The sequence below is a fragment of the Pelodiscus sinensis genome, chromosome 13 (assembly GCF_049634645.1).
Source record: "Pelodiscus sinensis isolate JC-2024 chromosome 13, ASM4963464v1, whole genome shotgun sequence".
NCBI classification, from domain to species: domain Eukaryota; kingdom Metazoa; phylum Chordata; order Testudines; family Trionychidae; genus Pelodiscus; species Pelodiscus sinensis.
In genome coordinates, this window is record NC_134723.1 from 46946566 (window position 1) to 47017055 (window position 70490).

At 52.4% G+C, this 70490-nt stretch overlaps 2 protein-coding genes across 7 annotated transcripts in view; one reads left to right on the forward strand and one right to left on the reverse strand.

The window, feature by feature from the left end:
- Positions 1-15034: 15034 nt before the first annotated feature.
- On the reverse strand, positions 15035-39598 carry LOC106732484 (UAP56-interacting factor-like). Of its 6 annotated transcripts, none has more exons than XM_075941185.1 (9): positions 39439-39598; positions 33079-33222; positions 25492-25634; positions 20579-20706; positions 19238-19319; positions 17478-17521; positions 17314-17388; positions 15802-15913; positions 15035-15650 (listed from the first exon to the last, which is right to left on the reverse strand). In XM_075941185.1, the coding sequence occupies exons 1-9, from the start codon at positions 39500-39502 to the stop codon at positions 15432-15434; spliced, it is 1011 nt and encodes a 336-aa protein (XP_075797300.1). In that variant the 5' UTR covers positions 39503-39598; the 3' UTR covers positions 15035-15431. The 6 variants fall into 6 exon arrangements, with proteins under 6 accessions (XP_075797300.1, XP_075797302.1, XP_075797299.1 ...); XM_075941187.1 differs by having other exon boundaries at positions 15035-15200; positions 19217-19319; XM_075941184.1 differs by having other exon boundaries at positions 19217-19319.
- Positions 39599-60846: 21248 nt separating this feature from the next.
- Positions 60847-70490, forward strand: part of LRCH2 (leucine rich repeats and calponin homology domain containing 2) — a 37274-nt gene continuing 27630 nt past the window's right edge. The window contains exon 1 of the mRNA XM_075941191.1: positions 60847-61115. Coding sequence (XP_075797306.1) covers positions 60848-61115 — 268 coding nt within the window. The 5' untranslated portion in view covers position 60847. The remainder of the gene's footprint in view (positions 61116-70490) is intronic.

A 70490-nucleotide genomic window follows, 5' to 3' on the forward strand; every position in this document is an offset into this window, starting at 1 on the left:
AGAAAATGGTATAAAAGAGGGGCCATGTGGGGTGCTGAATAGAAGCTCACTGTCTGCTAATCCTAGGTACGCTGTTCATGTGTTTGTATAATGTCTGTGTGTGCAATTATTAGCATGTACTTGTATGGATAGTGAATATTTCCCTGCATGTGGTTGAGCATTGGGCAGGGCCTGGCCTATGGACATGCTAATTAGCGAGGCCCTATGGGACAATGGCACTCAATGGGCCAAGGACACACCTAAAGAATGAGCGTTGTCACCTGAGAGCTGCCAGCAGGGACACAGGGATAGGCCGCTGGCCAGGTGACCGGCTGCAGCCAAGAAGAGACCAGGAAGGGGGTATAAAGAGGCCATGTGGTGGACTCCATCTTGGTTCTCAGCTCAGCACTTCATCCCAGAGGCAGCAATGCAGGGATCGAAGAGCTGGAAAGAACTGTGGACCCATCCTGACCTAGGATGTGCAACAAGGACTTTTAAACCAGCAGCTGTAACATCCGGGTGGGAATTGCTACATTGTCACGTTCCACGTGGGGCTACATTGTCATTGTCCTATTATTGCCCCCGTTTAAAAGTGCCACAATCCCATTGCATCTGAATGAACCTACCGTTTCCGTAAGCGCGTCCGTACGGCACCTTCCAGGCAATGCCCTGACCCACTGAGCGTTTCCTGAGGCAGCGCTGAGTTCATTTCCACACATCACAGATTCAGTGTCATAGATTCAACAGTGCGAGCCACGTGGTTTCTAAAGCATAATGCAACCGGCTCATCGGCTTCATCTCCTGGTTCCCCCGCAGCCTGGCCTCCCCTTCTCCTGCGTAACTTCCCAGTCGCTCCGGGGCCCTCGGTACTCACGCTGCCGTATCCCTCGGTACTCACGCTGCCGTATCCCTCGGTACTCACGCTGCCGTATCCCTTGGTACTCACGCTGCCGTATCCCTCGGTACTCACGCTGCCGTATCCCTCGGTACTCACGCGGCCGTATCCCTCGGTACTCACGCGGCCGTATCCCTCGGTACTCACGCGGCCGTATCCCTCGGTACTCACGCTGCCGTATCCCTCGGTACTCACGCTGCCGTATCCCTCGGTACTCACGCGGCCGTATCCCTCGGTACTCACGCGGCCGTATCCCTCAGTACTCATGCTGCCGTATCCCTCGGTACTCACGATGCCGATCGAAAGGAACCATCCCACCGCTATTCCAGTCTGCTGCAGGAAGGAGAGGTGCACGAGACTCTTGGCCTCCCACCTAGCGTGCTGTACCTGCATCCAACACCGCTCTAGGACTTTGCAACTGGCAGCAGCGGTCGGCACGTTCCTGCTGCTTTGGCCGAAAGGAGAAACTCAGCCCGCTCGGGCTCCCGGGGCTCTGGATTTCCTAGGAAACTCTGACCTGGATTGTCTCCAACCTTTTCCCCAGATGTGTGAGCAGAGGGGACCCTTGGAGCGTGACTCTCCCCCGTCCTGCACCCAGGGGGCAGGAGATGCAGCCACCTCTGTGGATTCCCCTCCCCTGAGGTGTCGTGGGGATGGGTGGGTGATGGTGCTGACGGTCACTCTCCAGGCCTGGTGGAGCCCGGGAGTGCCGGAGCCCCAGACAGCCTGCAAACGCAGCCTTTCCTTCTCTCTGCAGCCAGTCCCCGGGCACCTCCCTCACGCTTTTCCTGCCAAGGAAAAGGCTTCACCCTCTTTCCTCCAAGTTGTTCCTGTCTGCAGAGGTGGGCCCCCGTCACGGCACCGTGGCTCTGTGTCCGTGGCCCTTCTCGCCCCGTAGTCTGCGCTTGGGCTCAGACTTCCCAGCACCGCTTGGTCCTGACGGGGGAGCTTCCTTGTCCAAACCTTATCGAACGCACGTCAGGAGCCAACGCCGCCCGGTGCCGACACGCAGAGAGGGTCACGGCGCTGTCTCCTCACGGTCTGCTCTCCTTACGGGGGGCTGAGATCACAGAGGGAGCCACGTCAGCTGCACTTGACTGTCTTGTGGAGGTGAAATCGGTTCCTAGGAGATGTCAGACGTTCCGGGGTAGTTGTCAGAGAAGACTTTGATAGAAAACCAAAGCCCGGACGTCTTACTGGTTGATGCAAAATAAGTATATTGGTCTCCTTTCATGTATAGCTCTGGAGTCAACGCTCCTCTCCTTGTGCTCGTGCCACTTCCATTTGCTGTGGGCATCCAGAGAGAGGAGAAGAAAGCCCCCGGGAGTTATTCCTTCCTCTTCCTTGCACAGGGAAATGCAATGGCCCTACTGCGACCTGGCAACAACAGGTTCCATGGGAATTGTTACTTTTTCAGACTAGGTGTCACCAAAGGACATTAATAGGCAGCAGGTTTTAAAAAAAAACAAAGGAAGTTTTTCTTCATGCAGCACACAGTCAACTTGTGGAACTCCTCGCCAGAGGATGTTGAGAAGACCAGAATTTGAACAGGATTCAAAAAAAGAGCTAGATAAATTCATGAAGGTTGGGTCCATCAATGGCTCTTAGCCAGGATGGGCAGAGATGGTGTCTCTGGTCTCTGTTTGTCAGGCTGGGAATGGGTGACAGGAGATGGATCACTTGATGATTCCCTGTTCTGTTCACTCCCTCTGGGGCTCCTGTCACTGGCTGCTGTCAGCAGACAGGACACTGGACTGGATGAACCTTGGGTCTGACCCAGCCTCGCTGATCTGGTGGTCTTCTTCCGTTCACAAGCTCTTTGGATGGAGTCTCCTAAGCAGCTGCTGGCCACGAGGTGGGTGTTGTTTTGCACAGACCCATCGCCATAGAGATGGCAAACACCCCACAAGTGTGTTGTGTGCCACTGGCCTCATATCACAGCTGCCTGGTGAATCCCGCTATGGCTGAGCCGCAGGGCCGGTGGTCGCTGGTTAATAAAGAGCCAGCGAGGGTTCAGACGCGTTCTGCCCCCCACAACTGCGCTCAGAGCAGAGGCGGGAGGCTGGCGGGCGGTGAAGCCCTTCCAGCAAGGCACCGATGCATCGCTGCCCGGTTCAGCACGCGGGCTCTGACGTCAACGTTCACCCGCCGGGCGGGCGTTTCTGCAGCTTTCCAGGAGGCAGCCCGAGGACGCCCCCTGGGCTTTTCCGAGTGGCTGGGCCCAGTGGTCCGATAGGGATAGTCCCTGGCGTAGGGATGCGGCTGCAGTCGGTGCTTACTTTGCTACGGCGGGATCCCGAGGAGAAGGGGCCGACCCTCCGGTTCCAGACAAGGCAATTCTGTGTGAAGGGCTGGCCCGGCCGTAGCCTGGGATGAGGCGAGATCTACGCAGGCCCCAGTGGCAAGGAAGCGGGCTCTCACAACGGCCATGCAAAGAACTCCAATGCTGGGGGCCATTTGCTCATGGCGGCCTCACGCCTCTGGCCTGTTGGTAGGCAGAGGGGCGCTGACCGCACTGCAGGTGCGGGTTTCAGAAGCTGACGTGATAGCTGGGTGCTTTCCCTTCTAGGGGCACCGGTGTAGCTGGTGTGTAGGCTCCGGGCCAGAGAAACCCGCTGCCAGGGCATGTAGCCCTTCGGATCAGCAGCTGCAGGAGATAAGGGAAGCGGCTAATTCTCTGGCCGAGGCTGACTGGCACGCAGACTCTGCAGCAGGGGGACAGTCTGTCCGAGGTGCTGGGGCCCCATAACCTAAGTGCCGAGAGCCCCGAAGAACAAGGGGGCGGATTCTAGTGGCTATTTTTCTGACCGAGAAAGGAGAGCGGTTTGCTCCCGTAGCCGGACTCTGAGGCGCAGGTGGAAGTTCCGGAAAGTTCTTGCCTCAGTCCTGTTCTGTGAACAGATTGTCAATGGCGGATCCGGCCTCAGTGGACTCACCTCATCTCAGCAGAGTCCGGGGGCCATGTGTGGCTAACGGCTCCGGACAGGCACGGCTCCCAAGTGGAGGCTGAGACGGCTGTGAATCCACTGGGTCCGTGAGCTTCGTTAAAACGTCAACCAAGATCACGAGCTTTGCAATAAAATCTTGGCTGTGCTGCATTAGCCTGCGTTGGGGGCGACTTACTGTTCCCCTCCAAGGCCCCGATCCTCAACGGACCAGGCCTAAATCATGTTACTCTGTTCTCTCTTCTTCCTCCGCGTTTGTGCAGCTGAAACCAGGGACGCTGCCCTAAAAACTAGCTCGTCTGAGGAAGCGGCTTTTGCCATGAAAGCTCGTGATACGAGATGTCTGTATTCTCGTGCGTCTCTAAGGCGCCCCCGGGCTCCTCACGGGTTTTAAAGTTACAGACTTACATGGCTCCTCTGAGACTCGATAGAAACCAGGCCCGGGTCGTCCGGCTGAGAAGTGACCGTCAGGCGTCAGCAGCTGCAGGTACAAATCACGCCCGGCGCATACAGAAGTAGCTCTCCCTGAGGAGAACGACAGGGGAGCTGGGCGTGTTCCCAGCAGGCACGTCCGCCAAACGTCTCGCCTTCCCCTGCAATAGGCCACACCACTTATTAACAAAACCATTAGCTTTGCAGTGGCCTGCGCTGGGCAAGCCAAGTGTTCTGCTAACCCAGACTAGTGTGCTGGCCTTGGTGGAACGTGCTGTGATTTTTTTTTTCAGTGAGTGCCTGGCCAATCCATCACCATCGGGATCAGCGCGCAAAACACGGCTGGTCCCATGAGATATCCTGCAGGCTGCGTGAGCCAGCTGCCTCCCCGGGCTGTCTTTGGGAGCTGGTGCTGTTTCCTGCTGATAGCTCTTCGGACCGAGGTCTCTCTCGATGAGTCTCATGTGTAAACGTACGTTTATCTCCCACACGCGGGTGTGTGGTTTCAGTTCCGCTCGGCTGCCAGCGCGATAGATAAGGCCGAGCGCCGTGCGAGCCCGTGGAAGCTGGGAGCCGAGGTGGGAAACCTCGCTGGTTTGGGTCATTCAAAATGCAGCCAGGTCAGAGCCTGGGGGACTCTTCACGGCAGCGGGAAGTCCTGGTCCTTCTTTCACGTCCATGCGCACCACCGAGGGGAGCTGGAGGCCTGTGTTAGCACTTGGAAATACGCCAGCCCGTTGCGGGGGGGCTGAATGCTGCCCCGTCTCAGTGCAGCGAGAGCCATGGGGATGGCTGTGCCCTCCTGCGGTTTCGGGCCAGACTTTCTCGTTTTTAAAACATGGCCCATGTTTCTCCACAGTCAGCAAACCTGCCAGCCGCGTGCTACGCTCCCTAACGCTCCCGTTTGCATAGATCTGCTCCAGGGCAGCAGCAATCCCCCCGGGCTTTGCGGGGCCGGTCAGGTCTCAGGTTTCTGGGTGAATTTTTGCGCTCGGTTTCTGGCTGCCTGACCCTCTGCCCGGGCCCCTGTGCAATTCTTCCCTGGTGATACGGGGCCCCGCCTCACTAGCACTTCCCCTGCACTCTCCGGACGGGGCTGCCCAGCCAGGAAGTGACTGGTTGCATTGTTTGCCGCCTGGCTGAGAATGGGCTGAAGCATCCCCCCAGAGACGATCCAGGGCGCCCAGCCCGGCAGCAGGGCTACTGCAAGGAGCTGCAAGTGGAGCAGCTTTCCCTGGGCGGGAGCCAGAGCTGGCCTCGTTTCACAGTCCGTACCGAGTGCCATTCAGCCACAGCCCCGTCTCCGGCTGCTCCCGGCCTGGCCTGCCTTGAGTCAGCTGCTTCTCTGCCGCAGGGACGGACGGGGCCAACTGTCCAGCGAGCACAGGCTGCCGACAGCCGCGCTGGGGTCTGTCCTCCTGCGCCTCGGCTCCAGGAAATCGGACCCAGGCAGTGTGCGCGCCCACCCAATGCCTGCCCCAGGCCGGGGGTGGGGGAGCCGCTCGGGGGGCTGTGACGGCCGGGGTTGCTTGGCAGGGCACGCACACTGCAAACCCACACCGAGGGGAGTAAAAACGAGACCGAGGACAGCTGCCCGCTGCCACGGGGCCTCCCCAGCACACGGCTGCAGAGGCGGCTCGAAAGCACCACATGTGGCTATTCATCAGAGAGAGAGAGAGGGGATCCTTGTGTACAAAGACCAGCACCGGGGTCTTAGTTCCACGGCTCGAGGCGCATGGGGGCCTGCTCGCCCTGGCCTACACAAGGGAGTTATTTCGAAAGAACAAGCGGCGCGTCCACATGGCCAGGCCCGTTATTTCAAAATAGCAGGCTGGTTACTTTGGAATCGGCACTCCGGCTTTCCGCAGGGACGAGCGCTCATCTTGCACTCGTTTCGGGAGTTATTTCAAATGTAGTTATTTCCAGATCATTTCCTGGGGTAGCCGTGCCGTGAATGGCATCTTTTGCTGCCAAAACCATGCAAATGCCCCCAGTGCCTCTATTTAAAACCCTGGCACGCCCACATCTTGGCTACTGTGTGCAGATGTGGTCGCCTCATCTCAAAAAAGATCTAGTGGCATTGGAAAAGGTTGAGAAAAGGGCAAGATAAATGATTAGGGGTTTGGAACGGGTCCCATGTGAAGAAAGATTAAAAAGACTTGCTTAGAAAAGAGGAGACTGAGGAGGGTTAGGAGAGAGGTCTATAAAATCGTGAGTGGTGTGGAAAAAGTGAATAAGGAAAAGTTATTTACTTATTCCCATAATATAAGAACTAGGGGTCACCAAATGAAATTAATAGGCAGCAGGTTCAAAACCAACAAAAGGAAGTTTTTCTTCACTCAGAGCACAGTCAACCTGTGGAACTCCTCGCCAGAGGATATGGTGAAGACAAAGACTTTAACAGGCTTAAAAAATGAGCTGGATAGATTCATGAGCCGGATAGATTCATGGAGAATAGGCCCATCAATGGCTTTTAGGATGGGTAGGAACGGTGTCCCTCACCTCTGTCTGTCAGAGGCTGTAAATGGGTGACAGGGGAGGAATCATGTGATGATTGCCTGTTGCGTCCCCTCCCTCTGGGGCACCTGGCCTTGGCCACTGTGGGCAGACAGGACACTGGGCGAGATGGGCCTTTGCTCCGACCCAGTCTGGCTGCTCTGATGGGAAGCCTGCGGGTAGCTGAAGAGCAGGTCCCAGATGTCCCAGCCGGGGGTCCGAGGAGGAGCTCCCGGATGCACGAGACACGTTTAGCTGCTGCTGGCCAGGCGCCGCTGGCGATGGGAAGAGCCAGGTGTTGCTCAGGGCTGGCTGAAACGTGGGCACAGGCAGACGGGCCCGCTGGAGGCAGCACCGCTCCCCGGAGGTACAGGCCGGACGGGCACTGAGGCAGGCCCCGAGCCGCACCGGGGGAAGGAAGGTGCTGCTCATCTGACGAGGGGCGAGCAGCTTTCCCCCTAGCCCGCCCCTGCGGCAGACGCTGAGCCCTGGAGCCAGCCAGCAGCGCGGGCGCTGCGCCAAGGCGGGTTGCTAGGTGTGGGCAGAGCCCTCCCTGCGGGGCCTGGCGCGCTCCCCCCTCCTGCCGCCCCAGGGACTCGAACCGCGTTCCCCTGGGGGCCTGTTGTTTTCCAAGAGCACAGCTCAGCGGTGCTCACCGCCGCCATCCCCACACCCCCTGCTGGTGCTGTGCAAAGCAGCCCCCTGGCATGGCAACCCGCGCGGCACAGGCTCTCCCCGACGCTCCCAGGCTGCCTGGCCGACGTCCCCGACGGACACCCGCCCACCCTGCACCCCACTGTCCATACCGCCAGCTCCGCGCAGCTCCCCTCCCCCAACCCGGCACGGCTCCCTCGGCCTGCTCCCGCCTGCGCTGGCACAGCCGTAGACAGCCCCCCGGCAGGCCAGCTCAGCACGGCCGTGTCCTCCAGCCAGGCCGGTTCACCCCGCAAAGAGCCACGTCCCGCTCGCCTGCCTCTGGCCGGGAGGGCTGGGCCGCAGGCGAGCACGGACCAACGTGCTGGAGCTGGCTGAACGTGCCCATCTCTGCCCCGTGCGTCTCTGGTGGCGATCACAGGAGGCAACGCCCGGCTCCTGCCAGCACTGCAGGGGAAGCGGGACGTCGGTGCTGGATGGCCACCGAACGGAAGCCGTGGGCTCTGTCCTGAGCAGAGGCCTGGCCCGGAGCTTTTCTTCTGCTTTGCGACTCCGACAGCAGCTGGCGCTGGGCGCCGGGGCAGGGAGGGCTCCGGCGCGTCTCTGGCGGCGCTGGCGGGAGCGTCTCTCTGGAAGTTGAAGGATCCAGGTGGACCGGGGGGAGGGAGGACGCTGGCCCACAGAAAAGTCACCCGGGGGCCACGCACAAGTGAGAAGCAAAAAAGAAACAAACCAACCCTTGCTGAGGTGGCCCCGCCACCCTCCCACGTTCCCCTCGCACCCCAGAGTCTGGGGGGGCACTGGAGTGCCAGCCAGGCTCCCCAGTGCTGGGGGTGGGCCCTGCCCCGCGGGGGCCTTGCTTCGAAAGGAAACCATTTCCTCAGTGGGGTGGCAGGGCCCTCCAAGCACTTGTGTGCGGGCGTGGGGCCGGAGCGGCCCAGGGCAGAGCTAGGAGTGCACGGGCTGCTAGAGTCTGCCCGGGAGCCACGTTCGTTCACAGGGCCCGTCCGTGAGCTGATGTGTCCTAACAGGCCTTAAACGGGAGCCTCCGCCTGCCGCTTGGGAGGCTGAGGGGGGTCGCGACCACGTTCCCAGGAACAGCCGGAACTTCCCAATGCAGAGAGCACCGCCTTGTGGGGAACCTGACACTGGGGCCTGCCTCCCCGAGCGGATAAACTCGTTAAAGGGGAGCCGTTAGTCCGGCCAGCTCTCCATTGCCGAAGCCAGGAACACCCGGCCTGAGGGGGGAAAATGGTCCCGCAATGCTGGTCAAAACGAGCGAGTCAGGCTGCTTGGCGTCACTTATTCCAGCCAGGTTTCTGGGTGGCTCTTGGTCCTCGTGCAGCGACATAAGCGCAGCTTCAGCAGAAGTGGCTGGGCCGGGGGGTGGCTGCCGCAGGAGATTGTGTTTAGTGGGATGCCGAGAGCGGCCGCTTGTTTTCGTAACCCTGTACAGCTGTGACCGGCCGTCTCTTGCCTTCCACGAGCCCAGTGACCTCCATGCACCTTCCGGGAGCTCAGGAAAGGGTTCTTTTAAATACGCCCCACCAGCGCGGCCGCCAGCGACGGGTTTCCAGTGTTAGCAGACCCCCTGCCCTGTGGCCTCCAAACTCCCGGCAATTGGCTTCCATTCCCGGCAACCAGCGGCGGTTTCCTGTAGGAAAGGGGAATGCTGCCACCCCCTGGACAGCCGGTGTATTCGGGGTGAGAGGACAGTCTGAGCCTCGAGGCAGCAGGGACGATGAATAGTACAGTCAGTTCTTCAAAAAGCAAGACCCCCGGGCGCGTCAGAAAAGCTCCCTGTTATTTCCGGTCAGCGATGCACGTCCACCTGCGTCTTGCGCTGCTGCTGTGCGCTGTGGCCACCCCTCAACTTTTCCACTCGATGCACTTTCAACCGTAGAGAGAACTGTGTGGCTGCTGGCTGCTTGGCCACCACGCCTTCCAACGCCCGTCTTCCAGCGCCCGGCTCTGGGCCGTGGGCTGTGAGGTTTGTGGATATTGCTGGTTCTGAGTTCAGTCCACTTCTACGGAGGGCAGCGTTTTTCTCTGGCACCATACGAATGTGGTGGCAAAGGGCAAGAACAACACTGGCTCTTAGCTCTGCCCACTTTCATTTGATACCAGGGTTATTGAAACACAGGGAACAGCCAGCTGGCTGGGAAGTGGACTCAGGACGACAGCAGGGAACACCCTGGTTGTCCGTTGCTGATTTAGAGGCTGTAATCAAGCCCACCTAGGCCAGTGAGAGAGCCGCACGAGTGGTCTCCTTCATCTCTAGATTGTTGTAACCACACTGGTCTCTGAGGACAGGGTAGTTTTGCTAACGGCACTTGTGTACCTAGAATTTGCACGGGGTGCTGATTGAACCCGAGCAGCAGAGGGGGCCGCACGGCTCTCTCAGTCACGGTTGTGTGCAATCAGCCCGCACCTCACTTCACGGCCCTTGTGTTACGTGCAAGTCACTTTTGTAATAGTGTAACCCACACGCCTGCTGGGGGTGCTGCCCTGCCCCGCCTAATGGCACCGAGACCGTTCCAGAGAGAATGGGTTTGCCCTGCAGCCTCGGCTGAGAGCCAGCTGGCTTGTAGCTTGAGCTGTAGACCGGGGTGAGGAACCTTTCCAAACCAAAGGGCCAAACGACATCCAAGTCCGGAACAAGAGGTCAGCAGAGCGCCTCTAAGGATGCCCACTGGCATGACTGAAAACGCACAACTTGCTGTGATGGGTAATTGACATGATGATTAATAGCAGTGTGTGACAGGGCACCTGCCCTGCACTGGCCCTTTAAGACCAGGACTCAGGCCCTGAGCCGGGGCTGGGAACAGAGGGGCCAGCGAGGGAGAGCCCAGCTGGCAGCTATGTAGTGCAGCACAGTTGGCTTGGAGAGGCAGCTGAAGCCATTAGGGCTAGTGAGAGCCCAGCTGGCAGCTATGTAGTGCAGCACAGTTGGCTTGGAGAGGCAGCTGAAGCCGTTAGGGCTAGTGAGGGCCCAGCCGGCGGCTATATAGAGAAGCACAGTCCCCTTAGGAGGAGCCGGTGAAGGGCTGACTGCAGAGGAAGCAGGAGCTCCCAGGAGGGAGACCAGCTGGGGAAGCCAGCTAGGGCTGGGAGAGGGCCTGCCAAGATTTCCCCTGGCGAGGGGCAGGAGGCAAGGCCCCGGGTTCGGAGGCAGATCACAAGGCAGCCTAGGTAAGCGGGGCAGCAGAGATAACCCCAGTGCCAATGATGAGCAACCCGTACAGACTGTAACTTGCCCTGAGAGGGGCTAGATGAGGACAGTCAGGGGGCACTGAGGCACGGGGGGGGCGTGCACCCTGACACAGCATAAATGAAACACTGTACACACAGACTGTATTGAATGGGACTTCTGCTGCTGCAGCGTTGTGCACAGTTCTTTGAAGTTTACATCATAACTCATCAAATCCAGCTTCATACACCCATTCGGGCTGTTGTCTGTCAGTCTTATGGTGGGGGACGCAGCGGTCTGAGCTGAGATGCTCCCATCGACCGCAATATGGCCAGTGGGGAAGCCTCTGGTGTGTCTGTGCTCTGCTGTTCCAGGAGCCCTCCCTCCCCAGGCAGCCCGCTCCTGCACCCAGCACGGCCAACTGGCAGTGTAATCCCGGTCTAATGGGTTCATCAGACCTCGCCCCCGCCCCCAGGCTGCCTGGGCTGGATGGAGGGCCTAATGGACAAGGCATCAGCTGCCAAACTGCAGTCAATGGGAGGAGCATCAGGAGGTGCTCGCCCATCCCTCGCGCGCCCACCCCCACCAAGACCCCAGCCAGCTCCTGCACCCTCCTTCCTGGCCAGGCCACCTGCCCCCAGCAGAGCCACCACAGGCCCCAGGCAAGTGGGCTGGGGCAGCAGCTAGGAGGTTTCTCTTAACATCCAACCTAACCCTCCCTTGATGCAGTATCAGCCCAGTTGCTTCTTGTCCCATCCTCAGAGGCCAAGGAGAACAATTCCTCCCCCCACCCCCCGTAACAATGTTTTCTGTACTTGAAAACCGCTCTCATGTCCCCTCTCGGCCTTCTCATCTCTAAACTAAACAAGCCCAGTTTCTTCAACTTTCTCGACTGACTCATGTTTTCTAGACCTTTCATTATTTTCATTGCTCTTCTTTGCACTTTTTCCAATTTGGCCACATCTTGCCTGAAAAGTGGCACCAGAATTGGACTTGGTACACCAGTTGAGGCCTAATCCACGCAGAGTAGAGCGGAAGAATGACTTCTCGTGGCCTGCTCACAACACTTCTACTAGTGCGTCCGAGAATCATGTTTGCTTGTTCATTTTTTGGCAAGTGTTGGGCAAAAAACAACATGGTCTCTATAAAGGGAAATCGTGTCTTACTAATCCATTAGAGTTCTTTGAGGGGGTCAGCAAACATGTGGACAAGGGGGATCCACTAGATATAGTGTACTTAGATTTCCAGAAAGCCTTTGAAAAGGTCCCTCACCAAAGGCTTTTACGTAAATTAAGTTGTCATGGGATAAGAGGGAAGGTCCTTTCATGGACTGAGAACTGGTTAAAAGACAGGAAACAAAGGGTAGGAATAGATGGTAAATTTTCAGAATGGAGAGGAGTGACTAATGGTGTTTCCTCAAGGGTCAGTCCTAGGACCAATCCTATTCAACATATTCATAAATGATTGGAGAAAGGGGTAAGCAGTGAGGTGGTAAAGTTTGCAGAAGACACTAAACTGTTCAAGGTAGTTAAAACCAAAGCAGACTGTGAAGAACTTCAAAAAGATCTCACCAAACTGAGTGACTGGGCAACAAAATGGCAAATGAAATTTAATGTAGATAAATGTAAAGTAATGCACATGGGAAAAATAACCCCAACTATACATATAATAAGATGGGGGCGGGGGGGAATTTAGGTACAACAAACCAGGAAAGAGATCTTGGAGTCATTGTGGGTAGTTCTCTGAAGACATCCACGCAGTGTGCAGCGGCAGTCAAAAAAGCAAACAGGATGGTAGGAATCATTAAAAAAGGGATAGAGAATAAGACGGAGAATATCTTATTGCCCTTATATAAATCCATGGTACGCCCACGTCTGGAATATTGTGTACAGATGGCATTAGAAAAGGTTCAGAGAAGGGCAACTAAAATGATGAGGGGTTTGGAACGGGTCCCGTATGAGGAGAGATTAAAGAGACTGGGACTTTTCAGCTTGGAAAAGAGGAGACTGAGAGGGGATATGATCGAGGTCTATAAAATTATGAGTGGTGTGGAGAAAGTGAATAAGGAAAAGTTATTTACTTGTTCCCATAATATAAGAACTCGGGGTCACCAAATGAAACTAATGGGCAGCAGGTTTAAAACAAATAAAGGGAAGTTGTTCTTCACACAGCGTGTAGTCAACCTGTGGAACTCCTTGCCTGAGGAGGTTGTGAAGGCTAGGACTATAACAGGGTTTAAAAGAGAACTAGATACATTCATGGCGGTTAGTCTATAAATGGCTATTAGCTAGTATGGGCAAGGAATGGTGTCCCTAGCTAGTTTGTCAGAGGGTGGAGATGGATGGCAGGAGAGAGATCGCTTAATCGTTACCTGTTCGATTCACTCCCTCTGGGGCACCTGGCATTGGCCACTGTCGGTAGACAGGACACTGGGCTGGGTGGACCTTTGGTCTGACCCAGTCTGGCTGTTCTTATGTTCTTAAGTGTCATATCATTGACTCAGATTTAACTTATGGTCCACTGCGACCCATAGCTGCCTTTCTGCAGGACTCCTTCCTACGTAGTCATATCCCATTTTGTACGTGTGACTGATGGATTGTTCCTTCCTAATGTTGCTCTTTGCATTTGTCCTTATTAAACTTCATCCTATTTACCTCCGACCATTTCTCCAGTTTGTCCAGATCATGTTGAATTTTGACCTGATCCTCCAAAGCACTCGCAGCCCCTCCCAGCTTGGTATCCTCTGCAAACTTCATAAGCGAATTCTCTATGCCGATATCTAAATCGTTGATGAAGATATTGAACAGAGCCGGTCCCAGAACTGTCCCCTGCGGAACCCCACTTGTTCTGCCCTTCTAGCATGGCTGTGAACTACTGACAACTGCTCTCTGGGAACGGTTATCCAGACCGTTATGCGCCCACCTTACCGTTAAGCTCCCTCTGGGTTGTATTTCCCTACTTTAATGAGAATGTTTCCTCTTATCGCTTCCACCCATGTGCGGAATAAATGTTCCTATGTGCACTGAGTCATATGCACCACCTGTGGAAACAAAAAGCCTAGCTGGGGGCGCACTGCTGCTCAGCTGGGCAGTGCTCGAATCTCTCCTGAGTGGCCACCCAAGCACCCGGCTTATAGGGCCCTCTGGAGGAGTCTCTAGCTCCCCCGTGAAGAAGAGTGGACCTGCCCCCGGAACAGGCGCTATGTCTCCAAATGCCTAGACAGCCACGGGCTGCTCACCGTGGCTCTGATGTCCGACTACACGTGCTCTGTCATGCCCAGACCCTTCCCAGCCGACTGAAGGAGGGGGGATGCCTTTACTAATGGAGTCTGGGCTCCAGACCAGCAAATGCTCAGTCAGATAAAGCCTTGTTCACACGGGCTCGTGGGCACCAAGAGAGCTGCCCCGGGGCAGATCCCTCCTGGGGTCGTGCTGCAAAAAGCAACCCGCCCCAAAGCAGGCTCACTGGGCGTCCCGGGTGTGCCTGCACCCCCATGTTCACACTTGCCTGCCAAGGGCTTGGCCGGCCCCACGGCCCCCGTCCAGAATTCCACCGGCTGAGAACCAAAGCAAGCCGGCCTAAGAAGTAGGGTACCCAGGTTGCTTCAGAAAAAATACCGGACGCACTTGATTGGGGGGGGGGAGAATTGGCCGGCAGGGAGCAAGACTGATCCGGGCGCGTGCAGATCCCAGGGCGCTGCCCGTTCCGCACACGGTCCCGGCGCGGCGCGAGGAGTCCGGCTGCGGCTCCACCATGTGCTTGCTCAGGAGCACGGACGGGGCTTCTCCTCCTCCCCAAGCATCACTCCTACGTCAGATGCAACCAGAGGCTTCCAGCGTCGATCGCGCCCCCTCCCAGCCACTCCCCCCGCCCCCACCAGGCTTCCGTCGGGCGCCCCGCCGGAAAACCAGACAATAGCAGATGTTGCACATGGCCGGTATCTTCTGATTTTTTTTTTTACTGGACAGAAGGCCCAAAAACCGGACTTTCCGGTTGAACACCGGACACCTGGCAACCCGACTGTGAAGCACGGATACTGGCACGTCCCCCTGGCCCGGGCGCGCTTTCCTTCCACAGCCGGGGCTCGAGCTCCCCCTCTGGCCACGCGAAGGCTGCGAGCTCGTGCTGGGAGGAGCCAATGAGGGCGAGAGGTGGGGAGCCCCCCCCCCGATCTCCACTGAGGACCAGAGAGCTGCTCTCGGGGGCGTTGCTGCTGCAAGAGGAGCCCAGGCAGTGTGGGCAGGACTGGACCCCAAGCTGGTGGGTCCCCCTGCACCCATGCTACCAGGGCCTCGGTTGGGCCCAGCAGCCCTTTGCGGGGGGCTGGGATTACACAGATCTAGGGTCAGTCCCTGCAAGACTGTAGCCCTGAAGTTCTTGGCATCCCCGCCCCGGACAGCCCATCGACTGCGTACGAGGGGATGGGCGTACTGCCAAGGCTGCAAGGGAGTCACTCGTGTTTATTGGGTGGCCCGTTGCTCAGGAGGGGCCGGGTCCCGGTCCCCGGGATGCGCTAGGGCAGCAGGACTGTCCGGCCGCCGTTCCTCGCTGCCGTAAAACGCCTCTTGTAGCTCAGGCCGGAGAATCTCTCGTCCAAGGTCAGGCTGGTCTGCAGGGAAAGGGAGGGCACGGCGTGACTCGCACCCGCCTCCGCATGGGGCATTGATCCAACAGCCCAGGAACGGGCTGCCGCAGCCAGCCAGGCAAGCAAGCAGCTCATCCAGGGCCTGGAGCCCAGCGCTCGTTAGAATGCATCGGGCTGGAGAGCCTCCGTCCGCGCCAGGCCCCTCGCTAGCGTCCTCGGTCGGGGGAGCAAGCCGGGGGGCCCGAGGGCCCAGGGTTAGTACAGCGGTGCTGTCCGGGCAAGGCGCTCCGGGAGCTGCAGGGGGGGTGAGGCAGGCGCTCGGCGTAGTCGGGGGCGCGGTGGCCCTCCCTCTGCAGGGCTGCGTGGAAGCCAGGCTGTGCGGGTGCCGGTGCTTCGAGGCAGGGGCCAGCGACCCCCAGGTGGTTCTCCGGGGGAACACAACGTTTCACGAGCCAGGGCTGACAACTTTTGGAACTACAACAGCGGAGGAACCGGATTCAGACCACAGGGGTGTTTGGAATCCAAATGGAAACGTTTGGTTTGGAAAATCCAAGCAGGACCCGGCAAAGGTGCCCTACAGCCGCGCCGCACGGGGCCGGGCGTGCCCGGGGAACGCCCGCTCTACCTGATTGGCCGTGGCGCGGAAGTTGAACCGGAGCGGCACGCCTCGGGGCTGGGGCCTGGCAGTCCCGGCGGGGGGTCGTCTGCCTCTGAGGAACGGGCGCGTGCCTCCCGGCCTGCCAGACAGGAGCGTTTGGTTAGCACGCGACGCAGCGCGGTCTGGAGCGCCCTCGACCGCTGGTGGTTAGAGAACCGCCTGCAGCGCCATGGCCGTCCTGGGGACGCTGCTCACTCAGCCCTGAGGGGGCGTGACGGGGAGCTGCCAGAGCACGTAACCCCACAGGAGTGCAGGGCTGGGGAACCTACCGCCTGCAGGCCGGATCCAGCCCCTGCTAGCTTTGAGCCGGCCTGTGGCGAGGCTCGGGGCCTTCCCCATCTTGGGGCAAGCCGGCACTCGCACCCCGGCCCATCTCCAAGCCCCGGCCTGTTTGTGTCTCCCTCAGGGGCCAGCTCAGTGATGGGGGTTTGTTTGTTTGGGGATTTTTTGCTTCTTTCCTGGGGCCCGGTCAGTAGGGTTGCCAGATGGTTGGAACAAAAATACCGACCCCCCCCCCCCCAAAAAAACAGGAACAAATTCTGTTGGGGGAGGGGGGAAGGGAGGGAGACCAAAATTGTTGAGGAAAAAAACGTAAATAAAACAGCATGAAAACAGCATGTCCCCTTTAACAGTGAGTGCAGGGGAGCCGTTCAGCACCAAGCCCCAGGCATTGCTTCCCTTGGGTCTTTTGGCCGACAGCCATTTTGTGCCAGCAGCCTTGGGGAACCAGGTAAGCATGGGGGCTGGGGTCGGGAGCTTGGGGGTGTTGAGGGCCGGAGGGGTTCGGGGGGAGGCTGGGCGCTGAGTGTTCGTAGGGTTGCCAGGTGCCCGGCATTTTCGCCTCCTGATCGGGGAAAAATTCAGAAAATACCGGGCATTTTAGGACATTTTAGGTGTCCAGTATTCTCTGAATTTTTTTACTGGACAGGAGCTGAAAACACCGGACTGTCCGGGTGAATGTCGGACACCTGGCAACCCTACCGGCCAGTGAGGTATTTTGGTGGGTTTTGGTTTTGGCCTCTCACTTGTGAGCGGCCCCGGACTGACGGTCGGTGGGTGCCTCAGCCCACACAAGGGTCCCCACCCCTGGGCTGTAGGGAGATGCTGTCGGTGCCCATCAGCCTGGGCACCCCAAGGCAGCGGAGCCCCGTCCCCCATTGCTACTCCAGCCCCCCTGCCTGGCGGGGCTGGAGCGCTGCCCCGTGGCACAGAGAAGCCCCCCGCCGGCGAACGGCCTCACTCGGCTATCGCACACAATCGGCTGCCGCCGGCACAGCGAGCCGGCCCCGCGGCCCAATGGCGATGGCAGAGCCAGAGCCCCCGGCGCACCCCAAGCTCGCTCGCTGCGGCCTGAGCCAACGGCTGTATCGTCGGGGCCTCCGGGCGCAGCGCGAGGAGCTTTGGACCCTCCGCTCCTCGGGGCAAAGGGGACTGCTCAGTGCTGCGGGGCTAACCCACTGGCCACGGCCCTTTACTCACGGACGGGCGGGGCCTGCCTGCGGGTTCGACACGGAAACGGTCAGAACGGCTCCGGAGCGGGGCTGCAGCTGCCACCTGCCGAGACAGAGAAATGCAGCGGGTCTGCTTTCTGTGGGGATCACTGGCCGCGTGGGGGCGTCTCCTGGCGCCGTTCTCCCAATTACCTTCTCGTCCACGGTCCTCTCCCTCCGGGGGGCGGCTCCGCACGCTGTAAAACAACCCGCGGGAGAGAGGCTCACTCGGCAGGCTGCCCCTCAGAGACAGACGGCCCTGCCAAGTAGCCTCCCGCAGCCGTTTTTACACGGACGCCCTCCTCTCTATGGTCCTTCAGAACAGTCACTAACCACTAAGCAAGCTGTTCCGCCTTGGACTCAGCTGGGCTGCGTGTCCGAGCCAAAGCAGGGCTCTGTGTAGCTTGACAGCGTCTCTCTCCGCAACAGCAGCCGGTCCAGGCCCAGACATTACTTCACCCACCGTCTCGCTCTCATATCCCGCAACCAATGTGGCTACAGCCTGGGTGCGTAACACCGACGGGTCGGGAGAACTCGGTTTTCCCTCTACCATATAGACTGGCCTGGGCTGATTTTGCTTTGTCCCTTCTGCCTTGCAGTCCAAGCCAACCCTCCTTTAATGCCTGTTCCCGTGCGGTTCCGCAGGGCTCAGCTGGGCCTGGCTTGGAGTGCAGCATTATCCAGCAGGGGGCGCTGCTCTGGCCCAGCCCCGCCCGTCCTGGTACCCGCCAATGACCAGGCACGCTTGTTTGCCCATGGCTGCAAGATCAGGGCCCCCAGCGCGATGCCAACAAGCATCTCGGGCAAATCTGCCTTAACCAGCTTGAATGGATGTTAAATACGGTAAGGGCCACGACTGCCCGCAGGCGCCGGCTGATCCCCAGCGGCAGAGACAGAAGAGTTACGGGGCCGGGAAGGCCGTGCGGTCTCGGGGCAGAGGGACCGCGTACGGGGATGGAAAGGCCGTGCGGTCTTGGGGCAGTGGAACTACCGACCACCAGTGGTCTGCAAGTGCCATTGGGGCGATCTGTGGATCGCTCCCAGCAAAGTGCCCCCGGGCGGCTGCCAGTGTGTCCTCTCATTTTTCCCAGCCGCATGCGGAATATATTTATTGTACACAGAAGCACGTGCGGATGTGCACCACCAGTAATAACCCATGGGGGGCTCTGCTAATCGGCGGGGCAGCGTCTGAATCTCTCCTGGCGGGCACCCAAGGGCTCAGCTTCCAGGCACCGATGGCGGCTGCCCATGAGAGGACCAGGTTGGTGCAGCTGTGCCGACGTGGCCCCGTTCGCGAGGGGCCCAGCCCTTGGAGACGATGCACGTGTGGGTGAGATGGTGGCGCTTGGTGCCGGAGGGCATGGGCGGTGGGTGAAGGCAGAGCTGGGAGAGGCAGATCCCCAGACCCACCCACAGCCCCACCCCTTCTGCTGAGGCCCCGCCTCCCCACGGGGGGGAGGGGAGGAGGTGGGCAGCACACCGAGTGCGTGTGCCCCGCCTCTCAAGAGGGGAGCGAGCACACCCCGGCCTCCCTGGCCTGGAGCACAGGGGCGGAGGAAGGTACGCGGCCCAAATGTCCCTGGCCCCGGAGCGCCGGGAGAGGAGGGTGCACAGCTCCAGCCCCAGAGCACGGCGATGGCAGGCGTGTGGGGGCAGCAACACCCTGCTCTCAGTGCTCCTACAGCAGGCATGCGGGGGCGGAGCGTGGGTGGGCCGTGCCTGAGGGACCAGCATAAGAGCAACTGCCTGCTGGCTTTGGGCATATCGGCCCCGCTGGGCTGCAGTGGGGCCAGGGGCCCGCGAGGGGCTGGGCCGTGCTCTCTGTGCAGAAGCAAGGTGAGGGAGGGAGGCCGGTTATCATTAACACAGCAAGCAAGGTTGTCTGGTCTTACAAGGGGCCCTCGTGCACGGACCCCTCTGGTGAAGCCGACGTAGGACGGTCTCTGCTGCGCCTGGTTCTGCGGGAAGGCTGCTCTGCGGCGCAGTGCGAACGGCCTGCATCGAACGGGAGAGAGGCAAAGGGACAGGGTGAGCACCCGTCGCAGGAGCCTCGGGACAGGCCCAGGCGTCGGTTTCATAGTAAATAACCGAGGCCGGGTTGACGTGAAGCCCTATAGAGCAGGCCAGGGGGTGTGCGCGGCCCACGGACCGGCAGCAGTGCCGCATGGGGCCAGGCACTCCGCACGCCTCTCCTGCAATGCTGCCTGTGCGGCACTTGGCCCCCCAGGAGTCGTGCAGTGGGAGGTTGCGCTAGAAGGAGACTCCGGTGCTGTTCCAAACCCACGTTCAATCGCGGGTCTCTGAAGAGCTGTTCGGACGCGCCCTTTTATCCCTGGCCAGGTTGTGAGTGCAATGACAAAGGAAAAAAGTCAATTTGCGAGTCTCGGATTTGGGGATCCCCCCACACCCTCGCTCACTTGGGGGAAGGGTTCCAAGGAAAAGAGAGGGGGAAGGAAGCAGAGCACCGAAGCGGGCGGGGCACTCACAAGGAAAGTCACGTCTTTGTTTTGGTTCAAATATTCGTCAACCAAAAAAGCACCAATGCAGGGGAAAAGTTTTCGGGAAAACCTGGCTGGAAACTCCCAACCGTCTCTAGCGGCTGCACTGAATCCCGCCCCCCGACACCGCTGTGGCAGAGCGCCCCCTGCGTGGGGGGCGTCGCTTCCCTCAGTCAGCAGGGGGCAGCTTGTGGCTAGAAGAGCTGCACCTACAAATCAGCCTTGCAGAAAAGGGGCTGGGTGACATAGCGGGGCCTGTGTCGGAGATCACGCGCGGTGAGCCCGTGGCGCCCGTCCCGCCTTAACACGTATGAACTGAGCATCAGCCTGGGCGCCGCACGTCCTGGCTTCCCAGCCCCTCCGGCCGCATGTCAGACTCCTCGCACGTCACTCGTGTGTGGCCCGGCGTGAGGTCCCAGACAGCGTGAATCGGGCCATCGAGCCGGGCGGTTAAGGGTTTCACACCTTTACTTTATGAAAGTTAAAAGTTCCGTTTTTATGAGGGCAGAAGTAACTCCCTCTGCCAAGGGCCGGGCCAAGTTTACTAGATGTTGAAATGAGAGTGTATTTATTAACAAGGGCCGGGGCGATGTCTGGCCAGGAAACACAAGCACACAGCACAACACTCTCCATGACTTCACAATAGCAAAGGGAGCCTTGCGTACAGTACAGTGCGGTCCAGGGCTGCTACACCTCTCCAGTCGGTACAGCACAGGAGAGAGATCCCTAAGCAGCTCATTCGAGCAGGCTGGTTACCTGCCGGTCGTGGCTTGGCCATGGGCTCCTGCTGTCCTGAATCTCTTGGGGCGCTGGGGTAGCCATCCCTGGGCTGCAGGCTGTCTGCTGTCACTGCTCTTTGTAAGCGCTTCATCATCCCGGTTGCCCTAAAACACCGTGACAGCAAAATGGAGACAATGGATTTCAGAAAGGCAGGTTTTAGTAAACTCAGGGAGCTGGTAGGTAAGGTCCCATGGGAAGCAAGACGAAGGAAAAACAAGAGAGTTGGCAGTTTTTCAAAGGGACATTATTAAGGGCCCAAAAGCAAACTATTCTACTGCGTAGGAAACATAGAAGGTGTGGCAGGAAACCGCCTTGGCTTAACTGGGGGATCTTGCATGATCTAAAAATCAAAAAGGAGTCCTATAAAAAGTGGCAACTAGGTCATATTACAAAGGATCAATATAAGCAAACAACACACATATGCAGGGGCAAGATTAGAAAGGCAAAGGCACAAAACGAGCTCAATCTAGCTAAAGACATAAAGGGTAACAAGAAGACTTTCTATAAATATATTAGAAGCAAGAGGAAGACCAAGGACGGGGTAGGCCCATTGCTCAGTGAAGAGGGAGAGGCAATAACAGGAAACTTGGAAATGGCAGAGGTGCTTAATGACTTCTTTGTCCCGGTCTTCACCAAGAAGATGGATGGTGACGGGATGCCTGACATAGTGAATGCTAGCGGGAATGGGGTCGGTTTAGAAGTTACAATTTAAAAAAAGAACAAGTAAAAATCACTTAGAAAAGTTAGATGTCTGCAAGCCACCAGGGCCTGATGAAATGCATCCTAGAATAGTCAAGGAGCTGATAGAGGAGGTATCTGAGCCTTTAGCTATCATGTTTGGAAAATCATGGAAGTCAGGAGAGAGTCCAGAAGACTGCAGAAGTGCCCATCTATAAAAAGGGAAGTAAGAACAACCCAGGAAACTACAGACCAGTCAGTTTAACTTCTGTGCCAGGAAAGATAATGGAGCAAGTAATTAAGGAATCTATCTGCAAACACCTGGAAGATAATAAGGTGATAGGGAACAGCCAGCATGGATTTGTAAAGAACAAATCAGGTCAAACCAATCTGATCGCTTTCTGTGATAGGGTAACAAGTCTTGTGGATAAGGGAGAAGTGGTGGACGTGGTATACCTAGACTTTAGTAAGGCATTTGATATGGTTTCGTATGATATTCTTATCAATAAACTAGGCAAATAAAACTTAGATGGGGCTACTATAAGATGGGTGCATAACACCACGGCTACGTCTACACTGGCCCCTTTTCCGGAAGGGGCATGTAAAGTTCACCAGTCGTCGTAGGGAAATCCGCGGGGGATTTAAATATCCCCCGCGGCATTTAAATAAAAATGTCCGCCGCTTTTTTCCGGCTTTTAAAAAAGCCGGAAAAGAGCGTCTACACTGGCCCCGATCCTCCGGAAAAAGTGCTCTTTTCCGGAGGCTCTTATTCTTACTTTGAAGTAAGTAAGGCTCTTATTCTTACTTTGAAGTAAGAATAAGAGCCTCCGGAAAAGGGCACTTTTTCCGGAGGATCGGGGCCAGTGTAGACGCTCTTTTCCGGCTTTTTTAAAAGCCGGAAAAAAGCGGCGGACATTTTTATTTAAATGCCGCGGGGGATATTTAAATCCCCCGCGGATTTCCCTACGACGACTGGTGAACTTTACATGCCCCTTCCGGAAAAGGGGCCAGTGTAGACGTAGCCCACTTGTATTGCCCTTCCAGCATTACTGTTCTCAGAGAGTAGTTATTAACGGTTCACAGTAATGCTGGAAGGGCATAACAAGTGGTGTTCCAAAGGGGTCTGTTTTGAGACCGGTTCTTTCAATATCTTCATCAACAATTTATACAATAGCATAGAGAGTAGCATTAAGCATTAAGTTTGAGGACGATACCAAGGTAGGAGGGGTTGCAAGTGCTCTGGAGGATAGGGTCATAATTCAAAATGATCTGGACAAATTGGAGAAATGGTCCGAGGTAAACAGGGTGAAGTTTAATAAGGACAAATGCAAAGTGCTCCACTTAGGAAGGAACAATCCTTTTCACACACACAGAATGGGAAGCAACTGTCTAGGAAGGAAAGGGATCTGGGTTGATAGTGGACGACAAGCTAAATATGAGTCAACTGTGAGACACTGTTGCAAAAAAGCCAACATGATTCTGGGCTGCATTAACAGGAGTGTTGTGAGCAAGACACGAGAAGTCATTCTTCCGCTCTACTCTGTGCTGATTAGGCCTCAGTTGGAGTATTGTGTCCAGTTCTGGGCACCACATTTCAAGAAAGATGTGGAGAAATTTGAAAAGGTCCAGAGAAGAGCAACAAGAATGATGAAAGGTCTAGAGAACATGAGCTATGAGGGAAGGCTGAAGGAATTGGGTTTATTGAGTTTGGAAAAAAGAAGACTGAGGGGGGACATGATAGCAGTTTTCATGTATCTAAAAGGGTTTCACGGGAGGTGGGGAATTGTTCTTCTTGGTCTCTAAGGATAGGGCAAGAAGCGATCAGGGATTATCTAGATGGTGCTGGCTCCTGCCATGAGGGCAGGGGACTAGACTTGATGATCTCTCGAGGCCCCTTCCAGTTCTAGTGTTCTAGGATTCTAGGGACCTTACCCTCCATGAATTCTTTTTTGAAACCTGTTAAAGTCCTGGACTTCACAACATCCTCTGACAAGGAGTTCCACAGGTTGACTCTGTGCTGTGTGAAGAAATACTTCCATCTGCTTGTTTAAAATCTGCTACCTATTAATTTCATTTGGTGACCCCTCATTCTTATATTATGGAAACAAGTAAATAACTTTTCCTTATTCACTTTCTCCAGACCTCTCATGATTTTCTAGACTGCTATTATATCCCTCCCCCACTTAGTTTCCTCTTTTCTAAATTGAAAAGTCCCTGTCTTTTTAATCTCTCTTCACCTTGTCTCTTCTTTCCTAGGTGGCCTTCATATTATCATCCAAAATCCTGCTCTGCAAATGTTTTTTCTTCTGTCATAACTGACTTGGTATGTAATCGATCCCCTAAGCTTATTAAGTCCTGAGGTGTTTGGTGATCTTTCCCCCCATGAGACGATTATTTCCACTGATCTGTGATGCTGCAGCAACCTCTTTTCCTCAACGGTGTCTCTTTTGGGACTGCAAATAACAATGTTTGGAAGTTCTGAATGACGGGAGAATGATCGAGAAGCAGTATGTGGGCCTGGGTATCTCAGAGGGTAGGCAGAATGCCAAAGCCTGTTTGCAAAGGCACAGGTTTATGAAAATGCAGTGTGATCCCAGGTCCCAACCCCCCTGAAATCCTGTCTTAGTCAACCAACTGCTGCTTACTGTCTGCACGCTGCACACGTGCTTACATACCTGGCTGGGTCACGGCCGTGGAATGTGGAAGAACAGGCGCCTGAAAGTGCCGTAAAATGGGGCTTCCTTAGGACTTGTAAATACTGCCATTTACTCTCCCCCTTCATACCTGTAGGACAATATCTACCCCACTAGCATCACCCACTAAATGGTACATGTTTCCACGTGCTCAGTTTTCCTGTGGCGTGAAAACTACCTTAGAATTATGCTTCCCAACAACTACTTACCGCTTTCTCTTAATACCCAGCCTCTGGCTGTACATCCATCAGTCAGCACGTGCTCTTTAAATATGACGAGCCACATTCATTCTATGCACAGGCATGTGCAGTGCCACCCTCTTCCTCTAGTGGGGGACTGTCATTATCGTGGGTAGTTTTAAAACCGTATCAAGCAGGTGTGGAGTATTTTCAAACCCACCTAACTCACCCAAACCCAGACCTCAAAAGGCAACTTCCCACCCTCAGGACTATTCCACGTTAAATTCCAGCTTTTCATCCCCAAACTATTTTGGTGCTAGAGATGTTCAAAATAAGAATATTTTAATGGTAACAGTATATAGTTTCCCCATTCTCTTGATACTAAAAAACAGCTGAGCCACTTTTATTTGGACCTTAAAACTAACCAAAGAAAAACCCTACCTTGCCAGAGACTAGACCTAGAGGATTTCAACCTGACCAAGTGAAACCTAGAGAGTTACAAGTAACCCCAAAAGGGGGATTTATCATGGAAGCATTTGAGCAAGCTTAACGAACGCTGTCACTGGCACCTCTGAGGAAGTGGGTCTTTGCCCATGAAAGCTGATGCTCCAATACATCTGTTAGTCTATAACATGGATTCCCAAACTGAGGGGCATGCCTCCCGGGGGAGGGGGGGCGTCAATACATTCCGGGGGGGGGGGGGGCACGAGGTGACCCAGCCCCCCCTTAAAATTCCCAGCCCCCCCTTAAAATTCCCCCCCCCCCAAGTTTTGCTGCTATTTTTGTTTTCCGCTACGGGTTTTTTTTGCTCAGCAAGTTTTGCTGTTATGGGGGGGAGTGCGTGAGGATTTTTCAAAAATCAAAAAGGTGGCGTGATGCCAAAAAGTTTGGGAACCTCTGGTCTAGAAGGTGCCACAGGACTCCTTGTCGCACTAGCACCTCTGTCGATCAAACTCTATTACCCATGGGCCAACGAGGCAAGCCCACGGAAATCAATGGGAACCCTTCCACTGACTTCAAAGCACGGTGGATTGTGCCACGTTTGGGCAAGAATGATGGTGAATCTTCAACTACTTCCTTGGAAGAGGCGGCAGTACGGTGAAGTGACAGTGAATCTCTTCAGGAGACAGGCCTGCTCTCACACAGCCGAGCTGCACAGATGCCACAAAATACCTCGATGCCATTACAAGTCTCACATCCTGTAAGCCTGAGTGGACAACACTTAAAATAGTCTTTGTTTAGACTTGTCTTACCCGAGTCAAGAGAACCTCCCCCCCCCCAGCCCTTCCAGAAGGCTGTGACCCTGAGGAACAGCTGTGCCTGCTTCCACCCCGCTTACCTCTTGGGGGGAAGTCTGGCGGTTTAAAGGGCTTGCTCCGTTTAATACGGCAACTGCTCTTCTTCTTGGACCAGCCATGGCACTTCTGAATTGCCTCCTATTGTACTGCTGCTGTCCAAACCCTCTTCTGAATCGATTGGGTCCTAGGAAGATAAACACTGGTTTTAGGCCATGTCTACACTGCAGCGCTATTTCGGGATCCTTCCGGTATCCCCAAATAGCTACTCCGTGTCTTCGAAACAAGCCTGTCATTTCAAAAGCTATTTTGAAATAACGGGCGCACTATTCCGACGTCCCCGTAAACCTCGCCCCACCGAGCTTATTTCGAGCCCCGGGTGCAGTGTAGACGCACCCTTAGTGTCCTTCACAACCTTGAGTGAGGAATCAGAGCAGGTCAATGGGTTCATTCACATGCACCTAAGGCAGGGGTGGGCAATACTATTTAAAAGGGGTCACTCCAGAAATTACTGAAGTGGCCCCGGGCCACCCTGGAAGGGGCAGGGCCTTGGGCGGAAGGGGCGGGGCCAGAAGACTTCTTGTGCTCCCCCCACCCTGATTGGCCTGAGGTGGGGGAGCTCAAGACGTCTTTCCCCTCCCTCCCCCACCCTGTTTCCTGGAGAGAACCGCCAGCTGGCAGGGAGGGGAAAGGATGCAAGAGACTTTGTGAGCTCCCCACCCCCCAGGCCCTGCACAGAGCCATGCTCGCCTGCTCGCCACCGGCCGGGAAGGGGGCGGGCAGGGAGTGTGACAGAGGTGGCTGGGTGAGAGGGACAAAGAGAGAGCAAGCCAGGCGTGGGAAGGAAGAAAAACGAGGGGAGAGAGAGAAACTCCAACGTGGGGCCAAACCAAGGAGAGCAGGAAGGGGAGAATGGTCAGTAATAGCTTGGGATTCCAGGAAAGAGCCCCAGAGCCACTTCCGAATCCTCCTCTGTCTGCCAGACTTCAGTCTGAGCACGAGGGGGGGTGGCATGACTGTCCCTCTCGGAGAAGATTGAACACAGAAACTCCAAAACCAGCTTGTCATTAAAGACTCCTGCAAACTTGCATTGACTTCAACTCCAGCGGGGTAGTGGGTGCTCTGTTGCTCACAAGGGCAAATCTTAAGTGCAGTATAATCTGCAAAATTTTGAGGCTTACAAAAACTACCATGTAAATTATTTTAATGGAATACCTATACTAAAATTGTGACCGACTATACCCCTTGTGACGTAGTGGGGGTACTTGCTGGGCTGTGGTGACCCCTGCTGTCTGGAGCAAGACCCAGCAGGGAAAACCTCACTAGGCCAAGGTAATGCCAAACTTGTTGAACCAGTGGCCAGACACCCCCCATGGAGAGGAACAAAGGAAGGTGAATGCGGCCCTGGCTGGGGGGGCAGGGCTGGAAGTTAGTGAGTTGGTTGCTGGCTGTCTGTGAGGATGGAGGAGACAGCCTAGGGAGAGGAGCTGGAGTTTAGGGGCCCAGTCTCCCCCCAACTCAAGGGGGCCTGAGGCATCCTAGCCCAGCTCTGTGACCAGACTACATCTGTGCTGTGCTGTATCCTGGAGAGGCAATAAACTTCCTCTATTCCACCGGCTGGTGAAGTCTGTTTGTGCCATTTCGGGGTGCAGGAGACGGGGGACCCCAACGCGCCGTCACACTGGTGCCAGGGGTGGGATGCACTGCACCCCGTGGATGAAGCTCCCAGCGGCAAGCGACAAGGCGCAGTAGAAGCAAGAGCCCTGGAGCCAGGCATGCTGGAGACAGAGCGGAGCGGTTCCTGGGAATCGTGGGGCGCTGCAGCACTAGACTGGTGAGTCTGCACCAAGGGGACCAGCGGGCAGATGGCCTACGCCCGACTCTTGAAGGCAGAGCTGGTGGGGCTGTGCAGAGAGAGGGGCTTGCCTGTGCGGAAAGCAACCAAGGCCCAGCTGATTACCCAGCTGGAAGAGAATGACCAGCCACAGGGCCAGGATCTTGTCCCCAGGGGAAGCAGCCAGACCCCCCCTGAGAGTGTGTCAGGCTCAGAGAGGGGGAGGAGCGCTGGAACCCACCGGAGAGATGAGACAGCGTCTCCCGGGAGGCCTGCAAGCCGTAGCCCATCTAGGGCAGGGGCCAGCCCAGCGGAGCTGCGGCGGCTGGAGATCCAGCTGCGGATCAGGGAATTGGAAGTAGAGGACTGAGAGAAGGACCGCCAGGACCGAGAGAGGGAGCGCCAAGATCGAGAGAAGGAGCGCCAAGATCGAGAGAGGCAGCGACAGCATGAGCTGGCCATGGCAGAGCGGAGAACCGGCGGGGCACCGGCTGCGCCAAGTGCGGATGGGCCCCAGGGTCCCAGGACTGCCAGATGCTTGGAGAGGCTCGTGGTGGCCCAATTGAAGGACATGGGTGACATAGACGGGTTCCTCAGTGCCTTTGAGAGGGCCTGTGGGCTGCAACGGGTCCCCCCAGCTGACTGGCTGCAGGAGCTCATCCCCGCACTGAACCAGGAGGCGGCCGGAGTGCTCAGTCAGCTGGAGGACCTACAGCCAGGGGATTACAACAGAGTCAAGGAGGCCCTGCTGCACAAGTTTGGGCTGACCCCCGAGATGTACAGGAAGAAGTTCCGGGGGGTACAGAAAGGGCCACGGGAGACCTATGTGGACCTGGCCTCCCGCCTGGCGCAATACTGCCGCAAGTGGGTGTCTGGAGTCGGAGCCCAGACCGCAGAGGAGCTGCTCAAGCTGGTCATGATGGAGCAGTTCTATGAAGCGTGCCCACCCAAACTGAGGCTGTGGCTCAAGGACCGGAGACCAGAGAACCCCCAGGAGGCCGGGAGACTGGCGGATGAGTTCACGGAGAGCCGGTCCGGATGTGAACGGGAGTCCCGGAGAGAAAGGGAACCGCGCAGAGACCGGATCTCGGCTGAGCAACGGAGGGAGTCAACTACGGGGCGAGACCAAGGAACAGGTCGTCTGCGCCCCAGAGAACCAGCCAGGCCCTGGACAGAGACAGCCCAAAGCCTAACTTGCCATCGCTGTGGGCAAAAAGGCCACAAGAGGGCTCAATGCACCAGGTCCCAGGCCCGGGGACTTTCCAGGGTTAACTGGCTGGGGCGGGAGGAAGGGCAGGCTGCCCCAGAGGCAGGGGCTGGCCGGCAAACCTCAGCTCAGAGAGAGGGGAAGGATGCTCAGTGCACCTCCCCTGGGAGGTCTGATTCTCAGGAAGCGGATTTCTCCGTGTACCGGGTGGGGGCAGGACGGCCCCTGCGGAGCGAGTGCCTCATACCCCTGGAGGTGGATGGTAGGAAGGTGACGGGCTTCTGGGACACGGGGGCGGAGGTGACTCTGGCCCGATCCGACATAGTGGCCCCAGAGCGGATACTACCCCACGCGCAGCTGACCCTGAAGGGCATAGATGGGTCCCCGTTTAAGGTGCCTGTAGCCCGGGTGCATCTGAAATGGGGGGCGAAGGAAGGCCTCAAGGAAGTGGGGGTGCACCCGCACTTGCCCACCGAGGTGCTGATGGGGAATGACCTAGAGGAGTGGCCCCATGAACCCCAGTGGGCTCTAGTCACTACCCGGAGCCAGAGCCAGCGGGGGGCTGACAACGTGGGTCCAGGGAAGGACTCCTGGCAGCGTCCTCAGTGTCCCATCCCAGTGGACACGGGGTCCAGCCAGGCTGGGACTCCGGACCTAGGCAGAGGTGGGGGACAGGTCCCGATCCCTGCCTCAGCAGCTGAATTCCAGGCTGAGGTGCAGGCAGACCCCTCCTTGCAGAGGCTGAGGGACCAGGCTGGCCTCCATGCAGCTCAGCCCCGGGGGAGAGGTGGCCAGGAGAGATTCCTGCGGGAGCGTGGACTCCTGTTCCGTGAGTGGCTCCCCCCCAGGAAGGCGAGGGCATGGGGGGTCCAGCGGCAGCTGGTCGTCCCCCGAAAGTATCGCCTCAAGCTGCTGTATTTGGCCCACGACGTCCCCATTGGGGGCCACCGGGGGATCCGGAGCACCCAGCTGAGGCTGCTCCAGCACTTCTATTGGCCAGGAATCTTTACAGCCGTGCAGCGGTACTGCCGGTCCTGTGACTCCTGCCAGAGGGGCGGGAAGGCCCAAGACAGGAGGAAAGCGGCTTGGGGGGCTCTACCCCAGATAGAGGACCCTCTGGGCTTGCTGAGAGAGCTATGGGAGGGGAAGGCCTCCCTGGATGGAGCATCGGGGATGGAAGCCGCCCTGGCTGTCCAGAGAAGGCTCACTGGGCTCATGGCCCCGTCCCGAGAGACCCTGGCCAGGGATCACTGCCAGTGGAAGGGTGGGAATGACCCCCGAGGACAAGCCTGTGCCAGTCGCCCTGGAGTGGGGCGGCGAGTGGACAGAGGGAAGCCAACTCATGTGGGGCCTCGCCACGGCCGGCCCGAGTCAAGGGGAGCACCCATGTCCCCAGGGCCGGTTCCTGCGCAGAGGACCCGAACTTCCCTAGGTCACGAGCGGAGTGACCCTGCTCAGTTCGCTCTCGGAGGGGGGAGAACTGTGACGTAGTGGGGGTACTTGCTGGGCTGTGGTGACCCCTGCTGTCTGGAGCAAGACCCAGCAGGGAAAACCTCACTAGGCCAAGGTAATGCCAAACTTGTTGAACCAGTGGCCAGACACCCCCCATGGAGAGGAACAAAGGAAGGTGGAATGCTGCCCTGGCTGGGGGGGCAGGGCTGAAGGTTAGTGAGTTGGTTGCAGGCTGTCTGTGAGAATGGAGGAGACAGCCTAGGGAGAGGAGCTGGAGTTTAGGAGCCCAGTCTCCCCCCAACTCAAGGGGGCCTGAGGCATCCTAGCCCAGCTCTGTGACCAGACTACATCTGTGCTATGCTGTATCCTGGAGAGGCAATAAACTTCCTCTATTCCACCGGCTGGTGCAGTCTGTTTGTGCCATTTCGGGGTGCAGGAGACGGGGGACCCCAACGCGCCGTCACACCCCTCTTTTCAGCACTTTTACAAAGCTACCATATGTTTGCTACAAAGTATGCCTCGTGTATCGTTTGAAAATTCATAATTTGCTGATCATTATTGTCCTGGTAAAATAGCATGGCACTCTTGTAGGAAAGTTACAAGATTTACAGTATGATGTTATGAAGGCATATTCCAAACCTGGGGAAGCAACCCAAATCAGTTCCTCAGAGACAAAAGTTAGCCAGCATCTCAACATGGTGTCAGCATAAACAAAAGGACTATCACCTGACTAAGCAGCCATTCTTTAGCAGGAATAAGGGTGTAAACCAGAAATTTACATTTTGACCATTATACAGCTGGGGGTTCCCATGAGAACAGATTGGCTGTCACCTGAGCACCACCTGGAGAGGATTCTCAAGGAGGAGGATACAATGTAAAGATTAGGAAGAGAGGACACACCCACCTCTCTACCCCTCAACTCTACTCATGGCATCATCCGTATTTGCAAGACAAAAGAAGCATCACTGAACTGGGTTCTGGTGGAAGAACTCACCCAGACTGCTGTGAGCACGTGGTGAGAAAAATCTTTTTGCTTCAAAGTCATGCGGCTTATTAGGTTAGACATTAGTTTGCAGTTTTTTTGTGACGAATGCTGCTTTTTCTGCCTCTTTCCTTGAGATCAGTTAAAATTTGTCTTTCTGTAGTTTGTAAAGTTGTTTTAGGTTCAAAACTAGTGGGTGTTTGGACTGCAGGATTTCAAAACCTCCATCCACAACAGGGTTTGTGCATACTGTTTTCTATTAATGAAATGACGGACTTTCTCTGAGTGGCTAGTGCACAGAAGGAAAGAGTTGGGCAGTACAAGATGCACTTTTCTGGGGACAAGTCTGGGACCAGGTGCTGCTGGTATCACTCAGCAATGTAGTTCAGGAGTGTCGGGCTATAAACACTCATATAGAGGAGCTGGGAGTGGTTTATATGCTAGAGCAGTGGTTCTCAACCTTTTTTTATAAAGTACCCCCTTTTCAAAAAAAATTATAAGTACCCCCAGTACCTACAGTTTTCAGACACACACAATTTTTTTCTACTATTGCAACACATTTGTTTAAACAACTAAATCGTAGCCAGGTGGGTAATGACATTTTGGGGTGTAAAAAGTACAAAAATAATAAAGCTCTCTAAAACTTAAAACAAAAATTCAGTTTCCTCCAATTTTCAGTTGTGTTGATGTACACCTCCCCCCCACTTCTCTCAAGTACCCCTCAGGGTACACGTACCACTGATTGAGAAACACGGGGCCAGAGGTTATGTGTAGCCAACCAGGGCTGGGTGCTCTCCCAGCAAAGCAGTGTAAAAGGTACCCCAGGTTGGAGAACCTGGGGGGACACATGTTCAGCAGTCCAGACTGGGCAATGTCACAAAAATCTTCACTTTGACTTACCTCTGAGGTCACTATTGTCAGTGGCTGAACAATGATGGTTGATGGTACAAGACCATCAAAATCCTAAATAATTTTTGCCTGAGTTGTGAGGGTAAATTAAGAATAAGTTCTTCTGACCCTCAGCAAGTTCTGTGATGCTTGTTGTTCTGAATGAGATTGTACCAAGCACAAGGAAAACACAACAGCTATGTCTACACTGCAGGCTTCTTGCACAAGAACTGTTTTGCAGAAGAGTTCTTGTGCAAAAAATCTTCCACGAGAGCGTGCCCACACTGCCATGTGCTTTTGCACAAGAGCATCCGTGCCAGTGTAGATGCTCTCTTGCGCAAGAAAGCTCTGATGGCCATTTTAACCATAGGGGCTTCTTGCGCAAGAAATTCATGTTGCCTGTCTACACCGACCTCTTGTGGAAGAGCTCTTGCACCAGAGGGCTTATTCCTCATGGGGAGAGGAATAACTCTTCCAGAAGAAGCCCTGTTTTCTGACGCTGTACTGTAAATTTACTTGCGCAAGAACATGCATGCAGTGTAGACAGCCAGCAAGTTTTTGCTCAAGAACGGCTGTTCTTGCGCAAGAAGCGTGCAATGTAGACACAGCCAATGTGGATCTTGGCTCAGCTCGCATACCACGCTACATACAGTTTGCATGGAGAGGAGAAATACTTAAGACAAAGCTGCATAAACCACTAAACCCTTCAGCAACCTTGTTGAACAGCAGTAAAAGAAACAGATGAAAAAATCCCAAGATGCACAAAATAAATCATTGGAGCTTTGTGGATGAAAACTCGCGGAGCCAATTCAGAGGACTGTGTGGTCTCACATTGTTATTCAAAGCACGTCCTAAAAATAATGGGTTCAACCAAAGTGACAAATTAACTCCACTAACTGAACTATCAGAGGGCAGCCTAAGGGGTAATTTAAGCGTGTTCTGGGAAAAGGGGGGATTAGGAAGAGTGTAATTAAAATATGCAAAACTCAAAAGGAAGGGAGAGTTTCTAAGAAGTCATTTTGAATTAGTAATTCCTAAGAACACAAGGCAGGAATTTATGCTTTGAAGGAGCCTGGATATTCAATTGCGACCGAACAATCCCCTTTTTGCTCAGCCACACCGGCTTAGGAAAGCAAAGGGTTGGGGCAGCACTGCTTAGTCGGCCAATGTTCACTCGAAGGAGGAGCGGGCGCTGGTTGGCTTCACAGGCGTCCGTCCCTCCTACATGTCTCCACAGCCCCTAGGGCTGCACGGCAGCATTTACCGACCTTGCAGGTTCCGTTGCATCCAGGTGCGGAACCTCGGCCATCCGTTCCCATAGGCTGGACTCCTGTTCTTGGCTTGCTGCCATGGCGTGGCCCCTGCTAACTTTGCGTCTCTTTGTCCTTTCCTCTGGCGCTTTATGATGTCATCTGGATGGGAAAACATAAGGGGGAAAAACCAGGGGAAATGGTCATTTCAGCAAACATCACTTTCCATGGCGAGGACTCCTGGTTAGCCTTCACGGTGCACACGCCGTCCCGAACGAGAGCCCCCATGAAGAGCATGTGAGCAGCACAGAGACACGGGAGCGGTTCAGACCCGATCTCCTCATGCTGACATCAGCTAGAAAATCACCGCGTTAGCTTTGCGCTGGTGTTTAATGGCGCAATGGCTTGCAGGAGGGATCGGTCAGCTCTTGGGGAGACAGCCTTTGATACGGTGAATTAAAAGGGAGAGCCAGGTTAGAGCAGAAGCACTGGAGACCCGGGAAGCCAGAGAGACAGAGGGTTGATTTAATAGTGACACCTAATGCTGCTCGGTATCTGAATTTAATTCAGGGTCAAATTCTGCTCGCGGTTCCACAGTGCCTCTCTGGAGTGAGTGCGTGGAGATCAGCCCTGGTGTGACTGACCCATGGGGCTGCCCTAGTCACACACTTCTCAAGGCAGATGTAACGCCCTGGGGTACGTCTACACAGCAGCCTGATAGCGGAATAAAGAATAAAGTGTCTACACTGCCAGCCTTTATTCCAAAATAACAGCAAGCGGCAGGACTTCTTACTCCAGCTCCTGGAACCCCCCTTTCCCGAGGAGCAAGGGGAGTCAAAGGAAGAGTGTTCTCCCTTCAACTTCCTGCTGTGTAGACAGGGTCAAAAGCCAAGTTAAGCTATTTCAGCTTCAGCCACGTAATTGACACAGGTGAAGCTGCGTAGCTTAACTTGACCTTAGCCCTGCTGTGTCAATGTGCCCTTACAGGCCTCAGAGGAGTGACTCGTGAGCTTTGCATGCACGGGGCCGGCGACACTGCTCCGGGTGTTTAGAATGGGCCCTCCAACAGGAGGGTGGGGGCTCCCGAGATGGAAAATAACAGTCTGACCCAACACGTATTATGACGTAGCACCGTGGGAGCAGGGGAGGAACAGCAGGCCAGCCGCGGGTGGGGAGCCGCTTGCATTGCATGGCCGGCGAGAAGAGTCTCTAGCAGCTCATCCTATACCAGGGGAGCCAGCTCTTATGTTTCATGCTGAATAGCGGGATTTGGTGCCACGCTTGCTCCAGGGCCTTTTGGGACTCGCCTTCAGCCTCTACAGGAAACACTCTCGCCCAGCTCCAGATCGGATGGGCAACTGGGACAGTTCCACCTGTTGGCCCAGAACACTAGAACTGGAAGGGCCCTCGAGAGGTCAAATCCAGTCCCTGCCCTCACGACAGGACCAAGCACCGTCTAGACCATCCCTGACAGGTGTCTGTCCAACCTGCTCTTCAGTATCTCCAGCGATGGAGATTCCACAACCCCCCTAGGCAATTTATTTCAGTGCTTAACCATCCTGAAAGTTAGGAGACTTTTCCTAATGTCCAACCTAAACCTCCATTGCTGCAGTTTAAGCCCATTGCTTCTCCTCTTAGCATCAGAGGCCAAGGCGAACAAGTTTTCTCCCTCTTCCTTATAACACCCTTTTAGGTACTTGAAAACAGCTATCATGTCCCCTCTCAGTCCTCTTTTTTCCAGACTAAACAAGCCCAGTTCCTTCAGTCTTCACTCATAGTGGCAAGGTGATAGGGAACAGCCAGCATGGATTTGGAAAGAATAAATTATGTCAAACCAATCTGATAGCTTTCTTTGATAGGATAACGAGCCTTGTGGATGAGGGAGATGCAGTGGACGTGGTACACCTAGACTTTAGTAAGGCGTTTGATACGGTCTCGCATGATATTCTTATCAATAAACTAGGCAAATACAACTTAGATGGGGCTACTATAAGGTGGGTGCATAACTGGCTGGATAACCGTACTCAGACAGTAGTTATTAATGGTTCACAATCCTGCTATAAAGGTATAACAAGTGGGGCTCTGCAGGGGTCTGTTTTGGGACCGGCTCTGTTCAATATCTTCATCAACGATTTAGATATAGGCATAGAGAGGACGCTTATTAAGTTTGCAGATGATACCAAGCTGGGAGGGGTTGCGACTGCTCTGGAGGAAGGGTCAGAATTCAAAATGATCTGGACAATTGGATAAATGGTCTGAGGTAAACAAGATGAAGTTTAATAAAGGCAAAGTGCTCCACTTAGGAAGGAACAATCAGTTTCACACATACAGAATGGGAAGTGACTGTCTGAGAAGGAGTACTGCAGAAAGGGATCTAGGGGTTATAGTGGACCACAAGCTGAATATGAGTCAGCAGTGTGATGCTGTTGCAAACAAAGCCAACATGATTCTGGGATGCATTAACAGGTGTGTTGGGAGCAAGACACGAGAAGTCATGCTACCGCTCTACTCTTGGTAGACATTATTCTACTCTACTCCAGGCCTCAGTTGGAGTGTTGTGTCCAGTTCTGGGCACCACATTTCAAGAAAGATGTGGAGAAATTGGAGAGGGTCCAGAGAAGAGCAGCAAGAATGATTCAAGGTCTAGAGAACATGACCTATGAAGGAAGGCTGAAAGAACTGGGCTTGTTTATTTAGAAAAGAGAAGACTGAGGGGGGACATGAGAGCCATTTTCAGGTATCTAAAAGGGTGTCATAAGGAGGAAGGAGAAAACTTGTTCATCTTGGCCTCTGAGGATAGAACAAGAAGCAATGGGCTTAAACTGCAGCAAGGGAGGTTTAGGTTGGACATTAGGAAGAAGTTCCTACCTGTCAGGGTAGTCAAACACTGGAATAAATTGCCCAGGGAGGTTGTGGAATCCCCATCTGTGGAGATATTGAAGAGCAGGGTGGATAAATGTCTCTCAGGGATGGTCTAGACAGTATTTGGTCCTGCCATGAGGGCAGGGGACTGGACTCGATGAACTCTTGAGGTCCCTTCCAGTCCTAGTATTCTATGATTCTATTATTCTAATAGCTCATGTTCTCTCGACCTTTCATCATTTTTGTTGCTCTTCCCTGGACCTTCTCCAATTTCTCCACATCTTTCTTGAAATGCGGTGCCCAGAACTGGACCCAAAATTCGAGCTGAGGCCTAACCAGCGCAGAGTAGAGTGGAAGAATGACTTCTCATGTCTTGCTCACAACACACCTGTTCGTGCAGCCCAGAATCACGTTTGCTTTTTTTGCAACAGCGTCACACTGTTGACTCCTGTTTAACTTGTGCTCCACTCTCCCCCCCTAGATCCCTTTCTGCCGCACTCCTTCCCAGACAGTCGTTTCCCATTGTGTATGCTTGCAACGGACTGTTACTTCCTGAGTGGAGCACTTTGCATTTCTCCTTATTGAATCCCACCCTTTGCATATGGAATTCCCAACAGATTGTTTCAGCTTTCACCAAATTAGTGGGGGAAAGGCCGTCAAGCCACACTTAGACCGGAACCCTCCCTTCTTCTCTGCTCCTGCAGAGACGAGGCCCCCTGCTCCGTGACTGGCTGGAGTGCAAGGTCTTGTCTTTGATGGGGGTGGCCGCATGCCAGGAGACTTCCTAGAGCTGTTCCTGTGGGCACAGATCACTCCTCAAGTGCTGCCTGCTGCTCCGTCTCCAGCCGAATGCCAGGAAGCAGAAGAGGAGGAGACCCAGTAAGTGAGCAATGCCAGGTCTGAGGGAGACTGGACTCCCTGCCTGCTTTGGGACTGTGCTACCCGCCCGCCCAGGAGCCGAGCCCACGGGGCGAGCTCAGCGGTACTCGGTCTCAGTGGTCTCCGGGCAGCGTGCCTGCCAGGAGCACAGACACTGCTGATGCGCGTCGCTAGCTGAGTCCCTGCTTGCTCCTGGGGGAGGTGGCCCAGCGAGCTGATGCTGGGCTCCGAGGACTGGTGGGAACTGTTCACCCTGCGCTGCATGCGAAAAATAATCGGTTGTGTGCTTCCCCCCCTTCCATGCTGACAACGAAGCAGACGCAGCAGCGGTCGCCTTGGGGCTGGGGGGACCGCCCTTCATTTCCACACGTCAGTACTGGCCGGGACAGACAGCAGTGACGAAAAATAATTTGCTGTGAATGTGCATGGGAATCTACCCATCTGTGGGCTACAGAGTCAGCATCCACGGGGCGGGCGTGGGCCCGATCTGTCCGGCGGTGGGGGCGGTGTCAGAGCAGACTGGGACAATCTCCAGGAGCATTTTCCCCCCTCCTCCCGTCTTCCTCTGCAGTGTGAACTCTGCCACAGAGCCCTTCTGCAGTGGGATAAGGAGCTACCAGCCTGCTTCCTCGGATCCCAGTTATACCCGCCTTTACCTCACTGTGTCGCCTTTAGCTGGGCCCTGGCCTACGTGAGAGAAGAACGTGGGGAGCTGGAAACAGAGAGCCACAGACCGGATCTGGCTGGCCATGGTGCTGACAGTGTCCCCTTTAGAGCTATGGGCGATGGTGCCAAATGAACCTCCCCCTTGAGTAGGTGTGCTTCGCGGGGAGACAAGCAGTGAGAGATGAATCACAGAGGATCTGCTAAAAGTGAGCACCTTCCATGGGCGCTGTCAGGATGGCCACACAACAGAAGGCCCAGTGCAGTGTTCCCGCTCACCTCATCCATCCACGTGCGGAATAAATGTGTATGTGCACCACGCCATGAGCCAATGTGCACCACACCACGAAACCTAGCTGAGGGCACTTTGCTAATCAGGTGGGTGGCACTGGAATCTCTCCTGCACTGCTGCACACCCGCCCCGCTCACAGGGAACCCCGGGGCTTGGGTGACTAGATGTAACCCAAAACAAGCAGTGAAATTAGAGGCCAGCTGCACAGTAGCTATAACTGAGCAGAGCTCCGGGGAAGTCAGGACAGCTGCATCGATTCCCACCTGCGTGGGAGCTGGCTCTGGGTTTCCTGGGTGGGGAAAAACATCTGCTCCAGAATATCGAGGTGATCTGGGTAGAAAGGGCCCAGTGCGCCTATGAAAAGTAGAAGGCCAACCCCCCAGCGCAAGCCTGGCCCGGCTCGCAGCTAGAATGGAAATGTCAGGCGAGGAATCCTCCCTGAGCTGTGTGCCAAACCGGCTGACTTACTCAAAGGACGGTTGTTTACGCCCGTTGCATCGCCGCTGCCAGACAGCTGTCGGGCCTAGCGAGCAAGCTTCCATAAATAGCCTCAGCACCAGATGACCCCAGGCCTTGGCCCCGTGCGCCTCTGGTGGGCTGGGCTTGGAACGCTCCGCGCTGGAGCTAGGCCGCCGTCTCAGCAGCGCACAGACGTTGTTTCTACTGTGGGTCATTTCACCAGCTCTTTCCGCTGCGTCAGGCGCTCGCCGCGCTTTTCACACCTCCGTGGGCTCGCCGGGCAAACAATCGCTGTCTGCGTCTCCACTTTCTGCTGCCTGGCAGCCTGATGTCTTACTGCTTAATTCTACCAGGCACCGCGGCACCCAGCAGAAATCCCCACACCCCGGGGAAACCTGCCACAACAGCACTTCTGCTGTTCCTGTTCCTGGGTCCGGATCTAGGCCAGCTCCCCTTAACATCCTGGGACAGGCCCCTACACTTCAGATGCAGCTGGTGACTGACAGATCAAGGCCCCGGTTCTCAAAGGGTCTCGGCCAGTGGAACTGCAGGGGTGGATTCCTTTCTCTCACTAGAGCACAACAGGGCGATCCTGCCTTTCTCCCGCTGCCCCCTCGGCCTTCCACCCTTTGCTGAGAGCAGAAACATCCCCAGCAGCGAGCCGTGGGCGGGCCAGGCACCGCGCATTGTAAGGAGCCCCAGGGATTTCCCTACACCCCCCATGGGGCTGTATACCCCCGCAGTTCCCCAAGACCCCCCAGTTTTGTGAACTATGGTGCCATACAGCCCACGTCACCCTCCGGTGTCACACCCCAAGGGCCCTGACCCCCCGCCCCCAATTCCTGGGGAGGCTACTGAGCCCGACACAAGCCTGGGCCGGAGGCGGACAGCGGGTGCTGCGCTCCGGGGCTGTTGGAGCGAGCCTGGCTGTCAGGCCGGCCGGGCCGGGCGCCGCCCTACCCCGGCCGCACGGATCGGCCCCGAGACGGGTCTTGCCTTCCCCCAGCTCCTGCCCGACAGCGGGGCGGGTCCTGGGCGCGGGCGCAGCGGGCGCTTTCCGGGCACTGCCGCGGCCAGGCGCTCGGACGCCGGGACACCAGCCGGGGCAGGGCGCAGCGCAGCGCCGGGGGCTCGGCTCGCCCTGTCCAAGCGCAGCGCCCGGGGAGAGCGGGGCCAAGCCAGCCCGGGGCAGGGCGCACGGCGGGGCAGGGAGCGGCACCTACCCAGGGAGAGGTCAATCTCCGCCGGGCCGGCGTCGGGCCCCGGCTCCGGCCCCGCCGGCTCCATGAGCTGCTGCTGCGGATCCGGCGCTGGGAGCCGAGAGGCAGAGCCCAGCCTGGCCGGTGCCCCCGGCCGCTGCCCGCCCCGCCCGCCCGGCTCCGCGCCCAGCCCCTCGGTGCGCCTGCCCGGAATGTGCCTGGCCGCGGAGCGCCAGCCGGTCAGCACGGCCCCCCCGCGCCAGCACCCCCCGCGCGCCGCCAGCACCCACCCCCTGCCCGGCAGCACCCACCCCCTGCCCGGCAGCGCCCACCCCCTGCCCGCCAGCGCCCACCCCCTGCCCGGCAGCACCCCCCCGGCAGCACCCACCCCCTGCCCGGCAGCACCCACCCCCTGCCCGGCAGCACCCACCCGCCAGCGCCCACCCCCTGCCCGGCAGCACCCACCCGCCAGCACCCCCCCCCGGCAGCACCCACCCCCTGCCCGGCAGCGCCCACCCCCTGCCCGCCAGCGCCCACCCCCTGCCCGGCAGCACCCCCCCGGCAGCACCCACCCCCTGCCCGGCAGCACCCACCCCCTGCCCGGCAGCACCCACCCGCCAGCGCCCACCCCCTGCCCGGCAGCACCCCCCCCGGCAGCACCCACCCCCTGCCCGGCAGCACCCACCCGCCAGCACCCACCCCCTGCCCGGCAGCACCCACCCGCCAGCACCCACCCCCTGCCCAGCAGCACCCACCCGCCAGCACCCACCCCCTGCCCGGCAGCACCCACCCGCCAGCACCCACCCCCTGCCCGGCAGCACCCACCCCCTGCCCGGCAGCACCCACCCCCTGCCCGGCAGCGCCCACCCCCTGCCCGCCAGCGCCCACCCCCTGCCCGGCAGCACCCCCCCGGCAGCACCCACCCCCTGCCCGGCAGCACCCACCCCCTGCCCGGCAGCACCCACCCGCCAGCGCCCACCCCCTGCCCGGCAGCACCCCCCCGGCAGCACCCACCCCCTGCCCGGCAGCACCCACCCGCCAGCACCCACCCCCTGCCCGGCAGCACCCACCCGCCAGCACCCACCCCCTGCCCAGCAGCACCCACCCGCCAGCACCCACCCCCTGCCCGGCAGCACCCACCCGCCAGCACCCACCCCCTGCCCGGCAGCACCCACCCGCCAGCGCCCACCCCCTGCCCGGCAGCACCCACCCGCCAGCACCCACCCGGCAGCACCCACCCGCCAGCACCCACCCCTCTGCCAGGCAGCACCCACCCGGCAGCACCCACCCCCTGCCCGGCAGCACCCACCCCCTGCCCGGCAGCACCCACCCCCTGCCCGGCAGCACCCAACCCCTGCCCGGCAGCACCCACCCGCCAGCGCCCACCCCCTGCCCGGCAGCACCCCCCCGGCAGCACCCACCCCCTGCCCGGCAGCACCCACCCGCCAGCGCCCACCCCCTGCCCGGCAGCACCCCCCCGGCAGCACCCACCCCCTGCCCGGCAGCACCCACCCCCTGCCCGGCAGCACCCACCCCTCTGCCAGGCAGCACCCACCCGCCAGCACCCACCCCTTGCCCGGCAGCACCCACCCCTCTACCAGGCAGCACCCACCCGCCAGCACCCACCCCCTGCCCGGCAGCACCCACCCGCCAGCACCCACCCCCTGCCCGGCAGCACCCCCCCGGCAGCACCCACCCCCTGCCCGGCAGCACCCACCCGCCAGCACCCACCCCCTGCCCGGCAGCACCCCCCCGGCAGCACCCACCCCCTGCCCGGCAGCACCCACCCGCCAGCGCCCACCCCCTGCCCGGCAGCACCCCCCCGGCAGCACCCACCCCCTGCCCGGCAGCACCCACCCGCCAGCGCCCACCCCCTGCCCGGCAGCACCCACCCCTCTGCCAGGCAGCACCCACCCGCCAGCACCCACCCCCTGCCCGGCAGCACCCACCCCTCTACCAGGCAGCACCCACCCGCCAGCACCCACCCCCTGCCCGGCAGCACCCACCCGCCAGCACCCACCCCCTGCCCGGCAGCACCCACCCGCCAGCGCCCACCCCCTGCCCGGCAGCACCCACTCCCACTCCCCGCCAGGCAGCTCCCCCACATGCCTTGCCAGCCGGCACCCACTCCTGGGGTGTGTCTAGACTACATGCCTCCTTCGACGGAGGCATGTAGATTAGCCAGATCGGAAGAGGGAAATGAAGCCGCGATTAAAATAATCGCGGCTTCATTTAAATTTAAATGGCTGCCCCGATCTGCCGATCAGCTGTTTGTCGGCAGATCGGGGGAGTCTGGACGCGATGCCCCGACAAAGAAGCCTTTCTTCATCGGCACAGGTAAGCCTCGTGAAACCAGATTTACCTGTGTCGATGAAGAAAGGCTTCTTTGTCGGGGCATCGCGTCCAGACTCCCCCGATCTGCCGACAAACAGCTGATCGGCAGAGCGGGGCAGCCATTTAAATTTAAATGAAGCCGCGATTATTTTAATCGCGGCTTCATTTCCCTCTTCCGATCTGGCTAATCTACATGCCTCCGTCGAAGGAGGCATGTAGTCTAGACACACCCCTGCTGGTTGGCAAGGTGCAGGGGTGGGTGCTGATGGGGCAGGGGGTGGGTGCTGGCAGGGTACTGGGTGGATGCTCCACCAGCACCCCTCCCCGCACCCCTCCAGTCAGCACCCACCCCGTGTCCTGCCAGCACTCACCCCCGTACCCCGCTACCATCCATCCTGTGCCCAGTCAGCCAGCACCTACCCTTCTGACCCGCTAGTACCCACCCCCGTGCCCCGCCTGCACCCATCCCTCTGCCCTGCCAGCCAGCACCCACCCCCACACCCTGCAGTCGCATGTATTATGTATGTACTTTAACTCCATTGGAACATTTTTTGTCTAGGAATTTCTGTGTCTCGGTTTGATTCTCCATTGAAATGGCCTCTGTGAATGATAAACAAGAAGCTCAAAGACTGTTCCTGAGCCGATAGGGAAGACTGAGGCAGGGTGCATGTGCAGCAAGCGGGTGCCTGCCACTGTCCTGCGCGTTCCAGTTACCAGCATGTGACTTCCCGAAGGACTTGGCCAGATGAAGTGCCAACCTTCCAGTGTTTTTCGTTTCACTTTCATAGCCATGTGAACCTCTGCACTGGGTTCCTTTCCCCACGCCCCAGAGGGGCACAATGCAGCCTGGGAAAATAGATGGAGTTGCTTCCTATCACCTGAACAGTCCAAAGCAATTGTACTGCCTCCAAATTCCCCCGGCCACTTGAACCTCTCCGCACGCCTCTTCCAAATCCCGCCTCCATCCTGCACCCCATGTTCATAGAATCCTAGATTCTGTGCAGCCCGTTGTCCCTGTCTTTGTCAAAGTTGGTTTTTTTAACCGCCTTGAGGGTCACTGAACCTTTGGGGTTCACTCACTTCATGGGTTTGAGCTTTTCTCTGCAACAAAACATGGACTGAAGGTGCCCGTTGTAAAGTCGATTATTGTTGGAGGCCTGACTTCTTTTGGAATGCTTGGGGTTCGTAATACGGACCTGTGTTTGCATTTGACTCTAGCGCTGCATGGCCGTCCTTTGGGGAAAGTTCCAGGGTGCCCGTTTAAGGGCAAGCCTGAGTCTGCCCGTCCCTGTTCCCAGTGTCATCCCTCTGAAGACGGCCATTGTGGGATCTAGTCCCAGCCAGAGCGGGTTAAGGCTGGATGGAAGCAGGGCCTGCTGGGAGGAGGGGCAGGGCTGTGCTTTGCAGCAGGGAGGGAGCCCGTCAAGGGAAGGAGGCAGGTGCGCTATTTCAGATGTTGGGGGGGGGGAGGAAGCAATTGTAACCGCGATTCCTGGGGCTGCTGAGGCACTCGGAAACGTAGGGGGGTTGGTAGACAATGAGCCATTGTAGCTGACAGAGGAGCTGTATTTAATTCCTAGAGAAAAGAAAGAAGATGAAGTAAACATCAGATCCACTCAGCTCTATCCCCAACATCTTCTGACACCTTGTGGCAAGTCACTGCAGGGGCCACTGTTAGGTTTACCATGTTAAATGTATGTTCGTACTTTCCTAACTCTGAGGCGAGAGACGCCTGGGCTCTGGGTGGGGGGAGCGGGGTTCAGGGGGTTCCAAGTGTGTGTGGTGGGGAGTGATACATCTGGCTTCTATATAAGAACATCAGAGCGGCCAGGCTGGGTCAGACCAACGGCCCATCCAGCCCAGTGTCCTGTCTGCCCACATTGGCCAGTGCCAGGTGCCCCAGAGGGAGGGATCTTAACAGGGAATCATCCAGTGATCCCTCCCCTGTCGCCCATTCCCAGCGTCTGGCACACAAAGGCCAGGGACATGAGAACACGAAGTTGGATCCCTGCCCACCCTGGCAAACAGCCATTGAGGGACCCCTTCTCCAGGACGTTATCTAGGCCTTTCTAACATCCTCTGGCAAAGGATGTTGAGGGGGAGGGGAGCAACTGTAACCGCGATTCCTGGGGCTGCTTAGGCACTCGGAAACTTAGGGGGGTTGGTAGACAATGAGCCATTGTCTACCAACAACCAGGCCACAGGTTGACTGGTTAGAAATACTTTGCTTTACGTCTGCTGACTATTAATTCCATCGAGTGACTCCTGGTTCTTGTGTTATGTGAACTATATAACACTTCCTTATTTACTTTTCCCCACAGCATTCATGATTTCATAGACGTCTGTCATATCCCCCCTTCATCATCTTTTTGCAAGCTGAAAAGGCCCAGTCTTTTTAATCTCTCCTCACATGGAAGCTGTTCGATATTCCTAATAATTTCTGTTGCTTTTCTCTGTACCTTTTCCAAACCCAGTGTATCTTTTTGAGATGCAGTGACCAAAACTGTATGCAGTATTCAACACGTGGGCACACCAGCGATTTATAGAGGCAATAAGATATTTTCTGGCTTACTATCTGTCCTTTTCCTAATGCGTCTCAGTGTTTGTTTGCTTTTTTTATTGCCACTGCATGTGGAACAGATGTTTTCAGAGAAATATCCACCGTGACTCCAAGATCTCTTTATAGATAGGTTCAACCAATCTGGCCCCCAGACTTTTGTATGTCTAGCTGGGATTATGTTTTGCCCTGTGCATTGCTCTGTATTTATCAACACTGAATTTCATTTGCCATTGTGTTGCCCAGACCCTCAATTGTGTGTGATTCCTTTGTAGCTCTTCATAATCAGCTTTGGACTTAACTATCCTGAGTAATTTTATACCATATGCACGTTTTGCCACCTGACTGTTGACCTCCTTTCCCAGACCAGTTAGGAATATGTCCAACATACCGTCTCTGTACAGATCCCTAACCACACCGTGTTTTACCGCTCAACATTCTCACCCTTTATCCTGCTCTTTGTTTCCCTTCTTTTGCGTGGAGAGCCAGACGCTGCCTTCAGAACCATTTAATGATCATTAATTTCCTTTAAAACAAGCCTTTTGTTATCTTAATTGCCCTTCCCCTGTTTATAAACAAACCGCCTGTGCTGCTCCCGGCTTCCCAACACATACCACAGGGAAGTGGCCTTGAGGTGAGAGCTCCCTTGGGGGCTAGGGTGAGTAGATCTCAGAGGTGAAATTCAGGAGGGGGCTAGAGCCCCCGCAGTGGCACCCTGGGAGGAGGAGTTTCATGGGGAGCGAGGCCGAGGAGAGATTTGGCGTGCCTCTCCAGTGAGAGAGAGCTAGAAAGAGCAGGAACCTGCTGGATCGACTCTCCCTTGAGGGAAGGGCCGGTGGTCATACCCCGAGTGGCCAGGTAGCTGCAGCTGGGGAAGGACCCTGAGACAAGCTGTGACCAGAATCACGGCATGGGAGGAGGCTAAGCAGCTGCCAGTAAAACAAGGAGCCTCCCCGATCATGCGCAAGAGGGCTTATCCCTGAGCGGGAGCATCAGATTATTTGCGCAAGAACCACTGATTTTGTACATTACAACATCAGTGTTCTTGCGCAAATACTTGCAGCCAGTGTAGACAGGCGGCAAGATTTTGCACAATAGAGGCTGCTTTTGCGCAAACTCATGCTAGTCTCGACACAGCCAGTATGTAAATGGTAGCGACTTAAGGCTAAGCATGCGCCCTAACTCTTTTAGTGACTTTGCACTTAAGCAATACCATCCAGCTTTCCCCAGAATTCAATCTGAACACAATTTATATGCTTCAATTATTTAAAATTCCGTAACAATCAAATCATACTGGTTTTTAACCACGTCTTAATGCTGGTTTTTACATCATAATGCTTGTAAGTGCTCTCCATTTAAAAACAACAACAATAACCCAATCTATGGGGCACACAATGGAGTTTTAAATTTACCAACTTTATTGCGTTATTAGAAACATCAATGAAATAAACAAAATTGTCCTCCACTCCTGTCCCAACCAAATTCCTTTTTTAAACCGTTTTACCTCATTGTAACTCCACTGACAGTGGAACTAACTCTAAATTGACTACAGTGCGAGAAGAGAGAATTAGCTCTGATATCCATAGTAATCATTAATGATACATATCGAATGTTTTCCGCAGTAGAGCTATTTGCTTCACTCATCTGAAATCTGGGGGAGGAGGGCAATCATTAAGATGCTGACTGAAGCAGAATAACTTGTGCATGACTCTCTAGGGAGATACTAGAGATTTTACAGGGTTCCGTTCAATTTGCATAGAAAAGGCATCAATATAGATGTAAAAAACCTGTGATCTTAACAGAGAAACACTAGGGATGAGGTGGTGGTAGAGGGACTGTATTTCATTTTGCTTCATTTTTCTAGTGCTAAAGATACTAAACAAAATCCAGGTTAATGATTTTAGAGTTAGCGTGATCATGAAATCAACTGGAACATCCGATTGCATCTTTCTAACTGTGCTGACAAAGAGAAATTATTTAACCCTTTTGGCATTAGGCATTTAAATGATTGCCCGCAGAAGATTTTTGTTCTTTTTAAACCTTGAAAGCATAAGTTAAATGACTGAGTGCAATCTAGACATAATGAATTTTTATCCAACGGCATTTCCATTGTTCGTCCAACAAAGCCATGGAGTTTTTCACAGCATATCTAGAGGGTTTAGTGATGCATTTGTGATTTTCTGTAACATAATAACAATTGCCTTTTTCAAACATTTGAAAAGTAAAAGACCTGCGAGATTTCCAGTGGCATTTCCTTTCATCACATTAGCAGTGAAACAATGTCACTTATCTCAGAGGTTTAAAGGGGAGATTTAGAAACCCTTTGAATCACAGAGATTAATTTAAAAGACATCGGCGTCTAGACTGGCAAGTTTTTTGCTTTTGCGGAAAAATTTGCCAGCTGTCTACACTGGCCGCTTGAATTTCCGCAAGAACACTGACGATCCCATGTAAGATTGTCAGTGTTCTTGCGGAAATACTGTGCTGCTCCCGTTCGGGCAAAACCCCTCTTGCGCAAATGCTTTTGCACAAGAGGGCCAGTGTAGACAACGCGGTATTGTTTTGCACAAAAAAGCCCCGATGGCGAAAATGGCGATCGGGGCTTTCTTGAGCAAAACCGCGTCTAGATTGGCACGGACACTTTTCCACAAAAAGTGCTTTTGCGGAAAAGCGTCCGTGCCAGTCTAGATGCTCTTTTCCGCAAATGCTTTTAACGGAAAAACTTTTCCATTAAAAGCATTTGCGGAAAATCATACCAGTCTAGACGTAGCCATCATGTATAGTAATATTCACTGATTTGAAATGGCAAAACTAATTGTATGGAGCTACAGTGCAAATGAGGTTTTTACATTTGTTTTATTCTTCCATATCCCTATGATATTGGGATGTTGTAAGGAAGAAACAAAATGTAATAAGCCTAGAGCCCAGGGCAGTGTTGTGAGCCTTCATACGTTGGTGACTGAATAGATAGGTATTAGGGCTATAACCCTTCCATACCAAGCCTGTGACCTTATAGCTTGGCAAATATCCCACTTGTCCTGCTTTATTTACGATGGCTTAAGTACTACAGTTAATTCCATTACACAGAATTTCAGAGGTTAACAATTTAAGAGGGAGTTTTACATGCTGAGGTTTGGTAAGAAGGCCAAGATCTACCCAGTGTAAGTCTTCAATACTAATGAACTAAATTGGGTTGCATGAGTGTAACAGACAAATTTGTCTCTATCATTTTAAAGTAACATTTAATAAAAACTAGCCAAGTTACTGAATGTTTGTAAAGTGTAATTGTAAAACATGTGCTCACGAGGACCAGATGGCGTTCACCCAACAGTGCTGAAGGAACTTAAATGTGAGCTTACGGAATGACTAACTGTAGTTTGCAACCTACCATTTAAATCAGCGTCGGTACCAAATGACTAGAGGATAACTAATGTGACACCAATTTTTAAAAAGGGCTCCAGAGGCCATTGCACCAAGCCTGACTTCAGCAATGGGCAAACTGGTTGAAACTATTGTATAGAACAGAATTGTCAGACACACAGGTTAATGTAATTTGTTGGGGAAGAGTCAACGTGGTTTTTGTAAAGAGAAATCCTGCCTCACCAATCTACTAGAATTCTGTGAGGGGGGTCAACAGTCAGGGTGACAAGGGGGATCCAGTGGCTACAGTGTACTTAGACTTTCAGAAAGCCTTTGATGAGGTTCCAAGCAACTTAAAGCAGGGAATTTTTTCCTCCTAGCTGACTTCCATGTGTACAAATTTTTGTTGTTGTTTTTGGGGATTTTTTCTGCATGACTTAAGATTGGGGAATGGGTGGACTTATAACACATCAGTTCCTACAAGCGTCAATGACTTTAGTGCGGAGTGGATGCATACTGGGGCGACTTATAGTGGGGACTCCCTGTAACTGGTTAAAGTCAGGAAACAAAGAGTTAGGAATAAGTTGTCAGTTTTCAGAATGGAAAGAGATAGATGGTGGTGTCCACCAGGGACCGGGACAAGTCCTGTTCAATATGTTCACAAATGAGCTGACAAAAGTGGCAACATTTGCAGATGATATTAAACTACTCAAGATCATTAAGTCCCAGGCAGACTGTGAATAGCTACAAAGGGATCTCACAATATTGGATGACTGGGCAATAAAATGGCAGGTGAAATTCAATGCTGATAAATACAAAGGAACGCACACTGGAAAACATAATCTCAACCATATGTATAAAATGATGGAATCTACATTAGCTGTTCCACTCAAGAAAGAGTGGTTTGGGGCAGGGAGGGTCACTCACTCACTCACTCAATCGGGGGGTAGGCAAGATAGCAAGCCCCTGCCCCAGTTGGCCACTCTCTTGGGGGTGCGGCTGCCCCCAATGGTCACTCTGCAGTATAGCTCTCCCCTGTGACGCTGTCCCTAGTGGCCACAATGATTATCGCTCTTCTCCATGCTATGGAAAACATTCCCATTCCAGGGGCTTCCCATTTTCCTGGCACAACCAAACCCTGGTCTTGTTTTAAGTTATGATAAGATGAAGCTATATACAAAATGTGGTGGTCTTAGTTCTAACAATTTAGGAGGCATTCTTGAGCAAGTGGATTTAGAGACAGACAGATGCACATTTCCAAAATATACAGCTAGATTGTGCTACTGTAATAAATTGGATATTGTTGGCATCACCACTGATTTCTACTTAGTGAAATCAGAGCTAGTCATTGATGTGGCAAAAGATCTTTTCCATCAATGAAACTTTTCCTACAGAACATCATCCCCAGGGTAGCAGATGCAGCCTGCACTGTAAAATTACTCACTCATCAAGACTGTCTTGGTTCTTTGTTTGTACAGTGTCTAGCACAATGGGGTCCAGGCTACAGCAATACAAATCAATAATATGTTCTCTTTTTCTGTCTGAGGAGTATATGATTTTTTTGCCTGTTATCTGTGGAAGTGAAAAGTTGCCCCTGGATTTTAGTCTCTCTGGCATAAACTGCATTTGGTGTTTCTGAACCACACAGCATTCCACAGGGCTATCCCCTGATAGTGGCATCCATGGAATAAGCCAATATCAAATTAACGTTTTAAATCATAATACTGTCATGGGAAGATGTTTAGGAAGTTGTTTTCATTAACTTGGCCTGTCCTAGCATATGACTAGACTGGAAGGGAAGGTATGATTGCAGCGTGAGTGGGCATATCCATGCTAGCTTGAATCTAGTTAGCCCTAGTAACAACAGTAGCATAGAGAAGGAGGCACAGGCTAGCAAAGCAAGTATGCACCCTGGCTCCCTGGGGATCTTGGACACAGAAGACTAGCCTGTGCACCTTGTCAGCACTGTTATCATGGCATGCACTAGCTAGGCTAAAGCTAGTAAGGGTAAGAGACAGGTAGGTCTACTCATGCTACAGTCACACCGTTGCTTGCAAAGTGGATGTTACCTTTCGCGTGACTACACTTCCAGAAGTGGCTTCCCTGGGACCAAATTAAGAACTGAATGGAAGACCGCATTCTTAATTCTATCAGGAAACAGTAGGGGGGATGCACATTGTCACAGCTTATCATACAGGCAGAAGAACACCATTTCAGAAAGATAGTGCCATGAATACTTTCACCCCAGCTCTGCCATCTGCAAAGCATTTCTAGCTCTCTGCGTATTTCTAGCATGCACGCTTATCAAGAAAATACATGAAGCTCGCGAACTTTATCTTTTAGGATGGAAAACCTGCCAAATGTACTTTCTGTAATTTGTTGAAGCATTGACAGTTGTACAATTAAACAGATGCTCCAAATGAAGGATATACCAGGGAATTTTCTCTTCAATGGATCTGCTGTGTTATTGCAGTCTATACAATAATAATACAGCAGGTTGTTTATTTATTTATTAAAAGATCCCTGGAGCAGCGAGAGGGAAATTATTTTTGTTTCTTTTCTATTAATAGATCAGATGTCACAGAATAATAAGCTGTGTTCCTCTTTTTCAAAACATCCCACTAAAACATTTGGCATTAGCATGTAGAATGGTGCCTTTGCCTTTTGTTCCATCTAGAGAAACATGACTTGCTTCACTGCCAAAATGGGCCAATGTGCTGAGACTTTCGGGATCTGTCCTTATTTATACCAGGTTTGAATGTGATTGTTTGTGTGCTCACATAGGGAGAAAGGGAGGATGACTGACAAAAGAACCACATAAATCTGTTTCTGTTGGCCTCACTATCTCACGTGTATCCCGATGAAAATCAGGCAATATCAGGAGTGGCAGACCCTCAGCTCGTTCTTCAAAATAGAGATGGATGGAAAAAACAGTCACTCAGCTAGCGGATGAACGTGAAAAGTGACGTCACCTGTAAAAAAGCCTCCCAGGAATATCGTTCTGGTCCGAATGTTGAATGGTCCCTGTACTCCTACAAGCCCTCTTGGATTGATGGGTTTAAAGACTTGCATCAGTAATGGCCTTACAGAGAAGATCGTCAGCTTCAGTGGAGTGTTTTCAACTCTTGCTCGGCTCCCTCAAGGCTCTGCTTTTTCTTTCCTCTGCAAAGCCTCCAGACCCGTGTCTGTGCTCAGAAACTCTGGTTCTTCCACTTGCACGAAAGTAATCGTGTAGCCACAAGTGGCCAACGTGCAGTGCCTCCATGCACGCTATTCTCTGCACTAGGGATGTAAAATCCCCTTTAAACAGGTACCTGGTTAAACTTTAGGTTTAACGGGTTAACCGATTAAGTGGGATCGGGGGGACCTCTCCAGCCCAGCTGGAGCAGCCCCCAGCCTGTAGGGCTGACGCTGGCCCGTCTCGGCACCCCCCATGCAGGGCTGCCACTGGCTCTCTTGCCCCTCCAGGTGGGGCTGCTGCCGGCCCTTTCTGCTCTGGCTGCTGCCTCTCCTGGCCCTGGCAGCCCCACGCATGGCTGCCGTCGCCTCCATCGGCCCCATGCAGGGCTGCTGCCAGTTCTGCCAGCTCCTCCCAGCGCTCCCAGATCCATGCTGGGTTGCCAGCTCCTGCCCTGGCCTGCAATGCAGTGAGCTCAGTGGGGCTAGCTCAGCCCTCTAGGGCTGGCAGGGGCCTTCTCCCAGGTGCCGGTAAACCCTTAGCCCGTAAGCATCACTTGGTAAGGGTAATGCTTACTAGGTAACCGGTTAACCGTTGATATCCCTTCTCTGCAACTGCTGCTTGATCTTTGCTCTTACACCGAGCTCACAATGCCGGGACCCTCTCAGGAGCAGGTGCATAGCGTCAATGATATAGAGAGCACCTTTGGTACCTACTGGCCACCTGCTGCAAACGGCTCTGTTCTGCCACTGGAGCTACGCACGCTTCACGAAGGGCAGGGACTGCTTTCTGTGATCTACCACTCCTGCAGGCTGCAGATGCCTGTGTGGAGATTCACCAGCTCTCCATGCAAATCAAACCACTGCCGAATAAACCGTGGGCCGAGCAGCCTGGGGTCAACGAAGAAAAGCGTTCACCAAGGTGCTTGAGAAGATAAAGGCGCTTTCTTACTATTGTCTTTCTCTACAGTCTTCCAGAATCTCCCTGGTTTCTTTTTACGTTTGAAATTGAAACTAGAAATTTCTGTCTTGTCTTTTGAGAAGCTATTGAGTGGGAACGATTTTGCTTGGATAGATGCTCATAGACTAGGGTAGGGACAGACGGGACCGTTTTGTCATGGAAAAGCGGGGGGGTGTTTTTGCTTTGGGTATGGGTGTGTCTCATGTATCTGTATGTTGCTGATGTTCTTTTTTCTTTTTCAGGCTGGAGAGGTCTGGAGAGTCAGCCATCTCACTGTGGTGCACACAAAAGGGTAACATTGCTCCTGGATTGCTGTGTCTGTGCGGTGTCTAATGTATGAACAAATGCGTGCTGGTCCAAAGAGCAAAGGTAAAAAGCAAGACAAAGTTCTGATCTTTTATAATGTACTGAATTTGTTGGACAACCAAAGGCAGAATGCAGTGAAATGTTGCTTGTAATAGAGCAGTGCCTTTATTAACATAGGAAGAGAGAAGAAGATCTCGGTGTGATAATGTGATGTCTTGAAGTCATGCTACAGGGTTGCAATGCAGCTACTAACTTGGAAAGCTGGATCTGAACTTGGACCCAGGCAGATCCACAGGCATGAAGGCTTTCGCTAGACATGGCTTCCCCGGGTTCTAATTCAACCATGTGTTAAAGGCAGAATGGCCTGTAAAAATATGGGGGTTAGCGCGTAACACCACACCTGAAATCAGGGTGGGCAATAATTTCTGATGCATTTGGTAAATGGTCAAGGGTCACACTCATATCAATGGAGGAGTTGCAAGGTCTAGGATGGAGGTTGGATGCAGAAGGGAGCTCGGGGTTGGCACTGAGGTGCAGGAGGGGACGTGGGATAGGGATGTCAAATCCTACTTAATCGGTTAACTGGTTAAACATTAGGCTAACCTAATGTTTAACTGGTTAACCAGCTAAAGTGAGGCCCAGGCTGGAGACTACCCCAGCCTGGCTGGAGCAGCGCCCAACCCTGCACTAGGGCTGGATGCTGGCTCTCAGCCCCTGCACTGGGGCTGCAGCTGGCTCTGGCGCTCAGCCCGGCCAGAGCAGCTGCTGTCCATGGCAGGCCCCCTGCGCGACAGGCGGGGAACCACTCCAGAACCAATAGTTCTTCAAAAACATCCACGCAGTGCGCAGCGGCAGTCAAAACAGCAAACAGAATGTTAGGAGTCATTACAAAAGGGAGAGAGGATAAGACAGAGAACATCCGACTACCTCTGTATAAAACCACGATACGCCCACATCCTGAACACTGCGTACAGATGTGGGCGCCTCATCTCAAACAAGATCTATTGGCATTGGAAAAGGTTCAAAAAAAGGCAACAAAAATGATTGGGGGTTTGGAACAGGGCCCATATGAAGAGAGATTAAAGAGACTGGAACTTTTCAGCTTAGAAAAGAGGAGACTGAGGGAGAATATGATCGAGGTCTATAAAATCATGACTGGTGTGGAAAAAGTGAATAAGGAAAAGTTATTATTCCCATAATATAACAACTAGGGGTTGCCAAATGACATTAGTAGGCAGCAGGTTTAAAACAAACAAAAGGAAGTTTTTCTTCACTCGGCGCACAGTCAACCTGTGGAACTCCTCGCCAGAGGATGTTGTGAAGGCCAGGACTTTAACAGGGTCAAAAAAAGAGCTAGATAGATTCATGGAGGTCAGGTCCATCAATGGCTATTAGCCGGGATGGGTAGGATGGCACCCCTAGCCTCTGTTTGTATGGAAATGGGGGACAGGAGAGGGATCATGTGATGATTCCCTGTTGTATTACCCCCTCTGGGGCACCTGGTGCTGGCCACTGTCGGCAGACAGGCTACTGGGCTAGAGGGACCTTTGGTCTGACCCAGCACGGCCGTTCTTATGTTCAGTCAACATCACTGTTTCCAACAATGTTTATCGGTTAGAAGTTTGGGAGAAGGAGAGGGTTGTGACCTGAGGAAGGAAGTTGGGGTGCAAGGTCCAGGAGAGGGTATAAATGCAGGAGAGGATTCCGACTAGGAGGGATGTAGGAGATGGTGCAGGGTCTGAGAGAGGGTTGTGACGTCGGGTAGAGACCTGTATCCTCAAAAATGAGCCACGGCTATCTACATCCATGGATGTGGATTCCCAAAGTTGTAGGGTTCTAGATACAAAATAAATATGATTATCCACATTTGTATCCTTGAACATAAACCACGCATGTTAGCAGATTTGCAGGGCGCTAGCCTTGGTTGTTGTGACCTGGGACGGCGCCTGGGGTACAGGGTCTTAGAGGATTTTGACCTACAGGAGGGGTGCAGAAGTGGGGTGCAGGGATTTGGAGCGTCACCTGAGCCAGGAAATTATGGTCCAGGGAGATGGGGGGGAGGGAGTATGGTTACAGGCATGGGGATGCTGAGAGTTTGGGTTACATGAGGGAGGGGTGCAGGATAGGGATGTGAATGGTAACTGGTAAGCATCACCCTTACCTCACGGGCCCACTGTGGGCGGAGGGTGCTCCAGCCCGGCCAGAGCAATATGCCCGCAACAGACCCAGCCCAGCACACCATGGGCAGGGGCACTCCAGGTTGTCTGGAGCAGCCCTCCTTGCCCCTGTTTAACCCGTTAACTAATTAAATGGGATTTTACATTCCTAATGCAGGAAGAGGGGCAGTCGTGCCAGAGGCAGGCTCTGGCCAGGAAGCACCTACCTCGGGGGCTCTTGGCCAGCAGCCCAGCAGCTCCCAGCCTTCCATGCCCCTGCACACCTCTCAAAACAGCTGGCCATCGGGGCCACATGCTTCTCTGAGTGCCACAAGCCCAACGGGACCTGCAAGACTGTGCTGGGGGCAGGAGCAGTGCACAAAGCCTCTTGCTCCCCACCCAGCAGTGCTCAGAGAAGCACATGGCAGCTGACCGCTCTGAGCGGCGTGTGGGGCAGGGCAGGCAGGAAGCCTGGGTCATGGGTCATATTTTGCCTGCGCAGACTTAAATGCTAGACTAGAAAAGGTGAAGTTCATGTACAACGGATGTGGATAACCACAAAAGACTCTCAAAGGGGAAGTCACTCACAAGAGTGGGAAGCTTTGCAGTGGTTTTCAGCATCCTGAAAATTAGAGGGGTGTGTTTTATTTTTATTTTTATTATTTTTTAGCACTGTAGGAAAAACACAACAAAGATAAGGAGGAAATAGAGGGCTTTTTAATAAGGACAAATTGGAAGAATACTGAAGGAAAAAGTGGTGTAAGATCCAACAAAAGACAAAACAAGTGAAGTAATAGTGGGTAAAATCAGACTTAAGAATCCCAGACATCTAAACAAAAGGTTGGATTCGTTCACCAGAAATTCTCAAGTGAACACAGATTTTCCTACTTGTTCCGCACTGAGAAACCTGCAAATTAGGCACCCTCTCATAATAGTCCATTTTTATTCTGTAGCTATGGTACCAATCCATCATTTCAAATAACTAGAGTCTGTATTAATGGCACCTCAGCCATCCCCAGAAGCCTTTCCTATTTGCTCTATTGTGTGAGCGAGTGAGCTAAAGGTAGCATTTGTCCATAGGCAGGATTGAGCCAGGACTCAATATATGCGAGTCCAGCACTTTTTTCCCCGAATTAATCTTTTACTAAAGTAATAGCTCTGATGGGCGCTATAGGAAGTTTCTGAATATGACTCCATATGGTGCTGTAAAACGGAGTCCAGACAACCTGCCTGAAACAATGGCTCTATTACAGGGGCGGGCAAAATTCAGATCCAACCTGCAGACCAGTGGGAGCCTCAGGCAGGCTCCCTGCCTGGCCTGCTCCAGCACACCGCTCAGAGCAGCTAGCTGTGGGTGGAATTGTGCTTCTTCTACATCAGCAGCAAGAAAGAAATTGACATAGGAGACACTGCCTCAGCTTTGTACCTCCAGAAGATTCCCCTCCACTATAGTTACTCTTCCATGGCCAGCTAGCATATATAAAGTGGCTGCAATATACCAAGGCTCTGTCTACATTGACAAGATTTTGCGCAAAAACAGGACTTTTGCGCAAAAACTTGCCACCTGTCTACACTGGCGGGGAGTTCTTGCGCAAGAACACTGACGTTCTAATGTGTGAAATCAGTGCTTCTTGCACAAGAGCTATGATGCTCCCGCTCAGGAATAAGCCGTCTTGTACAAGTGTTCTTGCTCAAGAGGCCAGTGTAGACAGGCAATATGAATTTCTTGCGCAAGAAAGTCCAATGACTAAAATGGCCATCGGAGCTTTCTTGCGCAAGAGAGCGTCTACATTGGCATGGATGCTTTTGCGCAAAAGCACATCTCTTGTGCAAAGGCACATGCCAGTGTAGACACTCTCTTGCACAAATACTTTTAACGCAAAAACTCTTGCGTTAAAAGTATTTGCGCAAAATCATGCCAGTGTAGACGTAGCCCAAGATCTGAGCCCTTGATTGCATACACTACATTATTGCCATTGGAGACCATGATTTATGGATACTTCTGACAGTTTAACACAGAAAAGAGAATTCCACTAACTCTGAAAGAAACAATCACTTTCACTGAGTTTAGTGATCCCCAAAAGTTGCCTCTGCTCACTCAACTTCTGCTGATGTTTAAAAAATCTGATGAGAAGAGGGTGGGCCTCAGTTGAAGCAGTAGGAGAGAGCCCTTTAATCTTTGGAAAAGTTCAGAGATCTGGGCGTTTTGGCTCAGCCTTTTTGATAACGAGCCAAACCAAAACCTCTATGCAAATATTCCTCAAACTCTGGAAAAATGTCAGTTCTCTTGACTCCATTTCTACTCAAAGAGTATTGCAAAGCTGTGGGGGTTTTACCCTGGAAATTCTGATGAAAACACTATGCTAATTTAAAATACCAGCAACGCCACCACTTAGTTCCATATGTGTTGTGCTGCTCCCATGCTGCTTTTGTGCAAAAGATCCCAAAACAAAACTAAAAAAAGGAAGTCTCATAAGAATGCTGAGATCAGGAATAAAGTAGTCTCATAAAGCAGAATAACACTTGTAAACACAAGAGGGTTTGAGACTCAGCCAATCAACAGCTGACTGAACTTTATAGATACAAATTTGTATATGATCTTAAAGTCAAATCTGAAGTTAATAACAAAAATTTGTGATAACTAAAGATTATGCAGATATATTGGCTTTGATCCTCATGTATGGGTGATCAGCCAGAACTTAGGCTTTTGTTGACAGAAGTTACTGATACTGTCGACAAAGCTTCTGTTGACAAAAAGCGTCTAGACTACATTCAGTTCTGTCGACAAAGCAAGCTGCTTTGTCGACATGGCAGTGTAGAGGCAAAGGACAGTTTAGATGCAATAACGCCTTCTGTCGACAGAACTCTGTCAACAAAAGGCATTATTCCTCGTAAAATGAGATTTACCAGCGTTGACAAAACTGCTGAGTTCTGTCGATGTTATGTCAACAGAACTCAGCGGTAGTGTAGACGCAGGTTTAGTTTTGTCGACAAACGTCCACTTTTGTCGACAAAACCCTGTAGTCTAGACACACCCTTAGAGTGGGAGGCAAAGGTGGTTTTATGAAACTATTGTGCTCCTCTCTCTGATCCTGGTGCCAGTCCCGTTCTCAAGGTGGTCGATACTGTGGCCAGCTGCAATAATTTGCAATAGCAGTTGTGGCAAAGAGCCAAGACCAGCCATGTGCGCCCATATAGTCCTTGTTTGGCTGGACCCTACCATACCATTTATTCAGAGGACTGTGATGTTGATATTAGACTACTTCTATTTCCCCTCCTCCCCAAGTTGGGAAATCTTCAGTATGCTGTGTAAGATAGCATTAAAACACCTTTCCGCCTTCGGCTGGAGCAGAGCAGATGAACTGGCCCACTGATGCTACTGTTGCCTAGTTCACTTCTCATGCTACTTACTTCACTGATTTAGGGATTTCTTGTAGGAGATAATCAATCTATTTGCAGTTACATGATCATATTATCAGCACGGCCTCATTAAGTTTGTCTAAACGATCTCTTCCAGGAACTATATGGAGGGAGTTCTATGGCCTGTGTTATACAAAAGATCAGAGTGGATGATCACAGTAGTCACTTGGAATCTATACATCTCATTAAATGTGCTAGACAAAGCACTAAAATACTAAACCTTAGCCTGGTTAATTCTGTGCTATTGAATTTCAGACAGATATCGCCCACACTGTATACTCCTCCTTTGACTAATATGTCAGTGTGAGGCAGCAGAGACATTATGGACTAATTTGCTGACCAAAGGCTAGTTTCCTTTGTAGAGCTCATGGAAGCAACTTCCTTCAGAGCCACAAACTGAGTCTTGTTGTATACACAAAATTTCCATTTTAGGGAACCATAGGAAGATCTAAGTATGAAAACAAATTCTGCTTTCTATTGCATCCTACGCAATCCACTCAGATTCCGGTTCTGTGGATCTTACATTAGCCTTATTCCAGTCAGGACCATGCCTAGCCATGTGACTTTTTCTGATAGGTATACAGATTCTCATATTTGCAGAGCTCCAATTTAGATAATTCCTTTTGCAGAAGAGGTAATATTCCAGGGCACTTGCTAATCACAAAATGTTAAACAATTTTATAAGTACTAGTAATATCACTACAGAGATTAGCATAGTGCAAGAGTGGCTTCTGATTTTCTGTATTACTCCACTTTGCATCTAAGATTGAAGTCAGAGCACCAATATTTTTTTCCACATTCACACCAACATTCCTTAATTTATCTTTCATGTGAGAACGTTACTTGCATTCTTTATTTCTGGTCTTATGTATTGTCTGATGAGATTCCTTATTGATTTTTTTCTTTCCTACATCACAAATACTAATCATGCTCTGTGGTTACTGAACAGATGCTATTACTGATTTGTTCTCATCGCAGAATTTATGATCCTGTAAACAGGAATTGTACACCCCCCCAACAGGCATTATGCTTAATGTATACTCCTTTAAATAATATTTCAAATAGTCATTTAAGGGTTGCCATGGACACCATGGTAGGCTAAGATTGTGCCAAATTGTTAATCAAATGGGATCTTTCATGTCTATCCTCTGGGTGCCCTAGACTTTCATAAATGGAACATTGATGGTTGAAAAGGGACTATTCTTTGCTTTGCAGGGAAACTCTGTGAACCTTCAAGCTTTAATGGGTCTCCTTTTCAATTCAAAATGTAAATTTTCTCCTCCATGTTATTAGCAGGATGATAGCTTGCAGCAACATAAACCAAGATGTCCCTCCAGTTCTGTCTAAAGTTCCTTATATTCCACACCCACCTGATATTTCTTCTTTATGCCCATTCCACCAATATAAAACTTTATAGAAGACTACATTCTCTGATGGTGCGAACAGAGAAACATCACTGAAGTGAATGGAGTTTCATCCATTTACCCCAGCTGATGATTTGGCCTAAGAATGAATAATTGAATATGGGATTACTATAAATTACAGGGATGGCCCACAACATTTTGGCACCTGAGGTGAGGAGATCAAATGATGCCCCCGTGCCCCCTCACTTGGGCCAAAACTTTGAAAGGTCTCAATTCTGCCTCCTTCCTGTTCTACTCCTCTCATGGTGCCGCTCTGCTGCCTACATATGCACCAGCAGCAGACACAATTTTCTACACTCTGGGTCCTAGTGGAGCCCCCCCCCCACCCACCCCGCCCAGTCTGGCCCCTGAGGTGGCCACCTCAGTTTGCCTCATGGTAAGACCAGCCCTGACAAATTAACAGATCTTTATTATTACCTTAAACTGTAACACCTTCTTTTTTTAGAAGTGTTCATATGTTGGACAGTATAACAGAGTACATAGTGATACCTTCCATTTTATAAAGTTTGCCAAATGTTTTTGAAGCAATTAATCTATGGGCCCTATCATACACCCCTCTTTATCTGGTCTGTCCCAGCCAGTGAAGTCAGTACACTACTCATGAGAGTAAGGTTGCAAAGGTGGATCCTATCCTCGGAATTGTCTATTGATGGGTTGTGACTGAATGGGGATTCTCACCTTTTCATGACTAATGGCATCTGCACCGTATACTGTGGACAAGGACACTTAAGCCATGTCTACACTAGCAGGTTCTTGTGCAAGGATTCTTGTGCAAGAACTCTTGTGCAAGAACACGTCCACACTGCAATGTGCTTTTGCACAAGAGCATCCATGGCAGTGTGGATGTTCTATTGTTCAAGAAAGCTCTGATGGCCATTTTTAGCCATAGGGCTTTCTTGTGCAAGAAACCCCTGCCACACGTCCACACTGCCCTCTTGCGCAAGAGAGCTTACACTTGTTAGAAAAGAGCATAGCGCTTGCACAATAAGTCCTCTCCTAGTGCGCTTTACTGTAAATCTTCTTGCGCAAGAGCGGGCGGCCAGTGTGGACGCTCTGCGGAAGAACGGCCGTTCTTGCGCAAGAACCTGCCAGTGTAGACATAGCCTTAGTGCTATGGAAGAGGGCTGTGCGCAGTGAGAACTGTCATGAGGCTACATCTACACTGGCAGCTTCTTGCGTAAGAACTGTTTTGCGGAAGAGTTCTTGTGCAAAAAGTCTTCCGCAAGAGTGTGTCTACACAGGCATGTGCTTTTGCGCAAGAGCATCCATGGCAGTGTGGACAAGAAAGCTCTGATGGCCATTTTAGCCATAGAGGTTTCTTGCACAAGAAATTCACGTGACCCGTCTACACTGTCCTCTTGTGCAAGAGGGCTTGCTCCTCCGAGGAGAGGAATAACTCTTGGGGCAGAAGCCCTAGTTCCCACGCGAGGCTATACATGTACTGGTGCGAGAAGGCCCGTGCAGTGCGGGCAGCGGCCAGTTCTTGCAGAGGGGCCAGTGCAGCCGGGGCGCCGGCCCTAGAGGTGCACTCGGCGGAGGGCTGGGGGGCCAAGTTAAACGGGGCGCTGAAGGGCGGTGCAATACCGGGGGGGGGGGGGGGGCGAGTGCACGGTGCCTAGGGCCGTGCAGCGGCAGCCGCGCCGTGGCTCTGACCCCTCCCCACGCGCCCAGCTCACGCGCTCGGGGCAGCGGAGCCCGGCGCGCGCGAGGCCGCTCCCGGGGGCGGGGCCGTTGGCGCATGCGCGGCGCGGCGGTGTGTCGCGGGGCGCTGCGCTCCGACATGGCGGCCGGGCTGGGGCCGGCGGGCGGGGGGCTGGGGCTGCCCGCGCACCTCACGCTCTGCTACCCGGCCGGGCCGCCCTGGGGCGCCGCCCCGCTGCCGCCGGGCCGCAGCCTGGAGCGGGCCCTGGAGGAGGCGGCGGGCTCGGGCATCCTCTGCCTCAGCGGCAGGAAGCTCCGCGACTTCCCCGGCGGCGGCTACGACCTGAGCGACACCACGCAAGCGGGTGCGGGCCGGGGGGGGGCAGTGTGGGGGGGGGCGACGGGGGGGTGGGGCAGTGTGTGGTGGGGCAGTGTGGGGGGGGCGGCTGATAGGAGGGGGCAGTGTGTGTGGGGGGGGCGGCCGATGGGGGGGCAGTGTGTGGGGGGGCGGCCGATGGGGGGGGCAGTGTGTGGGGGGGGCGGCCGATGGGGGGGGGCAGTGTGTGTGGGGGGGCGGCTGATGGGAGGGGGCAATGTGTGTGGGGGGGCGGCCGATGGGGGGGCAGTGTGTGGGGGGGGCGGCCGATGGGGGGGGGCAGTGTGTGTGGGGGGGCGGCTGATGGGAGGGGGCAATGTGTGTGGGGGGGCGGCCGATGGGGGGGCAGTGTGTGGGGGGCGGCCGATGGGGGGGTGGGGCAGTGTGTGGGGAGGGCGGCCGATGGGGGGGGCTGTGTGTGTGGGGGAGGTGAGGGGGAGATAAGATCCGTGTGGGGGGGAGGGAGGCGGTCGATGGGGGGGTGGGGCAGTGTGTGGGGGGTGTCGATGGGGGGGCAGTGTGTGGGGGGTGTCGATGGGGGGGCAGTGTGTGGTGGGAGGACAGTGGGGGGGCAGCCAATGGGGGGGAGGGGAGATGTTGGGGCAGCACTTTGGGGGGGAGCTGGTGAGTTGCTTATTTTGCAGTCTCAGTAATCAAGGCTGAGTGTCATGGTTCATCTGGGCCTGTTCTGGGGGCTTTGGCCCCATGGGGGCGTCTCCTCCCTCATCATACAGGGTGGTTGTTTGGGAGTTCCCCATGCGCCTCTTTCCCATCATGAGTTAGGAGGGGTATGGGGTGCACATCAGCAGCTCAGGACTGAATGTGTGCACCATGTTACTACATGCACATGTAGAAAACTAGACCATTGAATTCATCTTGACTTAAAATGTGAGGTGAATTGGAGATGTTTGCTTCTGTATAGTCTCTAGAAAATCTGGTTGATACTTATGTGCTACAAGAGTTGTAATGTGTATTTCTACATTAATTTGCTACAGAACTCACAATTGAATGTGAGTTAATTTGGGTGGGATGGTAGAATTATATATATATATATATATATATATATAAATGGTGGTCTGATGTATTCAAAAGTAGCAAGGGATTTTCAGTAGGAAACTGAAAGCGATATTTATTTTTTTTTCATGGGATTGTGGGTAATTTGTTTATCATTTTGAATGAGAGTCAGAACACTATTGCTTTCCCCCATCTGTGACAATTCTGTGCTCAATGGTCTATTGAATACTTACTCTTCCTTAGTCTTTGTTGTGGACTTCATGTTGTGTGTAGAGTTATAAGCAATCTTGCTCAGTAAGATCACAGTGTCTTTTTTTATGATTTGTGGAGGCCTGATAAGAGACTGGATGTTTGAAGTATTCATCAATAAGTCTGTTAATGGTTCTATTCTAGGCAAGAATGCTTTAATTGTTTTACAATAGATGCACAAGATTAATTTAAAAATGAGTTGTGGAGTGATAGCTCTACATTTTTCTGTTTTAAAAACAAAGGCTATAAAATGTGCTAATCAACACACTAAGCATTTGTGTGTGTAAATACTCAACAATGAAAATGTAAATGAAGAAATGTATATTGAGTATCTTAAAAGATTTCTTCCGTCTTGCCTTCTGTTCATCATGAGTCCATACATTAATGGGCATGTGCTGGTCAAAGCACTGTAACTGTTTTGAATGTATGCAACAATTAAAATACCAACACAAAACAATTTGTGTACATTAATAGCAATCTGACTCTTTGTCAGAATGTCATTTATATTACAGAAGCACCTAGAGGCCTTAATCGGAACTGAGGCTTCATCATGTGAGATACTGTGCAAATGCATACAAAGAGGTCTTTGCTACAAAGAACTGTATGTGCTTTTATGGCATCAAGGAATTTGTTCAAATCCTTTGTAATATTGGCAAATGGCACCTTGAGTCTTCAGCTCTTTGTATACAGCAGAACTGGTTTACTGTGGGACCTACTAAAGAATTAATCCCTAAAATGCATAGGTTGTACTTCAGTGGGTTTTTTTTCCCTAAAGTTGTTTGTAAACAAGAATTTTGTAGCTTTTAAAATTTGGTTTCGATTTTCTCATCTGTTTCTTTTAACCTGTGAGTGAATTTTTAGTTGTTTTTGCAAGTGCAGCAAAAGTTGTTTCTTACAGATTTTCTTTAAAGCATCAGACTCTATGTTGTTGTAACACTATTTGTATTTATTTACAAGCACTTCTATGGCACTTAACACTACCAGTAAATTAGCTCCACTCGCAAGGTGCCTGTGAAACAGGGAAATATTTATCCCTATCTTTTTCTTATGTAATTTGAGGCACAGTGGTTACACATTCTCACTGGTTTGCTGCCTCAGTTGTTACTCATCTTGACTTTCTTACAGATGTGCTAAGCACACACAGGTCCACTACAAGTCAATGGTGGTAGTTGTTTTTGAAAACTTGTCTGTAAGTGACTAAAGCTTGTGGTAGAGCTGACAACAGGACCCTAGAACAGCTACTATAGCTTAGCCTTAACCACAACAACATTCTTCCTCCCTAGACGCCAATATCTGTTTACTGAGTTGGAAGTATTTATGGTTCACATTTTATAAAATGTCTGTTGAATTAAGTGTAACTCAGTTGTGACACAGTTACTTATTTAAACTTGAGCTGAATTGTCCAATCCAGGAACAGGAGTATGGGTGATTGTTTCCCACTTTGAACACTTCCCTTCCCCCAGCTTGTCGTTTATGTGGTCTCCTGTATATATTGAAGTTTTAAATGCTTTACCATACCATGAGTTGCAAGTGTTGTAGCAAAGGCTTCTGGCGGTTTACTGCATCTCATAATATTACGTAGCAAAATTTATATCCTGCAGTAATCTTGCAGCAATGGTAATCTGGCCCTTCGATGCTGATTATACATCTGTCAGATCCTGTAAACTGGAGAATCTATGTAAACTGGAGGCTATCCAATAGGAAATGCTCCAAGAGCAAACTAACTACAGTCTTGAGGCCCACATCCTCTCATTGTGTGGGCTCTGTTAATTCTGATGGGAATTAAGCATACAGGTATATTACATCACTGAAGTCTTGACTTGGCCAGGGAATGTGTGTATCTGCTATCAGGTTGAGACACATGCAGTGTGTCTTATGTTTTTGCTTTTTTATTTCTGTGAACTCGGTTTAAAAACAAAATAAAACATGGCAATTTAATGCTTATGAAAAGTGCCATGTGGACAGCCTTTGAAACTATTGTTTTCTATGCACAGAACAGGGACCACATAATCAGCAGATGTACAAGCATCCTGACGCTGCCTCACCAAACTTCAGTGCTAATTCATTGTTTCTTAAAATATTAAAAATATGCCTATAGGTGCCTGTGCAGTGCTAGGGATGCCAATTAGGGATGTAAAATCCTGTTTAATTGGTTAATCAGTTAAATGTGATGTTCAACTGGTTAACAGATTAAAGATGGGGTGGATGGGGAGGCTGCAGCTGGGCTGGAGTACTCCCTCCCCTCAGCGACCCCCCCCCCCATGGCTGTGCTGGAGTGATCCCCCCCCCCCCCCCCCCCCGCTACAGGCAGGAGCTGCATCAGCCAAGCTGTAGCAGCCCCTGCCTATGGTGTGCCTGGGCCCGCCAAGGATGGGTTGCTCTGGCCAGGCTGGAGCACCCCTGTTTGTGGCAGGCCCCCCAGGGCTGGAGCAGCCCCCTGGCCACAGTGGGCAGCGAACTGCTCCAGCCCCCACTGGTTAACTGGAACCGGTGAGCATCACTGGATAAGCATCACATCTCTAATGCCTATCCTATAGACAAAGGACCTACCCTCTTCCACAGCATTAACAAAGAGAGAGGTAAATGATGGGCTTTGAAATGTGTCTGCTGCAAAGCCTCTCTGTTATGGGGAGGTTGTCTTGGGATGTTTCAGCCTCCCTGTTACATCTTATCTTCTGAATATTGATGTCCGAGACTGGTATGATTACTGACAGTTTTGAAGGATGTGTCATTGGCATTACTGACATTATTTGTCTGTTTACTTCATGTTTGTTTGGCCCCTTGTAGATCAGTTGATTTACAGTCAGAGAGCTGTTGTGAGGATATTAATGTGAGGATTTATGTCATAGACATGTAACCAAACTGTACCTTTTTTATTGAAACAGAAGTTTGAGGTTTTGATGGTATTGATATCAATATGAATAGTAACAGGTGACAGGCTGTCAGGTAATAAGAACTCAATTTATTATTTTAGAACCAGGAACTGTTCTGTAACTTGAGTCTAGATTTTATTGCAGAAATGGAGTGAGGTGCATCTGAAGCTTAGTGGAGAAAATGTGACTGCAAACTGAAGAACACCCTATGTCATAATACGTATAAATTGATATACTTCAGCCTTTGTCAAGTTATATTGGTGCATTTCTTGCATACGAAAAGTGCCAGATTAAAAGTTTTGAAAAACAGTGGAATAGTTATAGCATAAGCAGAAAGGGAAGCTTCTTTCCAATGCCTGCATGCCAATGTGTTGTCTCCTCCTATTTTGGGGACCACTCTGAAGTAATTAGTTATTTATTCTTTCCAGTCAATGTTTCTTAGTTTGCAAAGTCAAGAACTCTAAAGCCGGGAAAAGTCAAATGTGTTACAAAAGAGATAAAATTAAGGTTGTCTAGGTATTTGCCTTAGGAGAGAGTTTTAATTACCTGGTCACATGACATTTTTTAATCACAGGGACCCTTCATACTGTATTAAGCAGATTGGAGACACAAGGGACAGAACTAAGTTTGCATGGGCAACTGTCAAGCTAGCACTTCCTACCTTTCGAAAGTTTGACATTGCATCTTAAATAACATTCTTATGTAGCTTTTGTATGAAGCTTTTATTTCATCAAACATATAGAAATTGCTGTCAGCATCCGTCTTAGTGCAGAAAAACACATCCATGTCTAATGGAAAACAAGGCCTCAGATATCCAAGTTCCAAATCCCAAACTACTTAGGTTTTAAGGCAGGGCTACACAACACGCAGCCCATGGGCCATATGCGGCCTGCTTGTTTGCAGTCCGTGATGCAGTTTGGGTTTACGCAGGGCTCAACACACAGTCCGTGGGTGGGATACTTTGAACATGACCTCCCTTGGGAGCATACTCCATAATGGCGAGTCAATATAATGGTCTTCTGTTGATATGTATTTTAGTAGTTAAATTCCTGGACTGTCATTGCTTATTAAAAGTGCTGTCATATCAGTGGAAATTGGGTAAATATTGCATGTTGTTAATATAATCAGAACTGACTTAAATGGGGCCGGTGTGTTGTGTAGTCTTGCCTTAATCTTTGTATTCATGCTCGTCAGTGTGAAAAGTTATTTGCATATTTTTGTGTATATATATTTGCATGTACATGAAACCACACTTAAGTTGAGGCCCTCGGCATGTGCTCAGAGTATCATTGTGGTCCCCGGGGCTTCCAAAGTTGAGTAGTCCTGTTTTAAGGTGTGAAGCCCCAACAGCTTGAATTCCCTCGGGGGGGGGGGGGGGGTAATGAGAGCTAATGTGGCTACTGGAACACTGTCTGAATGTTGTCTAAACTAGGGATGTGAAAATGTATTCTTGTACACAGTTACACCCAGGAATGGGCTTAAAAGCTGGCTCCCTGTGCACACCGACTCTTGGGGAGCCACCTGCCTCCCCCTGCGCTGCTAAGTGCAAATCAGTTCCATCTCCTCTCCCCCCTCCCTCGCTGCCTTTGTTACAGAGGAAGCAGTGTGGTGTGGCAAGCGGGAGATTGCCCTCACATGTAACCGCTGAAGTTTTCAGTGGTTACATGATTACTTAAACGTATTTTAACATTCCTAGTCTGAACATGCAGTAACTTTTAGTAAAGAATACTGTGGTTTCCCTTTATTAACTTGAATGTCTGAATGGTCCCATGAAGACCTCATTCCAGGGTGGACAGTAGTCATGCTCTCAGTGTTAGCAGGAATAGAATGAAATGTAATAATTTTGTCAAGTTTCTCCATTGCTACTCAGAACTGTGACCTTTAGTGAAACTGATCAGAATCATGCACACCAGTGTTTTAGGCTGCTGTCTGGGGCAGAGATGAGTACAGTATGGTAATTCCAACACTTGTCCTAAATCTGCTAGAGGGGGCTAGAACAGCATAAGCCACCCCCTAACCTGCAGCAAACATGGGACTCTGGGGTTGGTGGAGAGAAAGGGGTTGGTTTTCCCTTTCAGCAGCTAGATGACTGGCTTGGGAAAAAGGGGTTTGAGACATTAGCAGATGCTTTTACTGAAAGATGGCGCTTACTCTGCCTTGCATCTTTTTCTAAAAGCAATGCCGGATGAGATTGATTCCAAAAATAAGTGACTCCATCTGCAGTCTCCTGACTAGTAGGTTTAGTTCTCTGAAAAATGAGATTGGGAAAATCTGCAAGACTCATCTGCAAGACTCATCATCTTAAACGGAGCAGAACCTAAAACAGGTTGTTTTTATTTAAGAAATAATGGAAGAAAGGCACCATTAACAGACTAAAAAAGATGTAATTCCAGTAGAAAGTCTGTCCTAAGTTGACACATTTAAGTTACCTCATCTGGTTGTACAATATTACTGTAGCTAGGAGAGCTTTCTTCCTATAGTCCTATCTCTTCATCGGTGGTGTTAACATTTCACCAGTGTTTTGCTTTGTTTTCCAGAGTTTGTAAAATTTAATGTGAACTGGGCAGTACACATTTGTCTTAGTAGTAAAGTTTCCATGAATTGGCAGATTGAACAGTTCTTATTTTCTTTCCTTCCCTGTTTTTCTGATTGATGATAGGCATTTCCTGCAAAAAGCCAGTGGGGTTGAGTAATGGTCAGAAGACAGTGTCAGTCTTTCATTAACTGTCTTCTGTAGAAGACTTGGAAATAAAATGTATGCGTCAAATCTAGGTATGTTTAAAATTAGATTAATCAACTAATCGAATAGTCGATGGAATTTCCATTGACTATTCTATTAGTTGATAAGGGCGCTTCTGCTTTGAAATGTAGCAAGAGCTGGCCTGGCCTGGCTGTTCTGCTGTTGTGCAAGGGACTCTTATGCATTTCAAAGATTGAAATGCCACCTGGAACGTGGGTCCAGTGGGGAGGCCCCCGCTGACCCCAAGCTCCATGTGGCATTTCCGCTTTGAAATGTCCAAGATCCCCAGTGGGGACTCTTGTACATTTCAAAGATGGAATGCTGCTGCTGCTTGTCTGGCTCCTCCCACGGAGCTGGAGGAACCTGCTTTTAAGCCGGCTCCCTCCAGCACCTCTTCCTCTACTCCTCTCTTGCTGCCTCTTTCTGTTAGAGGCAGCAAGGAGGAAGGGGGGAGGAACAGATTGGGCAGGGTATACATTTTAGAAGTGTCTAAATAGCCTCCAGGTTGCAAAGGTAAGAGTGAAAGATGCTTCTTCTCATCTGATATTGCACTGACTCCTTAGGATTTTGTTTCATTGGCCTATTGCAACAAACCTAGATTTCAAGCCTTATTCTCTATTTTTTTTTTTCAACTGCTTGTGATTATCAGGGCAATTCAAAGAGATACTACCGAAACACTTTTTAATACTGCCAAAGCCCCACCAACTGATATTTTCAGACCCTGTTTTACATGTATTATGGTAATAATCATTCCCTGTATATTTTAATTCAGCACAAATGTGCCAGTTAGCAGTTTACATACCACAAGGTGTTTATGAACTGACAGTATCTTTTTGTTCTCTTTTAGAGCAAATGATTTATTTAGGAAGCCGGTAAATAATTAATTTTAAAGGCCTTTCATGTAAAGATAGTTTTTTCCAGACAGTACCTGTCAAATTATCTTTTTATTGTTTTTTTAGTTTATATTGCATAGTGTTCTGTTTGATTGCATTAATCTAAAGAGCTGTGAAGCTGTTTTTTGAGACACTAAGAATGCAGTTCTGTTTCATGTTGGTTTCATGTTTCCAGTTTGAAAATTGGCACTTTAAATTTATTTTTTCGAAAACAGTTAACAAAAGTAGGTGAAATGAAGTAGCATCCCTAAATATCTAACAGAGAAGAGAAAATTTACTGTGAGATGAAATTATCTGAACATTAAAATAACTGCATTCATAGTAAATGTTTTAATTTCATGTGCAATATGTGTTATGACATTTATATTTTCAAAAAAAGTCCTGAGTAGTTTCAAATATAATTCCTTCTGTCCTTACCGAGGCAGTGCGGAGGGGAGCAGGCAGGAGCTGGTGCTGGGGGCGGCGGGAGGGGGGTGGGGGGCGGGAGCCAGCTTAAAAACTGCCCCCCCCTCCCCCCAGCACCAGCTCCCTGGTGCCGCCTGCTCCCCTCACACCCATGCTGCTGCATCTATCAGAGTAGAACTCCCTGGTCTGATACAGAGGTAGCAGCACAGAGTGGCGGGGGTTCCCCAGGAGTGGGGCTGGGAGTGCATTGGCTGCTGGCCCTGCTCTTGGGGACTATCGAACAGTTGTGTAACTGCTAAGATTTCATGCAGTTATGTGACTCTTCAGTTACATGATATCTAACATCCCTACCAGAACTCAGAGCTCTGGCTGTGGGATTTCTTTGGAAAAAAATGTTTACCCATTTTTGTAACAATTCTCGAGTCAGAGAATATTAGGCTTCCGTGGTCAAAGGGGATGATAATCTTTGGAAGACGAACTCTGCTCTGGTGAAGTTTCTTCCCCAAAACAAATTACAGAACTTAAAATCATAATATAGGAGGATATCTGACCTATTACAACTGCAGGAGCTTTTTATAGTATGTCAGTGTTTCTCAACCTTTTTATAAAGTACCCCCCCTTTTTTAAAAAAGTACCCCTTTAAAAAAAAAAGTACCTCCAGTAACTACAGTTTTTTGGGACACATTTTTTTTCTGCCATTGCAACACATTTGTTTAAACAACTTAATCACAGCTAGGCTATGAAATTTAAATACAAAATAATAAATGTATTTTGTAAAAATACAAAAATAATAAAGCGCTGTAAAACTGAAAACAAAAGCAGTCAGTTTTCTTCAAATTTCAGTTGTGTTGGTGTACCCCCTAGATTTCTGTCGAGTACCCCCTAATTGTACTCCTCTTAGGAGTGTTGAGAAACACTGGTATAAGTGATGGAGTAGCAAGATACTGCCTCAGAGAAGAGACCCAGATTCACTGAGCTTTAGGAGGTCCAGAAAAAACTTCATATCCCTACATCAGGGGAAGTTTTAACACAAGATCTGAGACCAGTGTTGCCTTGCACTCCTTCAAGGCACTTCTATGATTTGTCTTGCAATCCCCTTTAAGGCAGGCGAGAAAAAAATCTGTTTCAAAAACCAGTTTTCTCATTTGCTGGTTTCTTGAAATCTCAGCTTGCCCACTGTCATTCTTGGT

Bases quoted from the DNA above. Each gene is read 5' to 3' on its own strand.
- LOC106732484 (XM_075941184.1), bottom strand. From the start codon at position 39,502: ATGGAGCCGGCGGGGCCGGAGCCGGGGCCCGACGCCGGCCCGGCGGAG. The intron at 25,635-33,078 runs GTCGGTAAATGC...TTATCTTCCTAG, and splicing joins GATGCAACGGAACCTGCAAG to GACCCAATCGATTCAGAAGA. The intron at 17,522-19,216 runs GTAAGACCAGAC...GTTGTTTTACAG, and splicing joins TCCGTGCACGAGGGCCCCTT to CGTGCGGAGCCGCCCCCCGG.